The sequence below is a fragment of the Mustela nivalis genome (assembly GCF_964662115.1).
Source record: "Mustela nivalis genome assembly, chromosome: 5".
In the NCBI taxonomy this organism is placed as follows: domain Eukaryota; kingdom Metazoa; phylum Chordata; class Mammalia; order Carnivora; family Mustelidae; genus Mustela; species Mustela nivalis.
In genome coordinates this window covers 128,328,516-128,399,899 of record NC_139024.1, presented here as the reverse complement: position 1 = coordinate 128,399,899, position 71,384 = coordinate 128,328,516, and the positions used below count along the sequence as shown (strand labels likewise).

The following is a 71,384-nucleotide window of genomic DNA, read 5'->3' as shown; positions in this document are numbered from 1 at the left end:
AGTGTCACAGTTAGGTTTTTCGGTAGCGTTTGGGATTGGGGTTAGGGTTAGAGTTAGAAGTAGGGTTATGGTTAGGGTTAGGGTTAGACAGCGTAAGGTCAGGGTTAGGGTTTGGGTTAGGGTCGGGGTTAGTGTTAGGGTCAGGGTCAGCATTAGGTTTAGGTTCAGGGTCCGTATCAGGGTCATAGTTAGAGATACCTTTAGGTTTAGGGTTAGGGTCAGACTCACAGACACGGTCATTGGTAGGGTTAGGGTCAGGGTTATGTCAGCGTCAGGGTTAAGATTAGGTCATGGTCAGGGTCATGGTTAGTTATGAGTCTTGGTTACAGTAATATCAATGTTAGGTTTAGGTTCAGGGTCCACATCAGGGTCAGTGTCAGGCTTAGGTTTAGGTTTAGGGTTCCGGTCAGGATCACAGATAGGGTCAGGGTCAGGGTCAAGGTTTGGGTTAGGGTTTGGGGCAGGCTCACAGTCAGTGTCAGGGTCAGGATTAGTGGTTACTGTTAGGGTTAGCCCCGCTCCTGGGTCATGGACCCATCCGTTCAGGGTCTCAGGATAGACCCTGGGCATAAGGGTGTAGACCCTTCACCCGATCCCCCTTAACCAGCCTTAAACCGGGGTATGAACATAACTTGCCCACCAGACATCTAAACCCTCATCAGCCTGATCCTGCTTGGGGCATCTCCACCCACGATGGCATGGCATGGCCAGGTCCTCTTTACACACAGACACACGGACACCCAGAGGCACACACACACACACACACACACACACACACACACACACGGGGAGGAGACCTAGGGCTACACTGGTTGATCAGAAGGTGTGGAACTCTCTGTCTCTGAGCCCCCTGGTGTCACCTTTTGAGTTTATTATCCAAAGGGCCTTGGGCGTTGGCGAAACCTGATATGACCTGCCATGGAGGGGATGTGTCTGGCAGGCGAGCTCTCTTCTCCCTGTATCCTCTCGGCTTCAGTACAGCAGAAGAACATGTCACTTCCTTTAGGATTTGCTTTGAAATGAGCTTGGATGGGGGGTTTTCTCTGTAATGGGGTGCCTGGATACAAAGGTTCCAATTCCGTTGGGTTCTGTCATCAGGGAAGTGAGGTCACCACTGCCTTGGGGCTCCTTACCAAAATTCCTGCTGCACCAGAGCTCCCTGAGCCACCGGTCCCCAAGCTGCTCAAGGCTCACCCTGCACTTAATGCAGTGCCAATCCAATGACCCCATACAGCCTCCCATAAGCTCCTGGGAGACCTGGGTGCAGCTGTTGTCCCCGCTGGAGAGAACAGAGCTGGGTATAGACTAGGTTAGTGTTAGGGTTAGGGTTAAGAAAGACTTAGGGTCAGGGTTAGGGTTAGACGTCATTGGGGTCAGGGTTAGCGTAAGGCTTAGGGTAGGGGTCAGGGTTAGGGTTAGGTTCATGGTTAGGTTTAGGGTCAGGCTCACAGTAGGGTCACGGTTAAGGTTATGGTCAGAGTCAGGGTCAGGGTCAGTGTTAGTGACGGTTAGGTTTAGGTTCAGGTTCAGGGTCATGGTCAGATTTAGGGTCAGGTTCAAGTTTAGGTTTGGGGGCAAGGTTCATGTCAGGGTCAGGGTTAGGTATGGGACAGGTTTAGTGTCAGGGTTAGGTTCAGGTTCAGGGTTAGGTTCATAATTATGGTAAGGTCAGCTTTATGTTTAGGTTCTGTTTTATGTATAGGTTCAGGATCAGGTTAGCTTTAGTGTTATGATTCTGTCAGGATCACGGATTGGGTGAGAGTTAGGTTTACAGTCAGTGTTAGGGTCAGTGTTACGGTCAAAGCCAGGGTCAGGTTTAAGGTTAAGGTCTGACATAGGCAAAGTTCAGAGTTAGGGTTATGATCAGGTTCAGGGAGATGGTCAGGATTATTGTTAAAGTGGGGTTAGGGTTAGGGTTAGAGGTAGGTTGAGGGTTAGGGTTAGACCGGGTTAGGATCAGGGCCAGTGATAATTTTAGGGGTTAGTTTTAGGGTTAGGTTCAGCGTTAGGTTTTGGGTCAGGGCCCGTGTTAGTGTCAGGGCCAGGGTTACGTTTAGGGTTAGAGTTAGGGTCAGGCTCACAGTCAGGGTCAGGTTCAGTGTTCAGGTCAGGGTCGGGTCACTGTTAGGGTCAGGGTAAGATTTATGGTCATGGTCTGGGTCAGGGTCAATGTGAAGTCTTGGGCCAGTGTCAGGGTTACTGTCAGGATCAGGTATTGGTTTAAAGTCCACATTCGGGTCAGCTACAGGGTTATGTAGTGGTCAGTGTTAGGGTCATGGTTAGGTTTAGGCTCAGGGCCAGGGTCACGTATAGGGTCAGGGTCTGGTATAGGCAAAGTTCAGGGTTAGGGTTATGATCATAGTCAGGTATAGGGTCAGGGTTATTGTTAAAGTTAGGGTTAGTGTTAGGGTTAGCGTTTGGTTGACGTTTAGGGTTAGAGCTTGTTAGGATCAGGGTCTGTGGTAGGGTTAGTGGTTAGTGTTATGGTCGGGTTCAGCGATAGGATTCGGGGGAGGACCCGTGTTAGTGTCAGGGTCAGGGTCACATTTAGGGTTAGTGTTAGGGTCAGGCTCACAGTCATGGTCAGGTTTGTTGTTCAGGTCAGGGTCAGGGTCACTGTAAGGGTCAGGGTTAGGTTTATGGTCATGGTCTGGGTAGGGTCAGGGTGAAGTTTAGTGCCAGTGTCAGGTTTAGGTTCAGATTCAGGTATTGGTTTAAAGTCCACATTCGGGTCAGGGACAGGATTATGTAGTGGTCAGTGTTAGTGTCATGGTTAGGATTAGGGTCAGGGTATGGGTCAGGTGAGGGTCAGGGACAGGGACAGGTTTAGGTTCAGTCTTTCGTTTAGGGTCAATGTTCGGTTCAGTGTCACAGTTAGGTTTGTCGGTAGGGTTTGGGATTGGGGTTAGGGTTAGAGTTAGAAGTAGGGTTATGGTTAGGGTTAGGGTTAGACAGCGTAAGGTCAGGGTTAGAGTTTGGTTTAGGGTCGGGGTTAGTGTTAGGGTCAGGGTCAGCGTTAGGTTTAGGTTCAGGGTCCGTATTAGGGTCATGGTTAGAGTTACCTTTAGGTTTAGGGTAAGGGTCAGGCTCACCGTCACGGTCATGAGTAGGCTTAGGGTCAAAGTTAGGTCAGCATCAGGGTTAGTATTAGGGTCAGGGTCAGGGTCATGGTTACATATGAGTCTTAGTTACAGTAATATAGCGTTAGGTTTAAGTTCAGGGACCAATTCAGGGTGAGTGTCAGGCTTAGGTTTAGGTTTAGGGTTCAGGTCAGGATCACAGACAGGGTCAGGGTCAGGGTTATTGGTTACTTTTGTGGTTAGACCCGCTCCTGTGTATGGACCCTACCCTTCAGGGTCTCAGGATAAACCCTGGGCAGAAGGATGTAGACCCTCCACCCAACCCACTTAACCAGCCTTAAACTAGGGTAAGATCATGACTTGCCCACCAGACATCTAACCCCTCATCAGCCTGATCATGCCTGGGGCATCTCCACCCACGATGGCATGGCCAGCTCTTCTTTACACACACCCTCACAAACACCCAGAGGCACACACACACACACACACACACACACACACACACACACACACAGAGACGGGGAGGAGAACTAGGGCTACACCCGTGGATCAGAAGGTGTGGGACTCTCTGACTCTGAGCTCCCTGGTGTCACCTTTTGATTTTATTAGCTAAAGGGCCTGAGGCACTGGGGAAACCTGACATGACCTGCCAGGGAGGGGACGTGTCTGGCTGGTGAGCTCTCTTCTCCCTGCATCCTCTCGGTTTCAGTACAGGAGAAGAACATGTTGCTTCCTTTAGGATGTGCCTAGAAATGAGCTGGGCAGGGGGATTTTCTCTGTAAAGGGGTGCCTGGATACATGGGTTCCTATTCCATTGGGCTCTGTCGTCAGGGAAGCCAAATCACCACGTCCGGGGCGCTCCTTACCGACCTTCCTGCTCCACCAGAGCTCCCTGAGTCCCCGGGCCCTGAGCTGCTCAAGGCTCACACTCCACTCAATGCAGTGCCCATACAGTGACCCCCATACAGCCTCCCCCCAACCCTGGGAGGCCTGGGTGCAGCTGTTGTCCCCGCTGGAGGGAACAGAGCTGGGTTTAGATCAGGTTAGTGTTAGGATTAGGCTTAGAAAGCCTTAGTGTCAGGGTTAGGGTTAGATGTCATTGGGGTCAGGGTTAGCATAAGGCTTAGGGTAGGGGTCAGGGTTAAGGTTAGGTTCATGGTTAGGTTTAGGGTCAGGCTCACAGTAGGGTCAGGGTTAGCGTTACGGTCACAGTCAGGGTCAGGCTCAGTGTTAGGGTGACGTTTAGGTTTAGGGTCAGGTTCAGGGTCATGGTCAGATTTAGGGTCAGGTTCAAGTTTTTGTTTGGGGGCAAGATTCATGTAAGGGTCAGGGATAGATTTGGGACAGTTTTAGTGTCAGGGTTAGGGTCAGGGTCAGGGTTAGTTTCATGGTCAGCTTTATGTTTAGGTTCTGTTTTATGAGTAGGTTCTGGATCAGGCTTAGTTTTAGGTTTACAATTCTGTTCAGGATCACGGATTGGGTCAGAGTTAGGGTTATGATATGGGTCAGGGAGAGGGTCAGGATTATTGTTAAAGTGGGGTTAGGGTTAGGGTTAGAGGTAAGTTGAGGGTTAGGGTTAGACCGGGTTAGGATCAGTGTCAGGGACAAGGTTAGGTTGTTAGTTTTAGGGTTAGGTTCAGCGTTAGGTTTAGGTTCAGGGTCCGTATTAGGGTCATGGTTAGAGTTACCTTTAGGTTTAGGGTTAGAGTCAGGCTCACAGTCACGGTCTAAGTTAGGGTTAGGGTCAGGGTTAGGTCAGCATCAGGGTTAGGATTAGAGTCAGGGTCTGTGTCATGATTAGGTTTGAGTCATGGTTACGGTAAGGTCAGATTTAAGTTTAAGTTTAGGGTCCACATCAGGGTGAGTGTCAGGCTTAGGTTTAGGTTTAGGGTTCAGGTCAGGATCACAGTCAGGGTCAGATCAGGGCTTGGGTTAGGGTTTGGTGTAGGCTCACAGTCAGTGTCAGGGTCAGGGTTAGTGGTTACTGTTTGTGTTAGCCCCGCTCCTGGGTATGAACCCATCTCTTCAAGGTCTCAGGATAAACCCTGGGCAGAAGGGTGTAGACCCTCCACCCGATCCCACTTAACCAGCCTTAAACTGGGGTGTGAACATGACTTGCCCACCAGACATCTAACCCCTCATCAGCCTGATCCTGCTTGGGGCATCTCCACCCATGATGGCATGGCCAGGTCCTCTATACAACACAAAGACACAGACACTCAGAGGCGCACACACACACACACACACACACACACAGTGAGAGAAACTGTGAAGAGACCTAGGGCTACACCAGTGGATCAGAAGGTGTGGGACTCTCTGACTCTGAGCCCCCTGGTGTCATCTTTTGATTTTATTAGCCAAAGGGCCTGAGGTGCTGGGGAAACCTGATATGACCTGCCAGGGAGGGGACGTGTCAGGCAGCGAGCTCTCTTCTCCCTGCATCCTCTCGGCTTCAGTACAGCAGAAGAACATGTCGCTTCCTTTAGGATGTGCCTAGAAATGAGCTGGGCAGGAGTGTTTTCTCTGTAAAGGGTTGCCTGGATACGTGGGTTCCAATTCCGCTGGGCTCTGTCGTCAGGGAATTGAGGTCTCCACTGCCTGGGGGCCTCTTACGAACTTCAGGGAGGGTTAGGTTTAGGGTTAGAGTTAGGGTCAGGCTCACATTCAGTGTCAGGGTTAGTGTTAGGGTCAGGGTCAGGGTCAATTTTAGGTTCAGGGTTAGGTTTCTGGTGTTTGCCTGAGTCAGGGTCAGGGTGAAGTCTAGGGCCAGTGTCAGGTTTACAGTCAGGATCAGGTATTGTTTTAAAGTCCACATTAGTGTCAACGACAGGGTTATGTAGTAGTCAGTGTTAGAGTAATGGATTGGATTAGGGTCAGGGTCCGGGTCAGGTGAAGCTCAGGGCCAAGCTCAAGTTTAGGGCCAGGCTTTGGTTTAGGGTCAATGTTCGGTTCAGTGTCACAGTTAGGTTTGAGCGGTAGGGTTTGGGATTGGGGTTAGGGTTAGAGTTAGAAGTAGGGTATGGTTAGGGTTAGGGTTAGACAGTGTAAGGTCAGGGTTAGGATTTGGTTTAGGGTAGGGTCTAGTGTTAGGGTCAGGGTCAGCATGAGGTGTACGTTCAGGGTTCGTATTAGGGTCAGGGTTAGAGTTACCATTACTTTTAAGGTTATGGTAGGCTCACAGTCATGATCAAGGTAATGGTTAGGGTCAGTGTTAGGTCAGCATCAGGGTTAGGATTAGGGTCAGGGTCAGGTCAATGTTAGGTATGAGTCATGTTTACGGTAATGTCAGAGTTAGGTTTAGGTTCAAGGTCCACATCAGGGTCAGTTTCAGGCTTAGATTTAGGTTTAGGGTTCAGGTCAGGATAAAAGTCAAGGTCAGGGTCAGGGTCATGTTCATGACTTGGTTTAGGGTTTAGGGCAGTTTCACAGTCAATGTCAGGGTCACGGTTAGTGGTTACTGTTAGGGTTAGCCCCGCTCCTTGGTCATGGACCCATTCCTTCAGGGTCTCAGGATAAACCCTGTGCAGAAGGGTGTAGACCCTACACCCGATCCCTCTTAACCAGACTAAACTGGGGTGTGAACATGACTTGCCCACCAGACACCTAAACCCTCATCAGCCTGATCCTTCTTGGGGCATCTCCACTCATGATGGCATGGTCGGGTCCTCTTTTACACACAAACACACACTGACACCCAGAGGCACACACGCACACACACACACACACACACATACACACACAGACGGGGAGGAGACCTAGGGCTACACCCGTGTTGATCAGAAGGTGTGGGACTCCATGACTCTGAGCCCCTGGTGTCACCTTTTGAGTTTATTAGCCAAAGGGCCTGAGGCGTTGGGGAAACCTGATATGACCTGCCAGGGAGGGGACGTGTCAGGCAGCGAGCTCTCTTCTCCCTGCATCCTCTCGGCTTCAGTACAGCAGAAGAACATGTCGCTTCCTTTAGGATGTGCCTAGAAATGAGCTGGGCAGGAGTGTTTTCTCTGTAAAGGGTTGCCTGGATACGTGGGTTCCAATTCCGTTGGGCTCTGTCGTCAGGGAATTGAGGTCTCCACTGCCTGGGGGCCTCTTACGAACTTCCTGCTGCACAAGAGCTCCCTGAGCCGCCGATCCCCAAGCTGCTCAAGACTCACACTCCACTCAATGCAGTGCCCATCCAGTGACCCCCATACAGCCTCCCCCAAGCCCTGGGAGGCCTGGCTGCAGCTGTTGTCCCAGCTGGAGGGAACAGAGCTGGGTTTAGACTAGGTTAGTGTTAGGGTTAGGGTTAAGAAAGACTTAGGGTCAGGGTTAGGGTTAGATGTCATTGGGGCCAGGGTTGGTGTAAGGCTTAGGGAAGGTTTCAGGGTTAGGTTTAGGTTCATGGTTAGGTTTAGGGTCAGGCTCACAGTAGGGTCAGGGTTAGCGTTATGGTCTGAGTCAGGGTCAGGGTCAGTGTTAGGGTGACGTTAAGCTTTAGGGTCAAGTTCAGGGTCATGGTCAGATTTAGATTCAGGTTCAAGTTTAGGTTTGGGGGCAAGGTTCATGTCAGGGTCAGGGTTAGGTTTGGGACAGGTTTAGTGTCAGGGTTAGGGTCCAGGTCTGGGTTAGGTTCATGGTTATGGTAAGGTCAGCTTTATGTTTAGGTTCTGTTTTATGCGTAGGTTCAGGATCAGGGTTAGCTTTTGGTTTACGATTCTGTTCAGGATCATGGATTGGGTCAGAGTTAGGTTTACAGTCAGGGTTAGGGTCAGTTTTAAGGTCAAGGCCAGGGTCAGGTTTAAGGTTAAGGTCTGACATAGGCAAAGTTCAGAGTTAGGGTTTGATCAGGGTCAGGGAGAGGGTCAGGATTATTGTTAACGTGGGGTTAGGGTTAGGGTTAGATGTAGGTGTATGGTTAGTGTTTGACCGGGTTAGGATCAGTGTCAGGGATAATGTTATGGGTTAGTTTTAGGGTTAGTTTCAGCGTTAGGTTTCCGGTCAGGGCCCGTGTTAGTGTCAGGGTCAGGGTTACGTTTAGGGTTAGAGTTAGGGTCAGGCTTACATTCAGTGTCAGGGTTAGTGTTAGGATCAGGGTTAGGTTTCTGGTCTTGCCTGGGTCAGGGTCAGGGTGAAGATTAGGGCCAGTGTCAGGTTTATTGTCAGGGTCAGGTATTGGTCTAAAGTCCACATTCGGTTCAGCGACAGGGTTATGTAGTGGTCATTGTTAGAGTCATGGTTAGGTTTAGGGTCTGGGCCAGGGTCAGGTTTAGGGTCAGCGTCTGGTATAGGCAAAGTTCAGGGTTATGGTTATGTTCATAGTCAGGTATAGGGTCATGGTTATTGTTAAAGTTTAGGGTTAGTGTTAGGGTTAGAGTTAGTTTGAGGGTTAGGGTTAGAACTGGTTAGGGTCAGGGTCTGAGGTAGGGTTAGGGGTTAGTGCTAGGGTTAGGTTCAGCGATAGGAATCGGGAGAGGGCCCGTGTTATAGTTAGGGTCAGGGTTACGTTTAGGGTTACAGTAAGAGTCAGGCTCACAGTCAGGTTCTGTTTTAGTGTTCAGGTTTGGGTCGGGGTCACTGTTAGGGTCAGGGTTAGGTTGATGTTCTTCGCCTGGATCAGGTCACGGTGAAGGCTTGGGCCAGTGTCAGGTTTACGGTCAGGATCAGGTATTGGTTTAAAGTCCACATTCGGGTCAGCAACAGGGTTATTTAGTGGTCAGTGTTAGGGTCATGGTTAGGTTTGGGCTCAGGGCCAGGGTCAGGTATATATGCTCAGGTTCTGGTATAGGCAAAGTTCAGGGTTAGGGTTATGATCATAGTCAGGTATAGGGTAGGGTTATTGTTAAAGTTTAGGTTTAATGTTAGGGTTAGCGTTTGGTTGATGGTTAGGGTTAGAACTTGTTAGGATCAGGGTCCGTGGTAGGGTTAGGTGTTAGTGTTAGGGTTAGGTTCAGTGATAGGATTCGGGGTAGGGTCCGTGTTAGTGTCAGGGTCAGGTCTACATTTAGGGTTAGAGTTAGGGTCAGGTTTAGTGTCAGGTCAGGGTCGGGGTCACTGTTAGGGTCAGGGTTAGGTTTATGGTCATGGTCTGGGTCAGGGTCAGGGTGAAGTTTAGCGCCAGTGTCCGGTTTAGGGTCAGGTTCAGGTATTGGTTTAAAGTCCACATTTGGGTCTGGGACAGGATTATGTAGTGATCAGTATAGTGTCATGGTTAGGATTAGGGCAGGGTCAGGGTCAGGTGAAGGTCATGGACAGGGTCAGGTTCAGCGTCAGGCTTTGGTTTAGGGTCAATGTTCTGTTCAGTGTCACAGTTAGGTTTTGGTGGTAGGGTTGGGATTTGGGTTAGGGTTAGAGTTAGAAGTAGGGTTATTTTTAGGGTTAGGGTTAGACAGCGTAAGGTCAGGGTTAGGGTTTGGTTTATGGTAGGGGTTAGTGTTAGGGTCAGGGTCAGCATTAGGTTTATGTTCAGGGTTCGTATTAGGGTCATGGTTAGAGTTACCTTTAGGTTTAGGGTTAGGGTTAGGCTCACAGTTATGGTCAGGGTTAGGGTTAGGTCAGTGTTAGGTCAGCGTCATGTTTAGGATTAGGGTCAGGGTCAGGGTCATGGGTAGGTATGAGTCATGGTTACAGTAATGTCAGAGTTAGGTTTAGGTTCAGGGTCCACATCAGGGTCAGTGTCTGGCTTAGGTTTAGGTTTAGGTTTCAGGTCAGGATCACAGTTAGGGTCAGGGTCGGGTCAGGGCTTGGGTTAACTTTTGGGGCAGGCTCACAGTCAGTGTCAGGGTCAGGGTTAGTTCTTACTGTTATTGTTAGCCCCACTCTGGGTATGTACCCATCCGTTTCGGATCTCAGGATAAACCCTGGGCAGAAGGGTGTAGACCCTCCACCCGATCCCACTTAACCAGCCTTAAACTGGGTTGTGAACATGACTTGCCCACCAGACATCTAACCCCCATCAGCCTGATCCTGCTTGTGGCATCTCCACCCACGATGGCATGGCCAGGTCCTCTTTACACAGAGAAACACAGACACACAGAGGTGCACACACACACACACACACACACACACACAGGAATACTATGCAGCCATCAAAAATGAAATCTTGCCTTTTGCAATGACTTGGATTTAACTAGAGGGTATTATGCTAAGTAAAGTAAGTCAATCAGAGAAAGGCAATTATCATATGATCTGTCTGATATGAGGAATTTGAAAGGTGGGGTAGGGGGTCATGGTAGGTAGGGAGGGAAAAAATGAAACAAGATGGGATTGGGAGAGAGACAAAGCATAACAGACTTAATCTCACAAAACAAACTGAGGTTTGCGGGATGGAGGGGGTATGGAGAGGGTGGCTGGGTTATGAACATTGGGGAAGTTATGTGATACGGTGAGTTCTGTGAAATGTGTAACACAGATGAATCACAGACCTGCACCCTTGGGGCAAATAATACATTATATGTTAATTTAAGAAAATTTACCTGTGCTTTATGCTGTCTGGAGGAGGATGGGCACACATATAAACCCATATAGTGACTAGTCCACCTGACACCAATAGGACCAATCAGAGTCTCCCTGGGATTGATATGTAAATGACAGGAAGACGAGGTTCTCTCTTTAGGCGAGTGACTGGCCTTGCTGGATGGGATTCAGGAGCTGGCCATGGCTATCTTCCTGGACACTTGAAGAGTCTGACCAGAGAAGAAAGCAGCCATATGGAGACGAGTAAACATGAGACATGGAGAAATAGAAAACTGTTTTGCTGGTTTCCAGTCCCTGTTCTTGATTCTGAAATTTTTGTTCTGCAGCTCTTCTTTTGATTTTTTAAAAAGATTTTTTTAAATTTATCTGACAGAGATCACAAGTAGGCAGAAGCAAGCAGAGAGAGAGGAGGAAGCAGGCTCCCTGCAGAGCAGAGAGCCCGATGTGGGGCTCGATCCCAGGACCCTGGGATCATGACCTGAGCCAAAGGCAGAGGCTTAACCCACTGAGCCACCCAGGTGCCCCATCTTCTTTTGGATTTTTATGAACTTCTGTGGTATCCATCCATACAGGAACCTGGACATTCCTTTGTTTTTTGTTTGTTTGCATGCTTTTCCCTTTTGGTTCCTCCAGTTTTCTTTGGATTGCTGCCACTTGCAAGCAAAGGGTCTTGTAAAAATACCACACCAAGGAAATTCACACGTCCTTAGGAGCTATTGAGTAAGTTCCTGTAGGGGAAGGACACAGTGAGATGCACATTTTAGAGTGATCATCTTAGAATAAGTTTAGAGGATGAATTGGTGTGAGGAGGGGAGGGAAAGGGGCATATTCCTGAAGATGAGATGACAGGTTGGAAGGCCGTTATGGTCATTCTGGCAAAGTATGGTGAGTGCCTGAAACAGAAGAGAAAAGGGGGCCGAGGAAAGATTAAACTTACACAAGGTGAGAAGACTAATGAAACTTTATGAAATCTGAGTATGTGAAATCGGATATTGTTAGGCTTTTAGCACACTAACTTTGGGATCTAATCTTCAAAAATATTTAAATATCTCTGGTGGTGACAACACCATCGTCTTTCCAGTGATTAAGAACTCTGAAATCTTAATCTGGCCTGGGCTGTAGAATGTCAGCTGTGGCTTGAGCACAACGACAAGCCGTTGAAGGGTTTTACACTGGTGGGTGGAGGGTGGTCATGGGATTCCTTTTGCATTTTTAAAATGTCATTTTTGGCTGCTGTGTAAAGAATGGATAGAGAAAAGGCAAAAATAGTAACAAATCATTCTCCAATATTTACGGAACATCTACTATGTGTCAGGTACTGTTCTAAACCCTAAAGACAGAATAGTTAACAAGAGACAAAATAAATTTGATGTCCTCTTGGAGTTTTCATTTTAGTTGTTGAGTGAGAAATGAAGCAAATAAATATACATACATATCAGGGGTTGATGTGGGGTAGGAAGGAAACTAAGCTGAGTGAGTGGACATGGCGTGTGGGGTTTAGGGGAGCAGGTTGGTATTTTCTATGGGACTGTGTCAGGGAAGTCTCCCTCATTTGAGGAAAGACTTGGAGGAAATTAAGGAACAAGCAGTTGTGCTGTTTGGAGAAGAGCATCCCATACAAAGCAAACAGTAAGCCCAAGGTGGGAGCACATCTGGTGTGTTTAAAGAATGACACGGCGACCAATAATGCTGGGCAAAAAATGAGCAAGACGGCAAGTGGTAGGGAAAGACCCTGGAGCCGCACCCAAGAATCAAACAGCACGCCTCCACTGGATGCAAATTGCAAGAGGTTTATTGGTTACACAGGCGCCTGAGGATGCATCAGCCTTTGTGGGCTGAGCATGCCGGGCTAAGTTGGGGAGCAGATTATATAGGGCAGGGTTGGGGTGGTGGGAAGCAAGCTTACAGAAGCAGATGCATGGTTACAGGGATCTGATTGGTTAATTAGTCAGGCGTTGGGTTTAAGGCAAGGACACAGCTGTTTGTTCTGGCGGGCCTTGCCTCAGCACTCTGGAAAGTCCCAGGTACACTCTATTCCTCATTTGTCTTTTCTTTTGACAGACCGGGTGATCACAGACAATAGACATCCTGGTATGTGTTGCCATCCGGCTATGGGGACAATCAAGCCTTCAGCAAGGGGAGAGGGGGTGCTGTGGGGACATCAGGTTACTTAAACAAGCCTTTAGCAAGGGGAGAGGGGCCTTTCAGTAGGAGGTAGGTAAGGAAGGTAGTGGGGTCAGATCACATAAAGTATTCAAGGCCATTGTAAAGATTTGCCTTTAACTTTGTGCCAGATGAGAAGAGCTTGGATGGTTTTGAAGAGGCTTGACTTGATTTAGATTAGAAAAGGATTGGGGCGCCTGGGTGGCTCAGTGGGTTAAGCCTCTGCCTTCAGCTCAGGTCATGGTCTCGGGGTCCTGGCATCGAGCCCCGCATTGGGCTCTTTGCTCATCAGGGAGCCTTATTCTCCCTTTCCCACTGCCTGCCTCTCTGCCTACATGGATCTCTCACTCTGTCAAATCAATAAATAAAATCTTAAAGAGAAAAGAAAAGAATCACTCAGGCTGCTGTGTGCAGAACGGACTTGTGGGGTTGTGGGGTGGGGATGCTACTTGCATTAATGTAGACTGAGATTTCTATACTGCTGACATTTGGGGCCACATTAAGTTTTGTTATGGGGAGCTGTCCTGTGCACTGACCACTAGATCGCAGGAGCGCCCTTTCCCACTCTCAAGTTGTGACAACGAAAAGTGTGTCCAGACCCTGTCAAAATCCCCTGGGGGGGAGCAGGTACACAAAACTCTCCTGGTTGAGGACCACTGATTTGGGTGAGAAGGGGTATTGGCCCAGACCAGAGCAGTAGATGCAGGGGTGGGGAGAAGGGGGGAGATTCTGGGTGTATATTGAAGACAAAACATCCAGGATTTGTAAACATATTAAGTGTGGAGTGTGCGGAAAAGACAAGAGTTGGGATGATTTTACAATTTTGGGGGCCCGAGGCCCTGGAACAGTGACGTTACCACTTGCTAAGATGGGAAAGACGACGGGAGAAGCAAGTTTGATGGGCAACAGGTGTTTGGTTCTGGAGATGGTGGCTGAATCCACATGGGGATGCCCAACCAGCAGCTGAACACACGAGTCTGGCATTCATGGGTGAGGTCCAGGCTGGAGGCACAAATATGAGCACCGTTAGGACATAGGGTTCAAGCTCTGAGAAGAAGTGGGCTTACCTACGCAGTGAGTATGGACAGAGGTGTGTTTGGCAACATGATAAGGCAGCTTCATGATATCTGTCCCCTGGTATTTGTCCTGTGAGTATGGATGGGAGTGTGTATGGGACTTAGGACTTGCTTTTAACCAGTAGAATTTGGCAAGGTAAGAAGATGTCACTATTATGATCTCATTATATTAAATCAGACTGTTTTATGGATTGGAGTGAGAGGCTGTCCTGGACTTGAAGAAGCAAAGAGCCAAGTTCAGAATCACCTGTGGAGAGAGTTATATGGCAGGAAACCGCAAGCAGACTCTGGGGGCTGAGGATGGTTTCCAGTGAACAGCCTGGAGAATCTCCCTGGCCCGCCCCAGCATGGGCTGCCCCCCAAATCACACAGCTACAAGGAAATGAGTTCTTCCAACAACCCGAGTGAGTTTGGAAGCAGAGCCTTCCCTAGTGGAACCTGCAGGTGAGAACACAGCTTGGTGGGGGCCTTCTCTCCTCCTTTGAGTGAGACCCAGATCCGAGGACCCTGGTTAAGCTGTGTCTGGCCTCCTGACAGCTAGAGATGGTAGGATAGTAAACTGAGCTGTTTAAAGTTACTAAACTTGTTATTATTTGTTATGAAGTAACTACTAAAAACAAAACAAGAGGCCCAAAATGGAGTTGCTTATGCTAAGCCCCATGTCCCCGAAACCAGACTTAATTATGATTTCAGCTGTCCCAGAAATTGAATCTGAGCCCAGGCAAGCAGACACCACCTGATCCCCACTCCCTCGGACCCCTGCCATCCCCATAAGCCAAGTCACCTGGCCATAACCAACCTGCCTTGTTTGCCTGACGTGACTTCCTTGCTCCTCCTCTCTTCTGCCTATAAAAGTCTTTCATTTTGTACTGCTCCTCCGAGCTCCTTTCAGTCTGCAAGCAGGATGCTGCCCATTTCGTGAATCATTGAATAAAGCCAATAGGTTCTTTAAAATGTACTCAGCTGAATTTTTTTTTTTAACACAACAGAAAACTCAAGCAGAAGGTCCGAGTCCCAGAGCACAGGACTGATGTCTAAAGGTCAGGAAGCTCAACAAAACCCAGCCAGGAAAGGAGCCATCATCACTGACCAGTGTGGAAGAGGAAGGGAGAGCCAACATCACGATGAAAAAGATAGAATATTTCCAGAGAAGTGGAGGGAGTTCTATGTCTATAGGACTGACAGGTTGAGTCATTTGGATCTGAAAGTTAATCATTGGATTTGGCAACTTGGCGGTGATTAGCGATCTTGTAAAATATCTGTGTAGGTGTAGTCGTGGCTGTTAACAGTGTCTGAAGTGCAAAAAAAATTCAGGGTTTGGATTCAAATGGGAGCAGTGGATATAAAGAGCAGTGAGCAAATCTGACTTCTGTTTTGGAGGTCAAATCAGTTGGTTTTGCTGATGGATTAGATACGAGAAAAGGGAAAGGGGGAATTTATCCCAGGGGCTGAGGCTTTAGCCAGTAGGAGGTGGGGATGCTGTTTACTAAGATGGGGAGACTGGGACAGGAGCAGGTTGAGGAGGGAGCAGGATAGAAATCATGGTGAAAATAAGACTCCTGTTACATATTCATGGAGAAATATGCTGCATGTGAATCTCAGCTCCAAGGGCGGGTTAGGATTAAAGACGTTAACTTCAGAGCCTTCAGCTTCTACAAAGAACTTAAATCAATGATGCTGAATGGAATCGGCCAAAGCAGTGGTTTTAAAACTGGGGCTGGAAGGCAAGGAGTTTTGCTCCCAGGGCCGATTGAACAATATCTGGCGACATTTTTGATGCTCACCACTTGGGGGGGGGGTGCTGCTGGCATCTAGTGGCTAGAGACCAGAGATGCTGTTAACTGTCCTGCATGGCACAGGACAGCCCCACAGCAGAGAATCACCCACCAGGTATCATGATGGAGGGAGAGAGAGAGCGAACGCATAGCTACAGAAGACCCAGAATCAAGCTCTTCAAAGGGGCAGAGATGAAATAGAGAAGCAAATTGAGAATACAGGTCCAGGATGGTAGGAAGAGAAACCATGTGATTAAGAGGGCACTAAGGAAGCGGGAACCTAGAGACACCGAGTACATCCATGTTTGCTAGTGATAGGCGTGTTTGGTGCATGGACCACCTATGAGAATTCACACACCTTGCACATTTTTAAGTTGACATCTGAAACTTTTTAATCATAAACTTTTCATCACAATATATGTATATTTTATTAACTAGGTGTTGAAAATATTAAACATTTAAAAAATGAGATAGAGAGCACCTGGGTGGCTCAGTCACTAAGCAGCTGCCTTTGGCTCAGGTCATGATCCCAGGGGCCTGGGATGAAGGCCCACATTCCTGATCAGCAGGAAGCCTGCTTCTCCCTCCCCCACTCTCCCTACTTGTGTGTGTGTGTGTGTCTCCCAAATAAATAAATAAATCTTTAAAAAGAAAATGAGATAGGAAAGGATCGACTTCATTGGAATAACATTTGCCTGCTACAAGTTGTATTTTCTTTTTAAAGCAGAACAGTCTCATTTTCTGTTATTTTATTTCCCAAACCACACTGGAATGGAATGAAACCATTAAAATCCTTACTTGTGCTTTTTCCTATTATGTCCCTAAAAATATGTAGTTTAATTTAAATATGAAGGAATGAGTGTCACTAACCAAAACTGATTGTTATTCTGATGTCAGAGCACTTCCAACATCTGCCCTAATCCCCTTTCCGATGTTAACCTTTACCCTTAATAAGGAGAGGAAGCTCTAAAGGTGGAGCCCCAGGACTGCCCACAGAAGGGCATTATTTGAAACAAAACTGGTATTTCAACTTTGGTATCAGCCCAAGTCCTACACTCTAATAAGATCTGAGAGGAGTGTCTTGATCTTCCAGGAAGTAGAGGAGTATCCTGATATCAGACCCAAGAATGGGCATATCACCTATCCTACAGAGCACACATGGAGTTTGGATCTGGAAATGGACTCCCTTAAAATGATCTGCACATAAGGATTCTTTATAGAGATTTTTCAGCTACCCTTGGGGACACGGTACCTTACACCCACAGGTGTAGACAAATATTTTACAAGCTATGCTGGGAATGAGGTGGGGAGAGAAATATGGAGGTTGTTATAGGAAGGTAGAAGGTTAAAGGAAGTCTTTGTTTTGGGCTTTTTCCTTTTGTTTTTAAGAAAAAGGTCATTTGTCTTCTGACTGGAAGGATCCATTGGGACAAGAACTTGATATTGACCCTGGGAGTGGAGTCCTGGAGAGGGTTGGAGGGAACAAATCCCAGGCACAAGGAAGAACAAACCCCAGCTGGGGATGTCTGCTCTTCTCAATAAACCTGCTCTGTCTTCAACTCTTTCTGTGTTTCTTGTACATTTCTCCAATTACCATGTAAATTCCATGATGCCAGGGACTTTTCTGTGTTGTTCGCCACAGATTTACAAACACTCAGGGCAGTGTGTAGCACACAGTAGGTACCGACTAAATATTTGTTGAGTAAATGTCTAAAAACAAATTAAAAATGGATACAAATGTAGGTATAGATTTGATTGGGTGGTGGTAAGATAAGAGAATTCCTGCACAAGGGGCTTTTATTTTCTTGAAGTGTGACACTAGTGATGAAGTTTTGGAACACAGGTGAGGTTTGGTGGGGTGAGGTCCAGAGCCGATGACCAAGAAAGGATTCTTGAGACGTCTTCGGTGCAAATGGTGGTTTTATTAAAACACAGGGACAGGACCCAGGGTCAGAAAGAGCTGCTCAGACAGAGGCATGGTTGACTGGGAGCTGAGGAAGGTGAGTACAAAGGGGGTGTCCAGAAGGACTGTCATATGCTAAAGAAGAATTTCAGGATAAGGGAGACCTGGTTATTGTCAAGTCAAGGCTGTTTTTGCCTCTAATGAGGGAAAGCATGAAGACAGCTGGGAGTTTCCTGGAGATATGTTACATTCCTCTTATCACACATCCTTGTCAGTGGGCTTTGGGCTTAGAAGAAATTCAGTTTTATTACACTTCCCTCCCCCTTAGCCTCCCTCAATTTTATGGAGGGGAGGGTGATGTTAGGGCTTCCGGAAACTGAGGTATGGGTGTCTGGATGTCAGGCTATTGATGAAAAAGCTTCTTCCTTCCTTGTAAGTTGCTAGGACATTTGTAGATGGAGGGAAACTCCTGTCCTGCAAGACTGGGATCTCTATCAGTTAAGAATCGTTTTTCCTTTAGGGCAGCCGGGAGTGCATGAGGAATGTTACACATATGGCATGGGGAGAGGGTGTAGGGCGCCAGCTTCTGCTTTGTCCTCAGCTTGCCTTCTGCTCCCTCATCCTTAGGACAGGAGCTGGGAGTGAGGTGACATAGTTCAGAAGAGGTAGGGGTAGGGATTGTTGAGGCAAGTCTTGAAGGTGTGAAACGGTCATCCATTAGAGGGAAAGCAAACTCACCAAAGAGACAAGGGAGTTTGAAGCCAGAGTTGAGTATCCACTGGAGAATTGTGGTCAAGTGTTTTAAAGTACAGCAGGTTGGCTCAGCTATATGATTCCTTCCTGGTTTCTGGTGCATGCCGCTGGCATTGGTAGAATCATTTCTAAAGAAACAAAACAAAAGAGGATAAGCCGTTCTTTCAGAAATGACAATGAATCAAGTTTTGAACATGCTGGGTTTTGAGGCACAGGTGGGATATCAGTGAAATAGCATGAGTAGGTAGTCAGTTACACGGGCCTGGTGGGTAGGAAAGAAACAGATGGTCATGTATCAGTGGGAGAGATGTTGGCTAGGGAATGGGAGCTGAAACCAAGGGCACAGTTGATATCACTACAAGAGAGGGTAGCTTGGAAGAGAAAGGTTAACTGAACCCCCGGGGAAACCCTGATGGGAAAGTCACATGCATTTCTCAGGCATGCCAATGTTGACACATATTATTGTAACTTCTGGAGTCCAGAAGCCATGGCTTTGAGACTCATTCATTCTCTGCCTCTGGCATAGCATGGGCCACATTAAAGGTAATTCTAAAATTCATTTCGATTTGATTTCATTGTACTTCTCATTTACTAGAATCTTGTCATGGTTTGCTAGTGTATCATTTTCTCGAAAAGATTAAATAAGGACCATTTTACAAATATGAGATGAATGCCTGAAGGGATTTTGTTTAATTCATTCATTAGCTCGGGAACTACTAAGATGTTACCACCATTTCAAGCAAAAATCTCCAGGCAGACACATATACAATCAGTAATACTTAAACGAATTTGCTTTGATAGATGCAAATAGATATGCAAATGGAATGCAAATGGATGCAAAACTGCCTTCTACCAAAGGAAAAGGGGTCAACTGTACTTCCAGTGGACAAAATTCATTTACATATAGCTAGACAAGATCATCTGCATCCACATCAATTATGTACAATCTATAGAGTTGCAAAATAGCTCAAAGACAAGAAAGGCACAGAATATCCCATAGAATTGGTCATCCCAGAAGGTTACATGAGACAACACGTGTTTTCCCTTGGAAGACACTATAATCTTTTAGGTTCATTTCAATGTCTTTCATGATTTTGCCTATGCTTAAAAAAAAAAAAAGTTACCCTTATTCTTATTAGTTTGAAAAAAAACTAATAAAATACTAGTCTGTTATAAAATACACATGGAAGAATGTTCTGGCACTATCATACCCAATTTGGGGTACTAACTGATTAGGAAGATGAGGCAGAATTTGGGAGCCCCTAGAATGAGTCTGTTTCCGGTTGGAATGGGAAATATTTAAGAATCAAATTAAATGATCTCAAATCCACTCTGGAATGAAACAGGTTATAAGGAAAATACAGAAGATGTTGAAATGGACCTGTTGGCTCATTGTGAGCTTTCCTGGTCGAATGGAGACCTCTACCATGATGCTTGTCCTCCATGTCCCACCTGTCCCATACCTGCTATCCTGGCACCAAAGGGCCATCAGACTTTAGGCTCAGTCTGCAGTTCCAAATGGAAACCCTCTGTTCCCACAGTAGTGGACAGGATGACTCTGGTTGCTGGTGGAAGCGTCAGCTGCTTTAGTCCAACAGTTCAAGAGAGGATCAGAAGAGCATAAGGACGATATTGGAAAAAAAAATGCTCGGACGAATTTCCAGAACACAATATTTCTCTTTGCAATTTTTGAGTGTTCTGTAGCCAACCTGCCAAAAAAATGTGAAAACTATAAATAGAGAGGAATGGGAAGGAGAAATGAGGACCTGTCACAGTGCCAGCAAAAATAGGGAACTGAGAATCTTCCAGAGATTCAGAGTCAAAGGGGGTTAATATTTACTTAGAAAAGAAGTCGTGGGCACAAGTTCTAGGATGAAATGAAGGCAAGAGAGGGAAGTTAGGGAATCGAGAGAGAGAGAGAGACTTGAAGATAAAAAAAAGTCAACTTAAAGTCTCATTCCTCATTAAGGAAAGTACGTATCAGAGAAGAGGGGAGAGGCTGGGATATAGTTGATCGCCGATTGTGTCTGGCTCTGATTAGAAGCTTTGTATCCACTTTTTAATTTAATCTTCCAGCCTGTTTCCTGGATTCCAGCTTCTATTTCCTATGAAATAGGTACCATCACCAAAGACGAGAGTCAAACATGTAACAGTAGTCAAATCTTTAACAGCGAGGACAACTAACCAACCAAAAGCTGGCCCGGGGACCCCTGCAGAGTCAAGTGTTACACGCCCAGTGCCTGGATCACGAGGCCATGGTAGGGATCTTGGGAAGGGTTTAGGGTAGGGAGACACACAGCAGGTTCTGGCCAGAGGCTAATCACCAAACTTTGTGTGGCTGAAGGGGTGTGTACCAACTGAATGGCAGCTCCCAGACGAAACTGAGGGAAATGTACTTTGGGAAGGTTTCCGCTGACTCTCTGCCTTTCCTTCATCCTCCCCAGGGTGTTCCATTAGCATTTGGGGTCTGGGGTCTTGCCTGTTGCTCCTGGCTTTGGTGGGCCACGCCACTGCCACAGCCAGGGCTCCAAGTGGCAGTGCACTGTATGGGCTCTTGACTGTTCCCTCCTTACTCTCGGAAGGAGAACAGGCAGCAGGGATTTTCATTCTTTGTTGGCACCTACTCTCTTCAGCAACCCCAAGATCAGTACCCCAGGCTGCACAAGCTCAGGTTCATGTCTTTACCAAAGGCCGGCAATAATTTCAGAAAGGAATGACAATGAAGGTAAAAAACAGTTCAACTACTCGCTCATCTGGACTTCTAGGGCAGGTGGGGTTCCCAGACAACTTTATTCCATCGGTCTGGCACCCTTGCCCCCTTCTCGGTGCCTTGGTGATGAGTGTGGGCCTTGCTGTTTGCGCTGCCTGAATTTGCCCTTGTCACTTATTAGTACTGTGGCCCTGGGCTAAAAGTCATGCCTCTCAGAGCCAATCGGAATAGCTTATTACACCTATTGATTCTGGCATAGTGGGCCTGTGCGGAAATCTCTCTTCTTCATCCCTCCTCCTTCTCAGTCTTCCCCTCCTCCACCTCTTCCTCCTCCTTCTTTGATGTGTAAACCAAGGTATTTGGGGAGCAGGGAATGATGTGATGTTTGGGATTTACTTTAAAATATATTCCAGACCTCCCCCCTCCCCCAAAACAAAAATACAGGCACTTCAGGGGCAGTAGAAGGAGGGCCTATGAAACAGTTTGGGAAGCAGAGTGATAAGTACTCGGAAGGGGCGGGATCCTTCTGCTCTACACATTTTGGTGTATGCTTGAGAATTTTCATAATAAGAGTAAACAAACAAAGACCAAATAATGAGGCTTTCATTCCCTATATCCAAATGACCACAACAGGGCATAGAATGCAATTTCATAGTTGTTCCCCTGGCAATTTATTCTGATTCTCCAAATAAGATTCCAGCTCTCATCCTACCTGTCATAGTCTCTGGATATTGACTGGGAACGTTTTCCTCAACAAGGCCTTGCCAGGCCCACTGCTAGGGAATGTATTGTTTCAGATTCTGTACTCAGGTTTTAAAGATTTTTTTTTATTTATTTATCAGAGGAGGGGGAGAGCGAGCACAGGCAGATAGAATGGCAGGCAGAGGCAGAGGGAGAAGCAGGCTCCCTGCCAAGCAAGGAGCCCTTGTGGGACTCCATCCGAGGACGCTGGGATCATGACCTGAGCCGAAGGCAGCTGCTTAACCAACTGAGCCACCCAGGCATCCCTGTACTCACGTTTTAAAAAAAGTGACCAGTTTCCCGTTTGGAGTGACTCGAATGCAAGACTCACTGTAAGCCGTTGTCTTGCTGTGTCCCATCCCTTTCTAAGGACTGCTTGTGCTATCTTTGGGAGATCACAGCATTGGGAGGGGCAGCCCAGGCCTGGGCTATTACAGCAAAGCTGCAGCCTGAAGGGCACGCGTGAGATCTGTGGTTTGAGCTGTCAGAGTCTCACGGAGAAAAAAAAGAGAAATGAATCATCATTTGACCATGACATTCCCACTAACGGGGAGGACAGTGGGAGAAAGAGCAAGGGAAGAGGAAAGAAAAATCTCAAAATAAATGTGGGGTGGACGGCAGGAGGAGGGGGGGCAGGTGTGGCGATTGAACCAATGCTAGCCAAACACACGATTCCGCCCATTCTAGAGCGGACTGGACATAAACATGCTCCCACATCTACTTGTCGGCTGCGTTTTGTCGGCCAGTAGCGAGGTGATTCTTTAAGAGCTCTGAGAACCCAAACTTGTGGCCTCCCAGCAGCTGAGCCGAAGTGGAGCTGGGAGCTGCCCAGAGGACCCGAGGCTGCCAGCTGACCACCTTCCTCCCTACTGATCGCTGGAGCCAAGCTCGGCGGGGGAGAAGCCATGCTCGCGGGTGGGTGCGGGGGCTAAGGGCGGAAGCCGGGTTCCCACAGAGGACTCCGCGCCCAGTCGGCTGCAGCGGTGGCGCAAGGGGACCGGAGGCCTGACACCGGGACGCGCCCCCCACTCTGGACAACGGGCCGCAGAAGTAAAGGGCCAGCATCCCGCCACAGCTATGCTTCCCGCGGGACAATCTCGGGAGAAGGCCTTGGAAGAGGCTCGCAGGCCGATTTTCCGAGGGAAAGGGCGAGGTGGGGAGGGAGCGCCCCTGACCCTACCCGCCCTCCCCTCTCCCGCTCACTCCGCATCTCCGCATCACCAGCGGCGGGGCTGCTCCGCAGAAACTTACTCGAGGTTGTAGTGTCGCCCGCCGCCGCATGGGGGCCGCATCACCTGCTGGCTCGGCGTTAGCGGTCGGCACCCCTCTCTTGGCGGAGGCAGGCGGAGGCGGGCCTGCGGAGTCCTCTTTCATTGGCCGGGGCGCAGACGCTGCCATGTTGGAGGAAGCAGTGCCTTCTGTTCGGTGGAAACGCCGTGGCTTCACCGGTAGCGTCGGGGAGCGCAGCCTCCTACCTTTCCTCCTCGCTCGAGTGTCGGTGCTGAGAGGTGGCGGCCGGCGGGATGGAGAGAAGTAGGATGAACCTGCCCAAGGGGCCGGACAGGCTCTGCTTCGACAAGGACGTGTTCATGAAGGTGAGCGCCTGGGCTCTGCTCCCCGGAGCTGGGACGTGGGTGGCCTGCCCTCCTTGGCCCTCCGGGGCCTCTCCTCGGGCTTCTCCTGCGGGCTTCCTGGGCCGTCCCCGCCCCGGACGGGTCCTCAGCAGGGACCTCACTGCACTTCGCAGTGAGTCTCTTGGCCTCGGGTGGGCTAGGTGCAACCTGGAGAAAGCACTCCTGTGAAATCGTGCACATTGAAGGAAAAGGCCTGAAAGTTCAGGGCAAGTGGTTTTGAGCTAAACATAAAAGCCCCGGACCCGTAGGACCCGCCTCTGGTACCGTGCGGCACAGTCAGACCGCCGCTCCCCCAGCCTGACAGAAGCCTCCCAGTGCCTTGTGCCTAGAAGCTCAGCGACTGTGCGTTGAACACATCTCTGAACACACGTACTTACCAGGAATCGGGTCAAAAAGGCACTTAAGCTAACGTTTATGCCTGACTTTCGTCTTAAGCTCAGAATGAGAAATCTGAAAGACTGTACTGTCCTTACTGGTTCTGGTCCAGTACTACAAAGCATACCAAGCTCCTTTTCTAATGTTTCCCTACTTCTCTTGGTGAAGTCAGCCTGAAGCTGGCAGCAGATAACTGTAGGACATAAACTTACAGAATAGAAATTTAAACTGAAAAGACTTTACTGACAGGAAAGGTTCATCAGACATAGCCTTGAAAATGTCCCAAGGTTTGAATCAGAGCCAGGAGGAGCTTTATCTGTTTTCTGTATCCCTCTGCGTCTGTACTTAAACTATCAAAACGTATATGTTTAATTTCTAAGGATTGGGATTTAGTAGCTGGTTTCAGTGTTAAAAAGTTTTGGCTCTGTAGGTACCTAAAATTCTGAAGAGTTTGAATTTCTTACTTTTTTATGGCTTCAAGTCATAATATGTTTTTTTCTTTTTTGGGTTAACCAGCTAGTTCCTTTTTGATACTTGCATTCAGATCACATCTCCCAAACTCTGGCTTTAAAAGTCCTTATGTCTGGATCCTCTGCGGTGTGGCCATATCATTTTTAATATGTAGGGATGTCTAGACGAAGGTATATTGTACTCTTGTTCTTGTATGGTGATGTTAAGCCACTGTAATAAAAGGTGTAAAGTGAATAGAGTGTCTGAAGGAGAGCACAGAGTGAATTCTCTGATCCAGAAACCTTTTGTTAATGAAGGACACGTGATGAGGAGAGAGGTCATTGGAAGAAGAAAAGGCACACACATAGACTTAAAGAATCTCAAAGCACGGAAGTCTCTTTAGCTTGTCTGTCTTTGGACTTCGTCAGGCTTTCTTTGGGCCTAACACTAGCATTTTCTAACACTTCCTAGCCCTGCCATCTTTCTCACTCTGAGCTGACAGAATGCCTTTGGTCAAAGCAGCTTCGGAAAATAGAAATCTCAAAATAGCAGTTCTAAAGTAGGACTTAGAGGTAGGAAGAGAGCAAACTGGGAAAGTGGCTAGAATGCCAGCAATTCCATATTCTTTCAAAGCTCTGAAATTTCTGAATATAATGTACAATTTGTAGTGTTAATGAACATGACCCCTTCATACATAGAAGGAAAATACATGGAACAGCTGTTCTGTGTAAAGTGGTATTGATCTTCTATGTGGGAGCTGGAGATAAAGGTTATTTGCAATTTCTGTTTCCATCAGAGAGATGTTTTGTTAAGTTACAGTTCCGAGGCAGAAATGAGCGGAGAGCTTGCTGTCGGGGTTGTATTTCTACATAGGTGTCTTGTTTGGCACATTTTGGAATGAGACTGGGATGGTAGAAAGGGAGATGGGGTGGGGCTGCGGGTTGCACCTTGGACACTGCATACATTGAGGGGTCCACGTTGATGCAGTCTTCATGGTAGAGCTGCAGTCAGGTTTACAGCAGGAAGTTGCATGGTCATATCTGTTGAGTTCGAGCTGACTGGTAGCAGGAGACTACTTAAAAAGTCATGTTTATGAGATCTAATAAGAAATAGAAGGGGAAAGGTATGCAAAAGAGGTAGGTGATCAAAGTGCAGGAATGGCAGATGGGGAAGGGTCACCTGGGGCAGAGGCACTGGCAACATCATACTTTGTCGGCTTAGAAATCCGAAAATCCTTTGGGTTGACAGCCAACTAATAGATGAGCAGGACATAAGGTATTGGTAGTAGGGGGAGAAAGTGGCATAACAGATAAATTAGACCATTTAAATGGGTGTGCTATTGACATCACAAGTAGCCTTCCTCTTTCATCTCCAGTCGTACAGAAAAATTAGCAGCCATCCCACGGGACCTCTTCCATCCTGCTGACCATGATCTCATTCTTGTATTTGTCCCCTTCTCCTCCTCGCCTGGTACGGGGAGGGGCTCTCCTTCCTCCTCGGGTTCAGTCTCCACTCCGGCTCGGAGTCCATGCCCTCCCGCCCTTCCAGGAGCCTGCAAGGATCCTCTCCCCTGCACTCCTTCCCATCACGCGCTCCTGTTTGATCCTCTCCCACTTGACTGCCCCACCTCTAGGTATTGGCCTGTCACTGTCGCGCATCACAGCCAGTGCTCAGGGGTTGACTTGACTTTCCCACCTTCCACCCTTCAGGCCCTGTCGTTCCACTAAAGAGTTCTTACCAAAACTGTTTCTAAGTCAGCGCACTTGACCTTTCTCTGTCTCCTTACTCGACATCGCAGTAGACCAAATGCTCTGCATTGCTTCCTGTCTTTCTTCTACCTCTCTGATGTGTCTCCTGTGCAAAGTCATGCTCCTGGTAGCCACTGAATGCTGATTATGGGCTCAGCCCCGTGTTCCTTTCTTTCCCTAGATGACCTTTTGTGCAGCTTCATGACCACCTATCAGCAGGTAAGGCAGATTCCTGTCTCTGGTCCACACGCTTCCTGAGCACCAGTTCTGTGTATCGGACTTGCTGATCTTTCTTCTCAGATGTGTCTGTGGCCCCTCAGACTCATCAGGTTCAAGACGGAATTCATGAGCACCTCCTCCACGGAAAACCACCTTTCTTATTCTATTGCCTCTCTCGGTAAACACTTCATCCGTTTAGCCTGGAGTCGGGAAACCAGAAGTCAACTCCTACTCTGTCACCTTTCCAAAATCTAGTCTGTTACACCAAGTCCTGTGGATTTCGCTTACTAACCCTCTTGAGTCCATATACTTCTTTCCATCTCTTCTCGTACCTTTGCAGTGCGCCCTTGCCATCACACCGTAGAGCTTCTCACCCAGTCTCCATGTGCCTTCCTTGTCTTTCTGGCCCCTGGTCTACACTGCAGGCGAGCCACTCTTGTCAGAATGCGGATGTGATCTTGTATGTACCAGGTGACTGGTCAGTCCACCAGCTCTTGAAAAACCATTTTCCCACGCACTCGAACGTATTTCAAAGAGAATCAGTCCCCCATGGGGTAGTTTTCCTTGGTAGACAGTTTGTTTCTGCAATGAGCCATCTGCCTCCTTTGAACTTCTCTGTGTCAGTTCCTCTCTGGAACCTGTGGCTTCGTTGGCACCCCGGGTAGGCACATGATGACCTTTTCCATGAGAAGTGAAGGCAGGAGCCCTCTGGACGGTGAATGTATGTACCCTCATGTTCCATAGGTAAAAGAACCGTGTGTGGGGGTCGGGGGGTAAGTCCTTGAGGCTCCTCCCTGTTCTAATTGGGTGAACTGGGAATTTTGAGGCAGGAAGCAGGTCCTGTGTGTCCTTGTTTGCAGGGAGCATGCATTCTGATGGACAAAACGGAAAAGGGGAAGAATGAGCAGCTGCTCAGATCTGTTTGTACTGTGCTGGCTGATTAGCTGTGACCTGCAGATGTGGGTCCCATCCTCGGCTCTGCTCTCTGCCTGCTTATGTCTGTCTTGGGGCAAATCACTCGCCTCCGGCCTTCTGTTTGCTTGTTAGTATAATGAGGTGGTGCTTATCTATGTGATCTTTGCCGGGTCCTCTGAAAAGACTCTAGTCCATCCTGGCTTGCAGATAAGGAAACTGAGGCCTGAGGGGTGATGACTTCCTTTAAAGCCACACAGCTAGTTGGGGCCAATCACAGGCCAGATCTCCTGACCCCCACGCATCAGTCCTTGGAAATCCTACTGTAATATGTTCCTTTCCAGAGGCCACAGGTGGGAAATGAGGGAAGTGGGACAATCAGAACATTAAGAATAGCGCAGAAGATGGCACAATGTCCGCATGCCTTGGCACCTGCATTTCACCAATAGGGCCACCTCTTACCTTAGAAGAAGTTCCCACAGGGCTGGTGATCTGGATGCCTGGCCTGGAGCTTAGCTATGGTAAATGGGACCAGAGGGAAGTGATGGCTGTTTGAGGTGGACTTTGTTGACAGCAGCTGGAGATAGCAGCTGACAGAGGAGGAAGAGGGAAGAGTGACAGATGGCAGATAGCCGCAGGCCCACAGGTCAGCCACTGTTGCCCAGGGTCGCCCATCCCCAGGAGCCGACTTCATATCACAGGATCTGAGTGCTTACCCTGTGGGTTCTTAGTTCAATGTCACGTCTTGATGACAAGATTCCATTCTCTTCCGCATCAGTGTGAGACAGACATCGTAATGAAATTCTAATTAGCCAAATATGGAATGTAAGCCTGGAACTCATTTTATAGAGAAATTTTCTTATGTGAACTACTTTCCCTGATGATAGAGGAGTTGTGACGATGTAACATCAGATAAAGTTTATCTGATTGGCACTTGTAAGAAGGGTTCCCGGCAAAAAAGAACTGTTTTTTTGTTGTTGTTGTCCTCCCTTTTGATCTTTCCTTTCCATTCCTTTTTTTTTTTTTTTTTTTTTTTTGTCTTGTGAGCGGTCATCTGATTTATAAAAAGATGCAACAAAAAGTAAAATGGTACAAGATAATCAGTTTCAAAACATAAAAAAGTGAGTGTCTTTAGCCATAGCTCAGAACAGAGGAACTGGGTAAGGAGAATTGCTTGTATGAACTGGCAACAGGAAAAGTTGGTAAAGGAGAGCTGAGGAACTCTATTAAGACATAGGAGTGGGGGGCTCCATCATCATCTGGCATTTGCTCAGTGTTGTCTATATGGTTAGAGATGTCCATGATGGGAACTCCAGCAATCTTCTGGGTCTGGGTCAGCTGATGCCACAGTGTAACACTCTGAAGTACTTCCATACTGAGCAGTCATCTGCATAGTTTGTCTTGTGTGTACGTGGTAATCATTTGAATCTTGGCTCTTTCGCAATCCTTAGAGCCTCTTGATACTTTCACCCCGGTTTCTCAGTTTCAGCCATTACACAGTCAGTTGTACAACTGGTAAACTTGGCACACAGCCCATCCATCATTGACCGGTCAAGTTTGGCTTAAATAGAAAAGTTGATAAAGTCGGTACCAACCAGGATGTGGTAAGTCGGCCCAGCTGTGTGTTTATATTGGAAAAAGCAGGAGGGATGTTGGGGGACTTCTCTTTCCTTGAGTGCATGGGATCCTTCTTTTCTTTCTTTTTAGGTTTTAATCTGTCCTTCTCTCAGAGAAGGATCTCAGAGCTAAGCATTCGCTTCCTGGTCACATAGTTTCTTGCTTTCTCTTGCTTCCCCATGTTCACATCATGCCCATTTCTCCTTGCTTTTGATTTTCTAATTCACTCTTTGTAGTACCATAAAACTTATTTAAATAAAATGTTGGCCTACTAAGTTATTGATTATTAGTAAGTTATTTGTTCAAATTTTGAGAGCAAGAAGTATTATGTAAATATATCTTTTTGTTATTTAACTAGTTTACAACATTTAGCATCACATTTCTTGAAACATTTAAACAAATTAATCACAAACTGGGGCTTGGGCTCTTTCTTTCTTTTTTTTTTTTTTAAGTAATCTCTATACCCAACATGGGACTTGAACTCACAACCCTGAGATCAAGACCTGCACGCTCCAGTGACTGAACAAGCCAGGTGCCCTTTGGGCTTTTTGTTTTTAAGTTCCTCAGGTGAGGGGGTGCCTTAGTGGCTCAGAGGTTTAAGCTTCTGCCTTCAGCTCAGGTCATGGTCTCGGGTCCTGGGGTCGAGCCCTGCATGGGACACTCTGCTCAGCATGGAGCATGATTCCCTCCCTCTCTGCCTACTTGTGACCTCTCTCTCTATGTCAAATAAATAAATAAAATCTTAAAAAAAAAGTTCCTTAAGTGATTCTAATGTGTGACCAGTGTTGAGAACTCTAGCACTGGATAATCCTTTTAAATAGCTCAAGAAATTAATTTTGAAAAGCGAACTAAAAGCCTACATAGATTATGATTGGTGTTAAATTGAGGGGAAAAAAGAGATAAAGAGAAGAAATCAGCTGGAACAGAGTGTAATTAGGTACTCAAATATTTGTTAGATGGATAAATACATTTACGGAATGTAGGGTTTGTTGTTTTTTTTTTGTCTCTTCATAAATATGTCAAATGGGTATATAAATTCAAGAAAGGAGTTTGATATAAAATTGATTAAAATGTTAGAACAGAAGTTTTTTAGAATTTTAGTGTTACTATTTCATGATGCTTTTAAGATGATCTCTCTGTAGATGGTGGGAAGATCTTGTTAGCATATGTTTTTAATTTTCAAGCTTGAATAATTTAGTCACCGAACAAAGATTTAGAATGAGTTTTGGGAGACACAAGTCCTAGATTATGTCCCCACCTAGCTGGGTCAGAGATTTGAGAGCAGGGGCTGGAGGGAAGAGCTCCAAGGACATTTTTGTATACATGCTGATACCTTGGGCGGGAACACTCTTCCCACACTTCCGGTGGCTAGCTCTTTTGTGTCACTTGGATCTCAACTCATTGTTCTATATTTCCTGGTTCATCCAAGTTAAAATACATCCCATTTGTCACTCAACCTTTACTGTGTCCTGTTTTCTTTTTAGCTGTGATCACTATTCATTAATCACTATTTGATCACTGTTCATTAATATAATGTTTGTCTACATATTTATTTTCTCATTTCTGCATTAGAATATCTGCTCCTTAAAAGCAGAGACCTTGTCTTTTCTTTTCATGACTGTGTCCCCAGGTCTTAGAGCAGAGCTGGAGTTGCATGATAAATATTTGAGGAATATTTATGGGATATACAGGGACATTTATTCATCTCTGTTGTCCATTGTTTTCAAGAATGGTTGGAAACACACACATACGTGAGCTCACACAAACTTTCTATGTCTTTCAACCCCTATGTAGTGTGCAGATTAGTGCTTAACTATTTTGGTTTTTTGTCTCGATGAAATGGGACATGTTTCATAAATTTCATATGCCCTCTTAGTACTTCTCATCATTACAGAGTGATGGTTCTGGGGGATTCTGCTTCTTGTGGAGATAGTATATAGTGATTTTATAAGTCCATGTATCTGGGAAGGAGTGTTTTACTTCTTGGCAGCTTAGAGAACTTCAATCTTTCCAAATTCCATGTAATTTTCATAGCATTAAAGCTACTAATTTCAGATTATTGGTAAGTTTTAAATGATTAATTCCCAGGTTACTTTGAATTAGTCTTTGTTTGCCATCCCTGATTGCAGCTAGTTAGTAAAGTAGCTAAACGTTTAAACTCTACTTGGTTTTAATTTTGAGTGAAGTCACTGCTTCTCTCATGGTTAATGGTTCTTAATTACCTGCAGCTTGTCTGGTTTGCTCATTTATTTTCCTGTGTTCCAACACCTCTTGTGATCTCCCAACTTCTGGCCTTTTGGGGGATTTGTACTTTAACTGGGTTCAGATAGGAAATGCCCCTGAGTACAAAGAGAAGATATTTTTCTTCTAACTTCATTATCTCCTATTATTAATGGATTACATTGTTGTGGTACATGTGTTACAACTGATGAACCAGCATTGATACAGTATTAATTAAAATCCATGGTTTACATTAGGGTTCACTCCTCTTTCTATAGTTCTGTGGGTCTTGACAAATGTATAATGTTATTTACCTACTGTTGGTATCTTACAGCCTAGTTTCATTGCCTTGAAAAACCCTGTACCTCATCTATTTGTTTCTTCTCCTCTCTCTGCACCCTCCTTGCTCACCCCTCAGCCCGGGATCTTTTTACTGTCTAGAGTTTTACCTTTTTAGAGGCACCTGGCTGGCTTAGTTGCTAGGGCATCTGACTCTTGATCTCAGGGTTGTGAGTTCTAGCCACCACATTGGGTATAGAGATGACCTAAACAATAAATAAAAATAAAAATGTTGGTTAATTTTTACCTTTTCCAGAATGCCATAGAGTTGGAATCATATAGTATTTAGCCTTTGAGACTGGTCCTTCACTTAGCAATATGCATTTAAGGTTCTTCGAAGTCTTGTGGCTTAATAATTCATCTTTTAATTGTCGAATAATCCGTTGTGTGGGTGTGGCACAGTGTACCTGTTCACCTACTGAAGGAGATTGGATTGCTTCCAAGTTTTGGCACTTCAGAGAATAAAGCTGCTGTAAATATCCGTGTGCAGGTTTTTGTGTGGACACTAGTTTTAAGCTCTTTTGGGTAAATACAAAGGAGCACAATTACTGATCTTATAGTGAGAATGTGTTTAGTTCTGTGAGAAACTGCCAAGCTGTCTCACACAGTGCCTCCCATTTTGCATTCTGACCAAACAGTGAATGAGAGTTTGGTTGTCCCACATCCTTGCTAGCATTTGGTATTACTAGTGCTTTGGATTTTATTTGCAATTTCTTAATGACATACAAAGTTGAGCATCTTTTCAGATCCTTTTTTTTTGTTTGTTTTTAAAGATTCTATTTATTTATTAACAGCACAAGCATACGGAGAGGTAGCAGCAAGCAGCAGGAGAGGGAAAAAAGCAGGCTCCTCGCTGAGCCGGGGGCCCAGTGTGGATTTCAGTCCCAGGACCTGAGCTAAAGGCAGATGCTTAACTGACTGGGGTTCCCAGCCACCGCTCTTTTCACATTTTTAAATTAGGTTTGATTTCTTGTTGGTACTAAGACATCTTTATATTATATTTCTTACTTTAAGTCCTTTACCATGGCTGTGTTTTGCAGATATTTTCTCTACTCTGTGACTGGTCTTTTCATCTCTCTCTTTTTTTTTTTTTTTAAAGATTTTATTTATTTATTTGTCAGAGAAAGAGCGAGCGAGAGTGAGCACAGGCAGACAGAGTGGAAGGCAGAGTCAGAGGGTGAAGCAGGATCCCTGCGGAGCAAGGATCCCAATGTGGGTCTCGATCCCAGGACGCTGGGATCATGACCTGAGCCAAAGGAGCTGCTTAACCAACTGAGCCACCCAGTTGTCCCGTCTTTTCATTCTCTTAACAGTGTCTTTTACAGAGAAGTTTAATTTTAACAAAGTCCCTCTCATCAATTTTTTTCTTTCGTAGATCATGCTTTTGGTTTTATATCTGAAAAGTCATTGCCAAATCCAAGGATCCCTACATTTTTTCTTATGTCATCTTTAAGAAGTTTTGCATTTTACGTTTAGGTTTTGTGAAAGGTGTGAAAAGTTTGTTTTTATTATTTTCATTTGTTTGTTTTTTCTTATCAATGTCCCATTGTTCGGTTCCATTTGTTGAAGACTGTCCCTGCCATTGAGTTGCCTTTGCCTGTGTGTGTGGATGTTGTTCTGGGCTCTCCACTCTGTTCCAAGCACCTGTCTCTTTTGCCAGGCACCTTCTGTCTTAATCACTATAGCTTTAATAGTAAGTCTTGAGATTGGGTGGTGGCAATCCTCAATTTCCTTTTTTTCCCCGCTCTTTAATATTTTGTTGACTACTCTGGGACTCTTGGTTTTCCAGTTTTCCATCCAAATTTTAGAGTCAACATGTTGGTATCCACAGAATAACTTCCTGGCATTTTGATTGGGATTGCATTGAGTCTGTCGATCAGTTTGGGAAGAACTGACCTCTTAACAGTATTGAGTGTTCTTACCCAAGATTGTGGACTTTCTTTCCACTTCACATCTTACCTTGCTTGTTATCTTTCATCAGAATTTTATACTTTTTCTCATATAGATCTTGTGCATATTTTGTTAGATTTGCACCTAAGTATTAATTTTTTTGGTATGCTAATGTAAATGGTCTTGTGTTTTTAACTTCAAATTCCACTTGTACATTGCTGGTATATACGAAAGCAATTGACTTTTTAAATTTTTTAATTAAAATTCAATCTCGTTAACATACAGTGTACTTTTAGTTTCATGGTTAGAATTTCGTGATTCATTGGTTGCATACAACACCCAGAGCTCATCCCAACAAGTGCCCTCCTTAATACCCCTCATGCAGTTACCCCAACTTTTCCCTCTCCAGTAACCCTCAGTTTGTTTCCTGTAGTTAAGTCTCTTGTGATTTGCCTCCCTGTCTGTTTCTATTTTTCCTTCCCTTCTCCTATATTCATCTGTTGTTTCTTAAGTTCCACATGTGACTGAAACTATATGGTATTTGTCTTCCTCTAGTTCCATCCATGTCCTTGCAAATGGCAAGATTTTGTTCTTTTTGATGGCTGAGTAATGTGTGTGTGTGTGTGTGTGTGTGTGTGTGTGTGTGTATGTATACCACATCTTCTTTATCCATTCATCTGTTGATGGACATCTGGGCTCTTTCAATAGTTTGACTATAAACATCGGGGTGCTTTTGCCCCTTCAAATCACTTTGTGTACTTTGGATAAACATCTAATAGGGCAATTGCTAAGTCGTTGGGTTGTTACATTTTTCACTTTTTGAGGAGCCTCCATACTGTTTTCCAGAGTTGCATTCCCACCAACAGTGTAGGAGGATTCCCCTTTCTCCACATCTTCGCCAACATCTGTTGTTTCCTGACTTGTTAATTTTAGCCATTTTGACTGATGTAAGGTGGTGTCTCATTGTGGTTTTGATTTGTATTTCCCTGATGCTGAGTGATGTGGAGCCCTTTTTCATGTGTCTGTTGGCCATTTGGATGTCTTCTTTGGTCTGTTCATGTCTTCTGTCCATTTCTTGACTGGATTTTTTTGTTTTTTGGATGTTGAGTTTGATAAATTCTTTATAAATTTTGAATACTGGCCCTTTGTCTGATACATCATTGGAAAGCAATTGACTTCTGTATTTTAACTGTGTATTGTGCAGACTTGCTATAATCACTTGACTAGTTTCAGGAGGGTGTGGGGTGTGAAGTCTTTGTATTTTCTGTAGACAGTCATGTCATCTGTGAACAAAGTTTTATTCTTTCCCAGGTTGTATACCTTTTGTTTCCTTTTCTTAACTTATTTCATTAGTTTGGCCTTCCATCATAGTATTGAATAGTAGTAGTAGGAGGGACATCCTTGCCTTGATTCCCTGTCTTCTATTTTCTCAGTATTAATATCATGTTAGCTGTGGATTTTTGGAAACATTCTTTATCAAGTTGAGGAAGTCCTCCTATTCTTAGTTTCCTGAGGGTTAATAATGAAGAGGTGTGGATTTTGTTAAATGTTTTTTTTCCTCCCTTCATTGATATGATCATGTGATTTTCTTTCTGTTGATATGATGGATCACATTGATTTTCTAATGTTGAACATTTTCTAATGTTGCATACCTGGAATAAATCCTACATGACCCTGGTGTATAATTTTTTAATATAGTGTTTGCTTTTATTTGCTAATTTTTGTTGAAGATTTTTGTGTCTGTGTTCATGAGAGATACTAGTTTATAGTTTCTTTTCTTGTAGTATTGGTTTTGGTGTCAGGGTAATAATAATCTCCTAGAATGATTTAGGAAGTACTCCTTCTAGTTTTACTTTCTGGAAGAGATTTTAGAGAATTGTGTAGTATTCCATAAATGTTTGGTTGAATTTACAGTGATTGGGATTGTTAGCAGTAGCCCTCCCTTCTTTCATCTGATATTAGTAATTTATGTCTTCTACCTTTTTTTCTTTGTTTGACTGGCTAAGGGTCTATCTGTTTTATTGATGTTTTCAAAGAAACAGACTTGGGGTTTATTGATTTAAAAAAAAAATTCCTGGTTTTAATTACATTGATTTCTGCTCTAATTTTTATTTTTTTTCTACTTCCTTTAGGGTTTTTTTTAATGATTTTATTCGACACAGAGAGAGTCAGTGAGAGAGGGAATACAGGCAGGAGGAATGGGAGATGGAGAAGCAGCCTCCCTGAGCAGGAAGCTCTGATGCAGGGCTCTGTCCCAGGACCCTAGGACCATGTCCTGAGCCAAAGGCAGATGATTAACCAACTGAACCACCCAGGAGCCCCTCCTTACTTTAGATTTGATTTTGTTGTTGTTGCCTAAAATGGAAGCTTAGATTATTGACTTTAATCTTTTTTTTTCTAATATTTGCATTCAGTACTGTATTTTCCCTTTAAGCAGCATTCCACACATTTTGCTACATTGTATTTTGTTGAGACTGGTCTCCTGTCATTTAGAAGTGTGTCATTTAATCTCCATGTATTTTGGACTTCTTCAACTATCTTCTGTTACTGATTTTTAATTCCATTGCGGTCTGAGAACATACTTGGTATAATTTTTATTTTTAAAAATTTGTTGTGTTTTGTGGCCCAGAATTATTCTGTCTTGATGAGTGTTCCATATGAGCTTAAGAAGAATGTGTGTTGCACTATTACTGGGCGAAATAGTCTGTGTACATCTGTTGTACGGTAATTGATGGTGGTGTTAAGTGTGCCATGTCTGGACTGAATGTCCACATCTGTCAAATCCTTGTTGCCCTGCTGCTGGATCGGCCCATTAATGATGAAGAAGTGTTGAAGTCACCAGCTGTGATAATGGAATTGTTTATTTCTCCCTGCAGTTCTGTTAGGTTGTGTCTTACCTGTGTTGATCAGGCACACATATCTTAAGGATAATTGTGTCTTCTTGGTCAGTCGATTTCTTTATCATTATGTAATGCTGCTCTTTATGCCTGATAATTTTCCTTCTCTGAAATCTGCTTTGTCTGAAATTCATGTAGCTACGCCATTGTTCCTGTGATTAGTGTTACTTTGGATTTTTTTTAATGTATCCTAGCATTTAGCTTGTTGATATTTAAGTTGTTTCATTTTTCATCAAAATATAATTCACAAAGCATAATAGTTGCCATTTTAAAGCGTACTCTTCTCTGGTTTTTAGTATATTTACTGTGTATATGGTACATACATCACTTCTGTCTAATTGCAGAATGCTTCCATCACCCGAAAAATAAACCTCTTACTTCCAATTCTCCCCTCCCCTTATTCCCTGGCAATCATGAATCTACTTTCTGTTTTTATGGATTTGCCTTTTCTGGAACATCTCATATCAGTGGAATTGTATAACACGTGACCTTTTGTGTCTGGCTTCCTTTAACCTGAGAGTAGAATGTTTTCAGACTTCACTCGTGTTGTAGCATGTAACAGTTTATTCCTTTTTATGGTTGTGTAAGAGGCTCTTCCACATTTTATGTATCCATTCATCAGTTGATGGACGTTGGGTATATACTCTTTTGGCTGTTACGAGCAGCGCTGCTGTGCACATTCATGTACAGGTTGTGGCAGGAACATCTGTTGTCAGTTCTGTCGGTGTCATACCCCTAGACGTAGAACTGCTGGGTAATTGTACGTGTGTAACTTCTTGAGGAGCTACCGAGCTGTTTGCTGCCTTAGCCACACTGTTTTACATTCTCACCGACAATACAGGAGGGTTCCAGCTTCTCCGCCTTCTTGCCAGCACTTTTCTTCTTCTTTTTTTTTCTTTTTCTTTTTCTTATTTTACCATAGTTGTCCTAGTGGGTGTGACGTGGCATCTGCATGTGCTTTTGATTCGCATTTCCCCAATGACTAAGGATGTCGAACATCCCGACATGTGCTCTTGACCGTCTGTGTATCATCTTTGGAGAAATGTCTATTCAAAAGTCTTTGGCTTGTTTTTAAATTAGGTTATTTGTCTTTTTGTTGTTGAGTTCTAAGAGTATATTTGCATATTCTGGTTATTAGATCCTTGTCAGACAAATGATTTGCAGATACTCTCTCCCATTCTGTGGGTTGTCTTTTCACGTTCTCCGTAGTGTCCTTTGACACACGAAAGTTTTTATTTTGATCAAGTTCAGCTTATCTAATATTTCTTATTGCTTTGTGTATCATGTCTAAGAAAGCTTTTCCCGATCCAAAGTCATACAGATTTTCACCTGTTTTCTCTGAGTGTTACAGTTTTGACTCTTACATTTAAATCTTTGATCCATTTTGAGTTATATTTTTGTGTATGTGTGACGTTGCTGTTCCAAGTTCATTCTTTTGCATGTAGATATTCACTTGTCCCAGTAGTAGGCACTCGAAAAGACTGTTTCCCCCCCCCCTCCCCATTAAATGGTCTTGGCATCCTTGTGAAAAATCAGTTGACCATAAATGTATGGGTTGTAAATACTTTCTTTTTGAATACTTGGGGAATCTACACTATAAAGTAAAACCATTCCTAAAGTAGTAAAACCATTCTTGGTTAAGTGAAATGGGTCTCTATTATGGCACTGTGAGTTTGGGTTTGCTTTTCACAGCAAATGCTGCCTCACCCAGGATTCACAGATGTTCCGAGTTATTTAGTCATGTGTTATGCAACTTTTGTTTATCTGAGAACAAATGCATAAATGGTAAGTTGAGTACTAATATTACCTAATAGCATTTGTTCACTGAGGCTAAGTTATATGATTTATTTATTTATTTATTTATTTAAGATTTTATTTGAGAGTGAGAGAGTGCAGGAGCAGGAGGAAGGGACAGAGGGAGAAGCAGGCTCCTTGCTCAGCAGAGCGCCTGATGTGGAACTCAAACCCAAGAGACTGGGATCATGACCTGAGCCAAAGGCAGATGCTTAACCACATAGGCACCCCAGTTATACAATTTAGAATGCCATCATGAAGTTCAAGAACTTCAACAATGTGTAACTGAGGCAGGGAAAGTGATCGACCTAAAGGTATACAGTTGATGAGTAGGATGGCCAGGATTATGAACCAAGACCCCCTCCCGTGATGTACTACATAACTATGATGTAAGGTCTGAAATTGTCTCAGGAGAGAAAGGTCCAGGCTAATTTGGTCACCAGTGTAAGGAGCAGGTGGCTTTCTGTAGATGACTGTGAAATTACGGTTTGGTATGAAGTCCTTCTCTCCGACACTAGCAGGGTCAGTCTTTGGTTGATTAACTAAAAAAGTCAGTTTAAACAAGTACTCTTAGGGAATGGTACATACAGTTTTTAGCATTTTATTTGGAAAAAATATATGTACATTTATTCTCCATTGAAACAGTGCCAGGTCTCTTCTCTGGAAACTGGCCTGCAGATTAGATTTCTGAGTTATCACAGCACTTGGGTCGCTCAATAGGTTAGGCATCTACCTTCAGTTCAGGTCATGACCTCGGGGTCCTGGGATGGAGTCCCACATTGGGCCCCCTGTTCAGCAGGGAATCTCCTCCCATTGCCCCTTTCCCTGCTCATACTGTCTCTCTGTGTCTTAAATAAATAAAAAGAATCTTTAAAAAAAGTTTTCTATGTTGTCTTTTTTTGCATTCAGTTTCAGTTTCTTTAACTGAATTGAGTGAGAATCCTGTGATCACTCCCTCCCTGCCTGGTACTTGGTCATCTCACCCATACCTAACTTAGCAAAAATTTTCTTATTGATTTCTTTGTATCAAATCTTTCCAAAGTAGCTGTGTTAGTTTTCAAAAGAACAGTGATTTTTTTTGCAGTCATATTTTGTTGGTTTACATAGTGTTTAATGAAAAGTAAGTGTAGGTGTCCTTAACTAGTTTGGGAATCATCACATTTGATTCTTTTTTTTTTTTTTAAGATTTATTTATTTGACAGAGAGAAATCACAAGTAGACAGAGAGGCAGCCAGAGAGAGAGAGAGAGAGGGAAGCAAGCTCCCTGCCGAGCAGAGAGCTCGATGCAGGACCCGATCCCAGGACCCTGAGATCATGACCTGAGCCGAAGGCAGCGGCTTAATCCACTGAGCCACACAGGCGCCCCATCACATTTGATTCTTGCTGACTAAACAGGTCATGGAGTAGCAGAGTCACAGGGGAATTAGATAGTAATTTATTGCCTCTAAGCATATAAGCCTACCAGGGTATCACAGTATTGTAGAGGGGAAACACAGGATAGCTAATCCTGTGAGACCAATACTTGGAAATAGGTTATGAAAGATTTGGAACATCTGTTCAATGGGACACTCAGCATGCACATAAAATATTAATAGAAATGTATGTGTTTTATGTAAAGACATTCAAGTTATATTTTTAGATGGGAAATTTTTTTTAATAGAATGGGTTTTTATTTTTTATTTTTTATTCTTTTTTTAAGATTTTATTTATTTATTTGACAGAGAGAGAGAGAGGTCACAAGGAGGCAGAGAGACAGGCAGAGAGAGGGGGGAAAGTAGGCTCTGGCTGAGCAGAGAGCCTGATGTGAGGCTTGATCTCAGGACCCTGAGATATGACCTGAGCTGAAGGCAGAGGCTTAACCCACTGAGCCATCCAGGTGCCCCTAGATGGGAAATAGTTTAGAAGAGCATGAATATTTGTGTGTGTGTGTGTGTGTGTGTGTGTGTGTACACACACATGTGTACACACATACATAGATAAGGTCTGGGGTTTCCATTCAAGATGGTGGCATGGGAGGATCTTGATCTCATCTCTTCTATGAAATACACACTGAATCTATAGCTCCATATGGAAAAATTTCCTGTGGAAAAAACCCTACAACTAGCTGAGTGACTCCTACACATTAGGTGAGTAAGGAAAAAAACCTATGTTGAAGTAAGAATCAGTCTTGCCATAAACCCCACCCCTGGTACAGCGACCTGGGATTGGGAGGGTACTCAAAACCCCAGGCTTCTCCCTGAGGAGCAAAGGGTTTGAGCCCCACTTCTGGCACCCCAACTTCCAAGACGTACATCTAAGAGACAAGACCCCAAAACATCCAGCTTTGAAAGCCAGCAGAGCTTGCACCCATGAGACCCTCAAGGCTATAGGAAACTGAGAAACAGTTCTTAAAGCAGTCCCGCGAGTAGACTGACCCACCCTGGAACTCAGCACAGAAGCAGCAGACTGAAATGGGATCAGATTTCTGTGAAAGAGGCTCATTTGCTTATCTTAAAGCCCTGAGGGGCAGGCATCTAATTTAACATGGATCTGGGAGCCTAGTAAGGTATTCTCCAAAGATGGAGCTGATGGGTACCATCTTTGCGCTGTCCCTCTACCTCGCTTCTGCTTTCTGATATCTCCTGGAAAGGAGCTTGAATGCTCGTATGATGCCCCGAGGTTTGCAGTTGCTACCCAGGTATACCTCTAGATCACCTGGCTCAAGCAGCCAGCAAGACTCACACTCACGGTAGTGAGTATCACAGTATTTACCACAACCAAGACTTGGAAATAACTAAAGTGTCCACCAATGGGGTGAATGGATAAAGACAATGTGTGTGTATACGATGGAATATTAACCATAAAAAGAAGGAAGTCTTGCCATTTGCAACAACAAGGATGGACCTTGAGGATATTGTGCTGAGTGAAATAAGTCAGACAGAGAAAGAGAAATACTGTATGATCTCCCTCACATGTGGAATCTAAAAAACAAAACAAAATGAAGTCATAGAGAACAGATTGGTGGTTGCCAGAGGCGAGGTTGTGGAGGAAATAGATGAAGGGGTCCAGTGGTATAAACTTCCAGTTAATAAGATAAGCCTTGGGGATGTAATGTACATCATAGTGACTGTCGTAAATAATACTGTGTATTATTGTATATTAATTTTATTATTTTTTATTAGAAATATGTATTATTAGCCCCAGGGTTACAGGTCTGTGAATTGTCAGGCTTACACACTTCCCAGCACTCACCGTAGTACATACCTTCCCCAATGTCCACAACCCCACGACCCTCTCCATACACCCCTCCCCCCAGCAACCCTCAGTTTGTTTTGTGAGATTAAGAGTCTCTTATGGTTTGTCTCCCTCCCAATCCAATATTTTTTTTTAAGATTTAATTTATTTATTGGACAGACAGAAATCACAAGTAGGCAGAGAGGCAGGCAGAGAGAGAGGAGGAAGCAGGATCCCCGTTGAGCAGAGAGCCCGATGTGGCCTCGATTCCAGGACCCTGTGATCATGACCTGAGCCGAAGGCAGAGGCTTTAACCCACTGAGCCACCCAGGTGCCCCCCTCCGAATCCAATCTTGTTTCATTTTTCCTTCCCTACCCCCACACCCCCCACTTTGCCTCTCAAATTCCTCATATCAGGGAGATTGTATGATAATTGTCTTTCTCTGATTATTTCACTCAGCATACCTTCTAGTTCCATCCACGTCATTGCACATGGCAAGATATCATTTCTTTTGATGGCTGCATAGTATTATATATATATATATATTTTTAAGATTTTATTTATTTATTTGACAGAGATCACAAGTAGGAAGAGAGGCAGGCAGAGAGAGAGGAGGAAACAGGCTCCCTGCTGAGGAGAGAACCTGATGTGGGGCTCGATCCAAGGTCCCTGGAATCATGACCTGAGCCGAAGGCAGAGGCCTTAACTCACTGAGCTACCCAGGTGCCGTATATTATTATATATTTAAAGTTGCTAAAGCTTAATAGTTCTTAGCACAAGAAAAAAATGTGTATGTTTGGTGATGGATGTTAACTAGTCTTAGGGTGATCATTTCACAACAGATAAAAATATGGAATTTTTATGTTGTACGCCTGAAACTAACATGTGTCCATTATATGTCAGTTTCTTTAAAAAGTAATTGATATTTTATTTTTTTAAAAATTATTTATTTATTAGACAGAGATCACAAGTAGGCAGGGAGGCAGGCAGAGAGAGAGACAGGGAAGCAGGCTCCCTGCTGAGCAGAAAGCCCAATGTGGGCTTGAACCCATAACCACTGAACCAGCCAGGCACCCCAAAAGTAATTTATATTTTAAAGAGAAAGACTATGGCACCTGGGTGGCTCAGTCAGTTAAGCGTCTGCCTTCGGTTGAGATCTTGATTTCAGGGTCTTGGAATGAACCCTGGCATCAGGCTCCCAGCTCAGCAGAGAGCCGGCTTCTCCCTCTGCACCTCCTCCCACTTGTTCTCTCTGTCTCTCTCTCTCAAATAAATAAAATCTTAAAAAAAAAAAAAAAAGTAAAGAGACCAAAACAAAGTCTGGAAGGATGTGAATCGCTGAGTTAAAATTAAGAAGAAAAAGCTGTTTCTATTTTGAGAAGAGCCTCTTTGAAATGTATAATTAAAAGAAATAAAATGCCTGTAGAGTTAGGCAACAGGAGAGAATGGTCTTGGTGAGGGGCCCCCTTTCCCATAATCTTAGGAAGTGAGCAGACCCCCTGATGTCCTGTGTGTGTTCCCCTGCAGTAATACGGCCTCTTATTCTTTCTCTGATCTTATTTTTCTATGTAAAATGTGGTATCAGTGCAATCATTTTTTCTTTTTGGTTTGATTTTCAGGAAGATTTCAACGTCGATCACTTTGTGTCTGACTGTAGGAAGCGTGTCCAGCTGGAGGAACTAAGAGGAGATCTGGAACTCTACTATAAACTTCTTAAAATAGCCATGGTCGAGCTCATCAACAAGGATTATGCAGATTTTGTCAACCTTTCCACAAACTTGGTAAACCTGAAATTCACAAGTCCTACACACACACACACACACACACACACACACACACACACACACTTTCTCTCTCCTTCATATTTATTAAAAGGGCAGAGTTTTTAGAAACCTTTCAGTTGATTACCCCACCAACCCCACCAGAAACTTGAAGAAATTACCAATTTCATTAATAAAAGAACTAAACTTTTTGGAATACATTTTTTTGTTTTAGTTTTTATTCATTTAAGGTTGCTCTAGTTTGATTATGTTTCAAATTCATTAGTCAACAGTGAAAAGTAAAGGATAATAATACCCAAGGGGTTGTTTTATTAGTTGCTAAGTGATTACCCTGAAGTCTTCCTTGATTTAGACTAATTTGTAGGAGCAAATGTCCACCACTCTTACAATGTTTAATTTACTCCCAGGTATATCTGTTAGCCAGAGCTAGGTTGAGGGAACATTGGCCAATATTGATATTTAAAAAGTTTGGTTTTATAAAAATATAAGAATGATTTGCAGTGAGCTTATCAATTGTTTGTAAAAGCCGTTTAGAAATGTTGAATTTTGTTACTTGGCAGAAAAGTCTCCTTGTTGATGCTTCATTTTGTTTTAAATCTGTTTGTCCAGAGAAGCACAGAAAGTTGCAGCTCCGTGGGAATTTCAAGAAGCATTAAAATTAATGATGCACATTTGCTTTTGGGAAATATATCACTAAGATAAATATCCCAATAGGATTAAAAACCTAGAAAATTTTACTTCTGTTTAATTTCTATTTTTCTCAAGGCTTATAATAATGTTTAAGAGAGATGTAGCCCGTCAGACTTTCACATCAGCTGGCTGAGTATCATCAATTACAGACAGAGAACTGTTCACCTTCTGTGAAAATTTTTCACATTCATTTAAAATGTCATCTAAAGGCAAATTGTTCTTAAGGAAACTTTCGTTTCTCCTGAATTCCCTTATTTTTATAGTTTCATGTATTTCAAAAGATTTTTTTCATATTCTATGAACAACATTAATGGCCAAATAACACTTCTGTTGTTTAGCTAGTTATGTAGCAAAATACGGTTGTGCCAAAAAAAAAAAAAAAAAAAAACCAAGTTAAATCTGGTACTGCTTTGATCGTTAAATAGATACGTCACTATTACTCCTTATCATGATGTGTTTGTGCCAACCTGGTTTTGCCTTTAGGTTGGCATGGACAAAGCCCTCAATCAACTTTCTGTGCCTTTGGGACAGTTACGAGAAGTTCTGGTAAGTCCCCAATTAATGAAAACAGTCTGCTGTGACGCCTGTTGTCCTCGTCCGCTTTTCTCTAAGAATTCTTTTCATCTGTTAGTTTGGTGGTACTGGTGGTTGTATTTTAACGGTTCATGATTATAATATTCACCTTCAGAAGAGTTGTAAATGATTTTGTTTTTGCATATGCTAAAAACCTAAAAAAACATGTTCGATTTGAAGAAGACATATTCTCAGAGTAGACAACCTTAAAATGTCAGGGGAGAGGAAGCATATTTCCAAATTCAACTTATTAATGCCACTTTGGTCATATGTAAGTGGTTTCTAACTTACGAATGACTTGTATTTTAACAGTTTGTAATCTTGTAAATATCCCCCCCCACCCCACATAATCTACGTGTGGTTAGGTTCCTGGGCTGATCTACAAAAACTGTGTAATCCCTAATGGAACTGAAGGATAATATAAATAAAATGTAATACTTAATAAATGTTACATTTGCATGTTCTCTCAGAAAAATCTCTGTTGTGGGAATGGGACTCCCCACCTCTAAGCCATTGGGAATAGGAACTCCACCTGGGTGAACAGTGGAGGGGCAGTTGTGGCATCACTTCTTACAGAAAACTGTGCTGCCCTGTCTCCCCTCCCGCCCCCACCCCGTCTGTGTCTGGTGCCCTGACTTACGGCCTCTGTCCATTCTGATGCCCTGTCGTAAACTTGTCATAAACGACACCATCCTTCCTTGTGTGTCTCCTTTAGCTTGAGTGGCCTCTTGCGTCCCTCCCCTAAGACAGTGCCTGCATCCTAGAGAGAATATAAGGAGAACATAATTTAAGTGAAGACACAGTACATGGTTAGAACCAAGAAAAATGCGGAGTAATGGAAATATCATTGCTGAGAAGCCTAGGGGAGGGGCAGGCAGGAAAGAGTTCGTGAAACAGGTAAAAATCTTGAGTTGTGCCTTGAGTTGTAGCCAATACTTTCCATGGTTTATGTCTCATTTGAATTTTACAAAATCTTGTTAAAGATACTTTTCCTTGGAATGGAAGGGATTTTCATGGTCCGCTGTTGGATTCCACACCAGCCGCTGTGGGGCTCTCCCACTGCCTCCTTGGTGTGCCTCTTCCTCCCGGGGCCTCATAGTGGTGTTGTTTCCCAAGCCTAGCCTTCCTTTGGCCTCCCACTCTTCTCTCGAACCCCCTTCCTGGAGGCAGATTTGCTCTACTCACACAGGCTCCCGTCCCGCCTCACCCCCTGCCATCACCGTATCCCCTCCCTTTTCCATGGCCTGTTTTTATGGCCACTTTGGTCCTGCTCAGCCACAGGCCTGACCTGCCTTTCTGGTCCCAACTCTGAAGCTGTTCTGTGAGATTCTCAGACCACTGAGGGATACGACTATATCTGTCTTCATTGCATCCCTGTAGGCTGCCACAATACTGACGTCCAGGAGGTGTTTCATAATGTTGATGGAGTGAATTAATTCACCTTCCTGTGGAATTTTTGTGATATGCCTACTTCATTCTAGTTGTTTCTGTTAACCTTTGTTTTGGCCCTAATTCCTAATTATCTCTTTATTCATTAGCTTCTGGACATGTTTCTCTACCTCTGTGCTCTGCCTTTTTCTGGTCTTCTGTTCTTCATTCTTGATTCCTGGTATTTCCATACCCACATTTCATCATCATGCATCAGTGCTTTGACATTCTTTCGTTCTCCAAAATATGCAGAATCTAAAGACTTCATCTCAGTGAAGTTGGCCCTCCATTCCTATTTCTGCTTCTCTCCAGAAGGAAGCCTGCAGTGCACATGGCTGTGTGCCTGTCTGACCCTGCCCCTGAGTGTGTGTGCACTTACATCTGCTCCCCATCCCCTCCCCACCTTGGCAGCTGTGTACACATGGCTTTCAGAGTCCGATTCGAGCCCCGTCGCATTTCCAGACTCTCCTGTACTTTGCTTCATATTATCTGTTCTCCATTCTAAGCCCCCTCATCCCCATAACTTTCACTGTATATGTCATTCTTCTTCTGGCCATGCGACCCTGCCTTCATGTCATTATGCCCCCAGGTCATGAGTCCCCTCAACAATAACTGTGTCTGGTATATCATGTTTGTTTTTTTTTTTTCTTGTCAATATCTGCATAGTACTGGTGCACAGGTATTAATTTCTGTGGAATTGAATGAGATGTAGGAAATTGATAATGTGACAAAACAATGTCTGTAATACATTTTCTTTATTATTCTTTTAAAGAGTCTCAGGTCATCAGTCAGTGAAGGAATTCGGGCAGCAGATGAACGAATGTGTAAACAAGAGGACATAAGGAAGAAAAAGGTACCCTCCAGTAGATTTCTTATGCTGCATGCCAGTTGAAGCCCTCTCCTCTTGTCTCCGCGAACTTGTCAGCACTATTCAGCTTTTTTTCTTTTTTTTTTTAAATTTAGCTTTTTTTCAAAGCTCTCACGCATGTGCATTTTATGCATTATGTCACGTTATCTACCTGAAACAAGAAGACAGAATTTCAGAGGTACCCACACGATCTCAAGATCACCCACTTTTTCCAGAACAAGAAACAGTGATAACTGTTGTCGGTGCAGCGCTTGACAGTTAATGACTGTATAAATTGTCAGCGGCACTGTAAAGAAAATAGGCCTATATTAGAGACTAGGGGAGAAGTGGGCTTTCCAAAGCAAACTCAGGATTCTGCCGTAGGTTTGCTGTTATTTTCTGATCCTGTGTTCTTTATGTTCTGGTGTTCACTTTAATTTTTTCAATTCCCAGTAGTTAGCATGCGGTGTTGGCTTAGTTTCAGGTGTGTGAGACAGGCAACGGCTCTGTACATCTGAGGGCTCACCCTGGGAGTGTGCCCCTTAGTGCTATCTCCAGTTCCAAGTGTCCCCGATATCATTCATGATCATAACGATGTAGGGGCACAGCGGGCATTGGGAGTCTGGGCTTCTGACTCTCGCCTGCTGCTCTGTACAATGTTTTCTATGTGTATTATTAGCATATTTGTTAAATTCTCAGTGGGGAGAAGCCTGTTTGAGGGACCTTCTGTTTAATTCGCCTCTGGATCTCCTCACAGCTTTTGTCCAAAGAATGCTTGTCGTGCGCTTCCAGACAAAACAGTAAGCTTTGTGAGAGCAGGGTGTATTTCTTGCTTTATTTTCTCGTGCCCCCCCACCCCCCGTCGGAATGAATATCGAGGTCCCAGGGGTGTTCATTATTATTATTATTTATTGAATGAATGACTTTGTATTTTTTTGTTCTTTAAGGATGAGAGTTTTCATAATGTCCCTCAACCTCTTTGATAATATTTGTAGTGTAAAAGGTCTTTAATGATTTGGTGCTTGGGCATATAGGTATATGCACATGTAAACTGAGAGGGCCAGTACAATCGGAAGCCAAAGTTAAAACATGAATAAAGGGCCATAAGAAAACAAATGGAGGGGCGCCTGGTGGCTCAGTTGGTTAAACGTCTGACTCTTGATTTTGGCTCAGGTCATGATCTCAGGATCATGAGATTGAGCCCCGCATTGAGCTCTGTGCTCAGCAGGATGTCTGCTTGAGATTCTCTCTCTCCCTCTGCCCCTCCCCTGCACGCGCACATGCAGTCTCTCTCTCTCTCAAATAAACAAATCTTTTTTAAAAAAATAGGAAAGAAATGCCCATAGAAAGATTCAGGATGGGGAAAAAAAGAAATAAGAGTATAGAATATGAGAAATCAAAGTCTAGGGGTTTTTTTTTTTTCCTCTATAAACTTGCAATAGAATATGGAAGTATGCTTATTCTAGAACTAAGATTTGCATTCTTGAGAATTCTGTGTTTCATAGAAATATTCAAAATATAGCATGCCCTATATATTTGAAGTTAACTTTTGGTCTTATATTTTCCTGCATTTAGCATGGGAAATAAAGATGATTAAGAGTAAAGATGGTGACGTTTTTTTTTGCTTAATTTTTATTTTTATAGATGTGTGTGTTGAGGCTTATACAAGTTATTTGATCAGTTGAAAAGATTGAAAAAATCTTAAATTCACAAAGTTCGAAAGAAACCTCTGCACTAGAAGCAAGCAGGTAAGCATTTTTTTTTAAACTAAGTAGCACATAAATTAATACTTCACATCCAATCTAATTAGGTGGGGACGGCTTAGTTAGAATTCATTTCTGAACAAGAAGGAAATCCAGGTTTGTGGCTAGAATGTAGCTCCAGGAGAGTGGAGAGCATGAAATGGTGAAATCTATAACACGTTCCTATAAACCCTTTGGTTATAGACCACAGTTCCAACACGTCATTATGCTTGCAGTGTAAAAGTATATTTGGAATCACCTTCCCTGAGGACTAGCAAAGTCCTGTTGATCTTTAAGGCATACCTACCATTCATCTTGGTTTTTCTCCATCTCATTTTTTTCCCTAGACATGCCCAGAGTATTACCATTGATGTATTTTGCACCAGCATTATATTATTATGAAACAGTATAGGACATATCCAGTTGAAATTTACAAACAGGAAAGAAAAAACTTATGAAATAGGAAAAAGATGATGGCTCTCTTTGTTATACTGTGATTGTCTTGTTCCCTTCCTGGTGTGAATTTTCAATCAGCCAGGGTAGATGAGTGACTCAGAAAATGAGTAGTTAGGTCCTGTCAGCACTGTGAGACGCACAGTGGTGCAGTGGGAGTAGCCGGGGCTGGTCCTACACATACCAGCTGGGCTGCCTGCGTCAAGGTCGCCTGGTGCCCTGAGTGCTCTGTTGTGTGACGCTAACAGTCCCTCCCCTTGCAGGCGGAGTTAGGTTTCTAAATTTTAGGAATTAAGGTTTTAGATTTGGAAGGAACTTGAGAGACCATATGCTCCACATGTCTCATGATGGAGATTAAGAACGGACACATCCCAAAGGAAGCGATTCTCTGGTCCTAGGTCTCTGTCCCCTTTCACATCAAGGCATTCAACTAAGTGGTCAGCCTCCACTGTGCTTGTGTCTCTAGCCCGTTGCACTCGTGCTTCTGCCCCGTTCGTCCACACTTAGCAGACAGTCTGCACGCGGCCCTTCTGCAGCCCGTGTGTCTCCAGCGGCTCTGCTTCACTGCGGCCCTTGGCAGCGCCTGCAGCCCCTCCAGCCCCTCCAGCCCCTCCAGCCATGTCCACGTTCGGCCCCTGGAGAGCTGGCCCTCCAGTGTTCTTCCCGTCTTTGCTGTTGCTGCTGTGCTCCTCGGATAGAAACACCTCAGTGAGCTCTGTGTCTACAATCCTGTCCCTTTGCAACACTGTCCTTGATAAACAGACATTGTGCACTTTCTTGCTCAGAATTACCTTGGAGGACTTTTTTCTCCAGAAGAACAGCTCTGAGCTCTAGAGTCAGGAAAGCCAGAGCAGTGTCAGCGCACAGTAAATCCATCATGCTCTGCCAGGCCCAGAAATGCCAAGAAAAGGATAAATAGGAAATGCGCATGGGATCAGTCAGTAGAGGTTGGGATTAGGCTTCGGCACTGTTCCTGCCAAGCGCTTGCCTTCCCTCCACACCAGTTCTGATGCTCTGGGATGGAGCACACCATGGCAGGTCTCCAGAGATTTTGGGTTTTCTTACAGTGTGTTTCCTCACTACCTGACTGCCCATCCTCAGATGTGGGATGCCTCATAGAGCCCACCAGGGGCTTTGGGGCCTTTGTTGTGGTTTTTTTTTTCTTTCACTGTTCGACTTCCTTTTGAATGGGGTTGATGCTTTCTAATGTGGGGGGCAAGAGGGAAGTGTATCCAGTCCACTTGATGGCAGATGCACTGTGAGTGATTTCTCACCAGCTCCCGGAGCACCGAGCTTGCTCTTTCTGCCGTTGGGTAAATTTAAACTTGGAGTCCACTGCTCTGAGTGATTTCCCAGGTTGCTGCTAGGCGGTCAGTTTTAGCTGATTGAGAAGACAGCAGTAGTTGGTACTGGGGAGGTACTTGGGAGGGAGAATGAGGCAGGCAGAGAAGATGAGGGGGCTTCGGGTATGAACGGTAGGACAGGGAAAGAGAGAGGAGGGGGTTAGAGAATGGGAGAAGCAGGGAGAAGAAGGGCATAAATGGGATAGCACGAGGAACGTGGAGGAATCATGCAGTTGTACCCACACTGACCTAAAATAGCTCCATCCCCTTGCCTGGGCCCTGTGGCCCGGGCCAGGCTGCGTCGGTGGCTTCTACGACCTCCCCGCTCCTCACCCCTTGCACTGGGGCCTGCTGCACAGACAGTTTGTCATGAAAATTGATGGCGTTCAGGTGCAGGTGCCTGAGCGCTGTAAGGCATGGGGGGCGGTGGGGGTGGCAGGTTTTAACTTTGGGAATTACATTTCTCTAATTGTCTCTACTAGCCCTCTCTGGACTAGACAGATTTTGGAGAGAATTGCCACAGAATTTAACCAGTTACACTTTCATGCTGTTCAGAGCAAAGGCATGCCTCTTCTGGACAAAGTAAGACCAGCAAGTGTTGGTTTCGATTTTCAATTTGCTGTTTGCGAATTTCCTGGATGATTTTGGTTTTACCTAGCATTGCCCCTGATAATTGCTACTCTACAGGATTTTGAAGCTAGCTTTGAATTTTTTTTTTTTTTCAGTGTCTCCTGCTTGGGACCCTGCTTCCATTATGTCACACTAGATAGATTTTGTGTAAAGACACAAGCGTAGTCTCCAAACTATGCAAGTAAAATTAATTCTGAATTTCATGTAACTTGACACATCATATGATGTAGTCAGAGTTCATTTATCCAAAGCCCTTGACTGGGTTTAAATGCACGTTTGTCAGATTTACTCCGTAGCTTAAGAGGCAAATAACTTTTTGTCATTCCGTAATTGTCTAAACTTCACTTTGATGAACCCGACTTAGTTTCAAAGAAATCATAGGGAGGAGACGCCTCAGTGGCTCAGTCAGTTAAGCCACTGCCTCTGGCTTAGGTCATGATCCCAGGGTCCTGGGATCGAGTCCCACCTTGGGCTCCTTGCTTGGCAGGAAGCCTGCTTCTCTTTCTGCCTGTGTCTCCTTGTGTGCTTGTGCTCTCTCTTGACAAATAAATAAATAAAAACCTTTTAAAAAAAAAAAAAGAAAGAAAGCAATCATGGGGAGAAGAGATTCATTGTTATTCTCTAGGAAATGTTGGGATTTTAATCTTACATATATTCTGGTAGAATTAGAGGCTCGCTTTATATATATAACACATATGTATATAAATTATACACGTATATTTGAGCTTTTAGAAACTGTGGTGCCTGGACCTTCTTTCCTGGTCTCTCTGTTCTTGCAGCGTATAGCCCACATTACGGCCATGCTGCAGCAGTCCCTGAGAGGCCTGCTGCTAGAAGAGCTTCAGACTTCCAATGTGGACATCATACGGCACTGCCTCCAGACTTACGCTACAATTGACAAGACACGGGATGCAGAGGCGTTAGTCGGTCAAGTACTGGTGAAACCGTACATGGATGAGGTTTGTGCCCCCATGCACCTCATTCCACAAACACAGAGCATCTAATCTGGCTTCGTTTCTTGACTGGGTGAGAGAGAGCTCAGGGCTCTTCCTTGAAGATGCTCTTAGTTCCTGCTCTTCTGGTTGTAAGGAAAAGTTGGTCCCGCTTGGTGCCCATCAGCATGGCAGGAATCAGGCATGCGCTCTGGTCTCTTACAGTGATGCCATAACTCAGGGATCATCTTAATTTAGTAGGGGTGAGGGACTTGCCTAGGAAGAAGGTACAGATCAGAACATTTTCAGGTCAATTTCCATTTCCATAAGTTATACATTAATGAAGTTGCTGAAAAGCATGACCCCACCAAGGTGCCCATGCCCACTGGAGGAGCTGGAAGACAGCTCTGTGCACAGGGAAAGTCTGTGAGGGGAAGCGTCTTCGCAGAATTTATGTGGCCTAAGTCTTGAAGACCATGGGGGAGTTTGCCAGGCTAGGAAGGTGGGAGGGAGGGAATATTCAAAGATAAAGGGCTTTGAAGGGCGAGTTAGCGGGGTAGTACCTTAAGTCCAGAACTTGGTTACCCAGTGTTCTTGACCTTTAAGGATACAGTTAAATACAGGGAGTCAGTGTATCCTGCCTCTGAGCGGCCGGAGTATGGGCTGCACCATGTGAGGCCGCCAGCAATCAGCAGCTTCCAACTTAGAGAGCGTCGGTTTCATCTAGTTCAAGCTGACAGAAGTCATGAAGCCAGTCTCAGCGTTTGAGGGCTTTCTTCCAGTCACCTGCCAGTGCGAGTGTTCTTTCTGTCTGGTAAGTATAAAGCTACCCACCATGACTTCAGGATGAAAGGCTTCCAGTTTTAAAACGAGACAGTATCCCAGTGATAGAAGTGAAATTGAAGGATTAATTTCAGTAATCTTCTCAGCTTCATTAAGACTACTAAAAGTAAATGATCTGTCAGTTCTTTGTATGTATCCTATTATAGTTCATAGCTCTCTCTGTGGGGGTGAAAAAGATCACATTATTCTTTGTCACTAAATGAAAATATTTTAGTTATTTAATTTATGCCCTTTTCATTGAACTGAATCTAATATGCTAAATTAGGGAAGTACTTTACGTTTCCGTGTCATTAAATGAACTGTGGCCACGTTTGTATTTTAAGTTTGTATGCTTGTCATTCACCTCCTGCAACTCAGCCTCACCAAAAAAAATTAAATACTAAAGCAAAATAAGATGTGTTTTCTTCCATCACTTTCCATCTCAGCCCTTTCCCTGTTCTGGAGACGGTAGAGGATAAGGCCAGGGTGAAGATGGTACAGAGCTGTTGTCTGCAGATACAGTATTTCGCTTTTAAGCTCAGAAGGGAAGCAGATGAGTGTGTGTGATGTTTTAGCTTCAGGCCAGTCTCTGTCCCTCAGCCTCTGTGTCCCCCAGGGTTGGAGCAGTATTCCCAAATCCCGGGACCTAGATTTTCATGCCATTGTTACTTACCTCCTGTTTAGAAAGCATACTGAGTGGGGAGGAGGAAGGACGAAGTGCATTTTTAAGGTTTACACGATTCTTTTCTCTGTAGTGTATAGTTCATACTTCTCTTTTAGGTGCTTTAAAAACAAACAAAAACACAAACAAACAAACAAATAAATAAATAAAAATAAAACGCTCTTCCTTCTGCTAGGTGATTGTAGAGCAGATCGTTGAGTCTCATCCAGACGGCCTGAAGATCATGTATGCTAATAAGCTCCTGGAGTTCGTTCCTCACCACTGCCACCTTCTTCGAGAGATCACAAGAGGAGGCATCTCAAGGTGACATAAAATGCTGTGTATGCACCTGAGCTCAGTTTAGTGACCACCTGTCACCTCCTCATGTGCCGCTGATCCCTGGCTGTCCTGTCTGACCCGGGAACGTGGGAACGTGTGCTCTTCCCTATTTGTTACCAGTGCTGTGAGGCAGGTGTCACTTGCCTGGGTTTACAGGGAAGGGAATGAAGAGTGGGGACGAATCTCAACGGTGACATTTGTGTGACTCCAGAGCCTCTGCTTTTCTCTTGTCTATACTGTCTCCTTAACCAGGCTCAAAATCAAAATTGGTTTCCTTCCATTATTGTGATGTCATCATCGGTCTAGAAATACCAATTCATTTTAATTCAACACGTTTTATACTGATGGCAATTAAAGTCATGAACGGTTTTCCCTCCCTCTCTTATTTCATTTCCATGGCTTTCCAGTTCTGTTTCATGACTATCCCATTACCTTCCACCATCTCCGTCATCCCAGTCCAGACCTTTGTTGCCTTTTGTTCGAGGGTAGCGGGCTCTCCCCACCTGGTCTCCCAGCTCCACCTGTCCCTCTTCATTGCAGCCCTCAGCTGTCCCACCTGCCCAGAGCTCTTCAGCCTTCCTGAGTCGCTCGTGGCTTCTCATCGCCCACAGAAGAGCATCCAGTCTTCCTGGCGTAACCTGTGACCGTTGGTGCTTGAGTCCTAGTGGTTCTCCACTGTAGAACTTTCTACTGTGGAACTTTCCCCCATACCACTATGGTTCCTGGCCAGACAGGAGCACTTGACCTTCCCTAACACACCTGGTACAGAAGATCCCTGACTTCACCTTGGTTCAGTTTATGGTTTTTTGACTTTTTATAATAGTGCAGAAGTGATATGCATTTAGTTTGGATCTTTTCCCAGGCTGGCAATCTACAGTAGGGTCCTCTTTTGTAATGCTGGGCAGGGGCAGCGAGCACAGCCCCCAGGCAAACCACGTGATCATGAGGGTCAGCAACCAACACACTTGAACCGTCCTGTTCTGGCTTTCAGTGCAGTGTTCAGTAAGTTACATGAGATACCAGACACTTTATTGTGAAATAGGCTTTGTGTTAGAGGATTTTGCCCAACTGTGCAATACTGTAAGTCTTCTCAAGACATTTTAAGTTTGGCGGGGCTAAGCTCTGATGTTCAGTCGCTTAGGTGTTTTCCATGCATTTTCAACTAAAGAGATTTCCAGCTGAACAATGGGTTTATTAGAAGCCGAGGCCGTCATAAGCCGAGGAACATCTGTCTATACTGTGCACCTCTGTGTTTTCCTTCATTGCTTCCTGTCTCTTATTCCTTTGTCTTTCTGTTGATCTGTCACTCCACATGAAGCTCCAGTCAAATACAACTTCTTTTTTTTTTTTAGGTTATTTATTTATTTACTTATTAGAGAAAGCATAAGCAGAGGGGGAGGCAAAGAGTGAAGCAGGCTCCCCACTGAGCAGGGAGCCCGATGTGGGACTCAATCCCAGGACCCTGAGATCATGACCTGAGCCACCCAGGCGCCCCCAGGCTATGGTTATTTCAAGAAAAAGTCCTATTTGTGAATTCTTCATCTAGTGAAGATGAATTAAAATCAGAAAGTCAACTCTGCCACCTTTAAAAACCCAGGAACAGAAAAAAATTCCACGAGCAGGTATAACCCTATCCACAATAAATCACTTTCAATCCAGTCCTGAAAACTAATACAGAGTAGGAAGAAAGCATTACAGAAAAATTTTGTTTTCATTAATCAAGCTGTAAAATAACGGGCCTTACATGAATGCCCTTTAGGAAGACAGTTCTTATAGTTTTATGTTGATGAAAACTCACATTACATTCGAAATGCATGTTAAAACCATGACTGTAGATTAACTACCACTTTCAGTCGTCAGAAGATGAAAAATGGTCAAGAGTCACCCAAACTGAATCCTGGTTCCTCCTGGAAAATGTGTTCCTAAATATTTTCCCCCTGAACTACTGTGCTCTTTCTGTATCTTACACAGCAGACACTGCGATGCACAAACACATCCAGAAGGCCTTTGAGGGCTGACAGCCTGCTGGAACAATGAGGAATTCACCTGGGTTTCTGCCTTTCTGCCGGGCCCAGAAAGTTCTGGGTAGCCCAGGTGACGTGTCATGAGAATACATGTGTAGCTCACACCATATGTATTATCTCCTCAGGGTAGACACCAAAATCCATGTTCGTTTATGAAAATCCGAGATGCGTACAGAAATCAAGAGTGATTCTGTCATCTTGAAAGAAAAACACACTGTTGCGCTGCCACATGCCTCGTTTCTTCTTGAGTGACTGCAGGAAGTAGCGATTGCAGTCAGAAATCTCAGAAAGAAAAATTAGAGTAAGGGCAACACCTGCAGTTTATTCCTGAAAATACTTGGAGAACGACTGTGACCAATAAACCAGGGCTTAGTTCATGAGACTATGTCAATGAGCTTATACCATCCCATGTCCTGGTCAACCCTCATGTCTGGGAGATGGAGGGACGTCTTCATCTTCCAGAGCTACTCTTAGGGAAAAAGGTGGAGACCATACTGACTGAGTCCCTACTTTAGCAGGAGAGCCAAAAACACCTTGCCCCTCCATAATCCCAAATGAAAATAAACATCTCAGGGCGCCTGGGTGGTTTAAGCTTCTGCCTTTGGCTGGGATCAAGCCTTACGTCGGGCTCTTGGCTCAGCAGGGATCTCACTTCCCTCCTTCTCTCTCTGCCTGCCTCTCTGCCTACTTGTGATCTCTGTCTGTCAAATAAATAAAATAAATAAAATCTTTAAAAAAGAAAAGAAAAGAAACATCTCATTTTACTAGTGTGCAGCAGTGACTATGCAGGAGAAATTATTATTATTTTATTATTAGATGATATATTATTATTATTATTATTATTATTATTGTACTATATTGTTAACCTTTTGAATTCGGACACCTAAAATTTTTAATAAAATATGAAGGCCTTTTTTTTTAAGATTTTATTTATTTGAAAGACAGAGATCACAAGTAGGCAGAGAGGCAGGCAGAGAGGGGGAAGCAGGCTCCCCACTGAACAGAGAATCCGATGCAGGACTTGATCCCAGGACCCTGGGATCATGACCTGGGCTGAAGGCAAGAGGCTTTAGCCCACTGAGCCACCCAGGCGCCCCATGAAGGCTTTTTTTGTTTTTGTTTTTGTTTTTGTTTTAAGATTTTACCTATTTATTTGACAGAGAGATCACAAGTAGGCAGAGAGGCAGGCAGAGAGAGAGATAGAGGAGGAAGCAGGCTCCCCACTGAGCAGAGAGCCCGACATGGGACTTGATCCCAGGACCCTGAGATCATGACCTGAGCCGAAGGCAGCGGCTTAACCCACTGAGCCTCCCAGGCGCCCCATGAAGGCTTTTTTTAAAGAACAAAAACTTCAGACTATATCTTTATCCTATCAGTTCCCACTACAACTGGCTTCTGTCTTGGCCAACATTTAGCCATTCAGATAAAGTCCGTATTTAGTGCTTCGTGTGTATGCATGTGTAAAATAAGCGGACAGTCATAAATCTTTAAGATTGTGTATAATAACTGTGAAATAAGGATTCTTGATACACAAGGTCTCGTCTGGGGAAAACAGCTGGAGAACAGTATGCAGTTTTCAAATGATGAAGGGGAAATACGCATTCGGTTATGAGAAAGGGAAGGAGAACAAGACCAAATATTAATAAAAGGGAAAAAAGCTTTTTCTGCCATCTTTCCGTGCCGCAGTAACAGTGTGAACAAATGTCCCACAGATGCCCTCAAGAACATTAACACTGCTGAAAGGGGGGGGCGAAGGCCAGGTTCTTAGGAGGCCCTGCACCAAAGTCATCGTCCCGTTTCCTCACTGTGATGACGAAGCATGAGTACATTGGCAAATTTGAAATTATTGATGACCACAGAGCTGGGAAAACTGCTGTGTACCTCACGGGCAAGTTAAACAAGTGTGGCATGACCAGCCCTAGACTTGTATAACTGAAAGATCTAGAAAAGTGGCAGAATATTTCCATCCCCTCAGTTTGGTTTCACTGCATGGAAAAATTCTTCTGGCATCATGCACCATGAAGAAGGAAGAATCCAGGCAGGAGGGAAAATCCTGGGATTCCTTTTTCCTAGAAATATAATATACATGGCACGTGAAATGCCTCAATGGGAAAAAAAAAGGAAAATAAATTACAGTCAACTAATGTTTGACAAGGGTGCCAAACAATTCAATGGGGGTAAGAACAGTATTTTACTCCCAAGCAGCCACATGCAAATAATGAAACAGGAGTCCTGCCTCACACCATACAGAGAAAATAACCCAAAATGCATCAAAGACATAAATGTAAGCATTAAAATGATAAAGTTCGGGATGCCTGGGTAGCTCAGTTGGTTGGACGGCTGCCTTCTGCTCAGGTCATGATCCCGGAGTTTCCGGATTGAGTCCTGCATCAGGCTCCAAGCTCCACAGGGAGTCTGCTTCTCCCTCTGACCTTCTCCTCGCTCATGCTCTCTCTCATTGTCTCTTTCTCAAATAAATAAAATCTTTTAAAAAATAAAAATAAAGTAAAATGATAAAGTTTTCAGAAGAAAACACAAAGGTAAATGTTAGTGGTCTTGAATCTAACAACGGCTCCTCGGCCAAACACCAAAGTACAAGCAACTTAAAAAAAATAATAAACAAATAAATGGGACTCAACCAAAATATCCCAGTTTTGTGCTTCCAAGGACCCCATTGACAAAGTCAAAAGACAAGCCACTAAATGGGAGAAAATATTTGCAGGTCATATATAAGGAACATGCATTCAGACTGTGTGAAGAATTCTTACAACTCAAATAAAAAGACAACCAAGTTAAGAAATGAGTAAAGAGGGGCGCCTGGGTGGCTCAGCAGGTTAAGCTGCTGCCTTCCGCTCAGGTCTTGAACTCGGAGTCCTGGGATCGAGCCCCGTTCTTTCTGCTCAGCAGGGAGCCTGCTTCTTCCTCTCTCTCTGCCTGCCTCTCTGCCTGCTTGTGATCTCTCTCAATAAATCTCTCTCAAATAAATAAATAAAATCTCTTAAAAAGTGAGCAAAGAACTTGAATATACATTTCTCTAATATTCAAATGTATACATTAATATATAAATGTATGTATAAATATATTTTACATGATCATATATTTATATAAACATATTTATGTAAATATATTTACATTCTTAAATATGTATTTAAATATAAATAAAATATGAAATATATAATATATATTTAAAGATACATATAAGGTATATATAAAATATATGGGACAATAAGCACGTGAAAATATGCTCAACATCACTAATCATTCGGGAAATGCAAATCAAAACCATGGTGAGATACCACCTCCCACCCACGTGGATGGCTACTATCAAAAACCCCAAAAGCAGGTGTTGGAAGGATGTGAAGAGCTGGAACCTGGAAATTGCTGGTGGGCTTGGAAAATGGCGCAGCCACATTAGAAATGGTTTAGTAGCTCCTCAAAATGCAGAACACAGAGTTGCCATATGACACACCAATATCACTCCTGTGTATAGAGCAAAGAAAAAAACTATGCCCACACAAAAACTTGTGCATGAAGGTTTAGGGTTTATTCGTAATAGTGAAAAGGTGAGAACAACCCTGATGTTCATCAACTGATGAAGAGATAAATAAAATATGATCCATCCAGCCTGTGGAATATTATTCAGCCTTGAAAAGGAATAGAATTTTGATATGTGCCACGACACAGAGGAGCCTTGAAAACATTCTGCTGATTGAGAGAAGTCAGTCACAGAATACCACGTATTGCATAATTTGATTTATATGGAATTTCCAGAGTAGCTAAATCTACAGAGACCGAAAGTAGATTAGCGGTTGCCTAAGACTGGTGGTGATGGCTAAAGTTGTCTTTTGAGGATGATGAAAATGTGTAGGTAGTTCAGTATAGTATAGTTAAATATAGTGAAAGCCATTAAATTGTCCACATTAGATGGTGAGTCGTATGGCCTGTGAATTATATCTCAATTAAGCTGTCATCGAAAAATGCAAAGAACTTCTATATTTATCAAGTACAAAAAGAATGAACTTGATTAAAAACATCAAAAATGGGGAAAATAAAAACAAAATAAGATGGGAGGAATAAAATTATGACTGTTTATCATTAATTTAAATGTGTACAGACTGACTTTTTCTATTAAAGCGCCTATAAGGAGGTTACAGATCCACGCTGTTCAAGAAACATACTTAAAATGCAAAAGGGATTGAGAATGAATCAGGTGAGGAGATACCATGCAAAAGAGAAAGCCGGAATGGCAAAATTCATCGCAGACAAGTTGGGTCTAAAGTTATAGGTACTAAGATGAAGAGGGACATTTTTAAAGGCAGAGTTTGGAAAGAAGATGTAAAAGGTATAAGCAGGTATACATCTAACAACATAATACCTGAAGACTCTAAAAATGCAATAACAAGGTAAAATTTTAGCTTTTCAAATGGGAGTATCTACTAGAAGGAGGGAAAAACAAGGACACACAGAAAATAGACATCCTGGGGCGCCTGGGTGGCTCAGTGGGTTAAAGCCTCTGCCTTCGGCTCAGGTCATGATCCCAGGGTCCTAGGATTGAGCCCCACATCGGTCTCTCTGCTCCGCGGGGAGCCTGCTTCCTCCTCTCTCTCACTCTCTGCCTGCCTCTCTGCCTACTTGTGATCTCTGTCTGTCAAATAAATAAATAAAATCTTTAAAAAGAAAAAGAAAATAGACATCCTTATTTCCCTCGGAAAACATTTCTTTCTTACACCTAAGGAAAGCCATATTTGTAAAGATTAATTGCATACTAGGCAACAAAGGAAACCTTTACAAGCCTTCCAAATTAAAGATTTAAATAACAGTTCTTTGATCACAATCCAGTAGAATCAGAATTAGATAACCTGGTAACAAAAAATTGAAACTACATACAAGTTAAGAAATACAGTCTTCAGTCAAAGAAGAAATCATAAGACGACTGAAGAAAATCTTGAAAGCAATGGAAAGGAGACTATTTCATACCAAAACTTACAGAAGACACCAGAAGTTATACTCTAAGGGACTTTAGTGTCAAATGTCTTCAATTTCAAACATTTTTTTAAATAAAAGAAAGTACTCATTTAAACCCATCAGAAAAGGGCAGCTCAATCCAAAGAAAGGAAGTAGTTATAATAAAGATAAATTTTTAAACTAATAAAAAATATCAGGGGCAAATAAACTCAAAGTTGTTTCTATGAAAGACTAATGAAATAATAATAATTAAAAAAAAACTTCACATGCCCTATTAAGGATAAGAGAGGGGGAAGATGGGGTGTGGGAGGAGGTGGGGAGAGGGAAGGGGAATGGGGATAGGGGGGTTTCAGGGAGGAGGGGACAGAGAGAGGGAGAGAGTTGCAAAACAGATAAGGATTGGGAACAGAGATATAAAAGCAAATGCATAATATAAAAGAAGAATCACTAAACTGCAAGGCACTTTATACTAATCAATTTGATAACCTAGAAGAAACGATGATTTCCTAGGAAAACAAAATCATCCAAATGATTCAAGAATGGAAAATTCAGAAGATGAGTTCCAAGATCAGACAGGTTTGCAGCTGGATAACTGTCATTCTACTGTTAAATGGCAACAGGCAATTAAACAATAATAAGTCAATTCACTTGATGAAGCTGAGCACAATTTTAATACCCAAACCTGAGAGGGAGGAACGGGGAAGCTATTAACAAATCTGGCTTAGGACAGATTAGTTAACAGAAACTGAACTAATGTTAGCAAATAACAGAAGTCAGGCATCTATCAAAGGACTATATCCTGAGACCAACTTGGATTCATTCCAGGAAAATAAAGGGAGCTCAAGACCAGAAAATCAATAAGATTTACCTCATCACTAAATTAACTGTGAAAAACTCTTAAGACCATAGCAATAAATGCATTTGATAAAAAAATAAAGGCACCTGATAAAAGGTGAGCAGCCATTCTTTATAAAAATGAAGATAAAAACAGAAGGACGTTATGCAGGAGGGATTATTAACTGGGAAGCACTAGATCAAGAGGTAGATAAAATGAGCCCATATTTGTTAAACAGTGACAGAGCCCCATGCGTGCGTGGATAGAGGCGAATGAGCTCATGGATGAGCACCAGGCTGTCAACAGGTTTTATAGGGACAAAGGCAGCGGTGAGGAGAGGAGAGTCTTAACAACAGGGAAGAAGGTAAAAGGAGGATTGCAGTTAAAAATTGTGCATGATACAAACACATGCAAATAAGACCGGATATTTTCCGGTATATAGTTTTATAAAACCCTGCACACATTACTGGAACTACCAACTCTTGCTTTCAGCTCCGCAGCCCTCGCGTGCTTTCCCAGTACCAGGATGCAGGGGTAGATCCTCCGTTGGTGACATCCTATGTCATTGTACTCCTAAAGGGACAGGTGAAACAGTGCAGGGGCTTGAGGTCAGAACTTAGGCATCGCTGGCCCACCCCAGCTCCCTGCTCGCCCAGCCCCCACTCTGAAGCGGCGGGCACTTGGAGCTGTTAAGAAGCAGGGATCTGAGCAGTTCTCTGGTTTCCCCTGGAGCCATCTGCATCCATCATATTTCCCACAGCTCTCCCCGAGTGTTCCCTTAACTCCAGGCATACCCTTCTTATGACAGCACCTAGTACTCCCCGTCACAGTGCTCTGTCTGTCACATGCATCCATTGATCAACTTTGTGCTGGTTGAGGGCTGGAGCCCCCTCCTGTTAACTTCTCAAGTCTGTTTCTAATGCAGCAGCACCTGGCACTTAAGCACCCTGTCAGTACCTGCCAAATGAATGAAATGTACTCAAAACATAGTATGAAGTCTGCGTTCAGAAACTCCTTTTTGGAGCTGTTTGCTATCATTTTCCCAGGCAATTAAAAAAATTTCCAGCCTTGCTGCCAATAACCTGAAGGGGTAAAGGAATGCCCGCGTGCCTCATGGGACATGTCACTCTGGATGGTCCTTCGGCAGCAGGGACTTTGATAGCGCTCTTCCAAACCCAGCAGGATGGTGGAATGGGTACGTGGCTGAGTGCCTCCCGGGTCTGACCCTGTGTGACGCCACCCGGTGCCTGCAGCTGCCCTCTGGAAGGTGTTGCTTTTGCGGCAGAGCCGGAGGGCACCAAGCATGTGTCTGTCTCCAAAGTCCTGGGCACCACATCAAAATGCCTTCCTGAGAAGCAGAATCAAGGACAGTTGCTGATCTTCATTCCTTCCCACCAAAGGTATCTCATACACCATCTTTGGAAGTTGGAGCCAGGGGGTGCCTGGGTGGCTCAGTCGGTTAAGTGTCTGCCTTCAGCTCAGGTCATGATCCCAGGGTCCTGGGATCGAGTCCCACACATTTGCCTCCCTGCTCAGCGGGGAGCCTGCTTCTCCTTCTCCCTCAGCCATTCCCCCCACTTGTGCTTTCTGGCTCTCTGTGTGTCAAATAAGTGAATAAAATTTTTTTAAAAAGTTTGGGCCATACTCTTTAGCCATTCTACTTTCCCTGGGGTAATTTGCCACCTCCCTGAATTTACCTGAATCTTTCCCAAAATCTACTTATCTTCCAGCCTTCTTGACCATAATGAGTCTATAAATTTTCAATAGACAGTGTGAACTTACACTTGCTAATATTTGCATAACATGCACCTCTTTCGATCTCAAAGAAAAGCTTTGCACCGCAATGGTCTCTAATCTCCAAATAGGTTCTGTTCCGGGATCCTACTGGAATTCTATGCGCCTGTCCCCTAAGATCCCATAAATTGTGGTCCAGTTTCGCAGCCAGCCAAGGAAAGCACATGGGAAATCTTGCTGAAGTATGAGTAAGAGCCAATGAAAGGGAACATTTTTATCTGCCTCGAATGCTGGGACCTGAGGAAAGCAAGTTTCATTACAGACAAATCAGGAAGGAGGTGCAGATTGCTTTTTATGTCACTCTGGAGTGGAGGTCTGCCATTGATCATTAAGGCCATTTCCTGCAATGCACTCACCAAAGTGATAGTCACTTCGGAGTGGACAAAACTTAGGAAATGGCCAAGGGGAGCTCTGCTTACACTTTACACTCTCAGCATTTATTTGTATTATTTTCTTTATAGGGCAGTATAGAGACTTGAGACCACATTGAAAAAGCAAAGCTTGTCATCCTGTGGCCTTGGGTCAAGAATAGAGATAGTGCTGCTCATGTCAGTTTCAACCTCCAGTGGCCAAGGGTTTGATCTGATGCTCTTTCAAGTTTTCACCATAGCCTTTCTCAAGCTCAATGGCCAATAATCCCACAGGAGGAGATTTTAGGGCCCTCTCAAACTTCTGTTTTGCTATCTCTCCCCAGCCTGCTTCCTCTGCAAAAGTCACCACTTTGCCTGTGCATCTACCACCTCTTAGAGCCTTTGGAATCAGCCACGAATTGCAGTGCTGATTCCTTCCATGACCACATATTGTTTACAGGAAAACTCTTCTTCGTTATGCCTTGCCAGTCAGAGTGACGGTTTCATCCGCAACCTGGACCAGGTTCGGGAATGTTCTACACATAAATGTGAGCAAATGTCTTCTGTATTGAGAGACATGTACAATCTGTAAATGGAATCTATTGAAAAACCAATACATAGGGTACACTTATGTCCTGACCCAGCTGGAAGGAGGCAATTCATTTCTATCTTTCAGAAAATTGGTGTAACACATTGATTTTCATAACAAAGAAAGCAGTTTTGTGTCCTCTACCAAAAGACTGTCATAGTAAGCAATAAATTGCCTCTTTGGGGTGAACAAATTAATAAGATATTTTCTAAATTTCAAAATAACAAAGACAGAACTATGTCTGTAATGCTAAGTGCATCCCCTTAGTTGCAGGGCACTGTGTCATGGACCACCTGAGCAATGGCACATGGCGGCCGGTAGTCTGATTTGTACATCAATTCACCTGGCAACCTGTTAAAAGAAAGTCTTGCACATGACAAGCTTTCAATAAGACACTGACAAGATGGCCAGGAAGCCCCCTTAGCTGGCTTTTTCAGGTGTCCAGACATCTAGTCAACCTACCTCACCAACTCATCACCATGCTTACTGGAGTAAACCCAATCTCTTCCTTCCCCCCTGGAGATGGGAGAAGAGCCACTCACACGTTTGTATGGAATTCTCATTCCCCCTTGCTCTGTCCCCACATGGCGCTGTCCGTGTAATAAATAAACAAATCTTTATGTCACCCGGAAGTTCCTGGGTCAAATTACACAACTCGGACAATTTTGGGTCACTACAGCCTTTTGTTTTTCTCTCCACCTTAAGCCTTCTGGGTGACCAACAACTATCTAAAACTCATGTTGCTGCCATATGCTGTTGTTCTGCTTCATCTTCCCAGTAAAGTTCAGTATTTTTCCCTAAAGTTTGGTTTATCAGTATCTCCAGCGTCTATCTCCAGCTAGGGTCATGATCCCAGGTCCTGGGATCAAGTCCCACTCTGGACTTCCTGCTCTGCGGGAAGCCTGCTTCTGCCTCTGCCTCCCATCTCTTATGAATAAATAAAGAAAATCTTTAAAAAAATTTTAAAAAACCATTTCTATCTTCCCACTTTTAAAGATTAATTCTAGGAATTATTGCTATATATCCAGTGTCCTATCTCTTTCTTAAAAAGTCTTCTCCAGGGCATCTGGGTGTCTCAGTTGATTAAATGTCTGACTCAAAATTTTGGCTCAAGTCATGATCTCAGGGTCATGGGATTGAGCCCTTAGTGAGGCCTCTGTGCTCAATGGGGAGTCTGCTTCTCTCCTTTTCCCTTTGCCCCACCCCCCTACTCACATGTGCACACACGTGTTGTCTCTCTCTCAATAAATAAATAAACAAATCTTTAAAAAGTCTTCTCCAAAGGGAGTTTGACAAATAGTCCAGTAAGGGGCTGGAAGAAAATATTATAAGTTTTATTCATATTTCATGTCATCCATTTAACTGTTTAGCTTTTGCATGTCATTTATAATTTGCATAATAATTTAGTAGAGTAGTAGAGTTTATAATTTATCAAAAATTTGCTTAAATTTGTGCTATGTCTGCAAATATTTTTTGTATGTATGTATGTATGTATTTATGTATTTATTTATTTTTGTGAAAGAGAGGTGCACAGTAATAAAAGGAGATCACTGCTCCAGGGACCCAGATATTTCCCCAAGTCCTGTTTCCTTCCATTCCCTCTGGGCTTCATTAGACCCCCTTAACACCAATCTTGTCCCTAAAACACGCCCTCTGCAGCACCAAGTTGAAATGCTTAACTCGGGCCATCACTGCAGGCTGTACCGGGATGACCTTAGGGAAAAGGGTGGTGGGTCTCACGGGTTAGCTGTGTCACCTCCATGAACAGTCCTTTGTTCTGAACAGCTAGTGCAGCCCACGTTTGCAATCACAGGCTCTGGCACCAGAGTGGGCATAGATCCCAGCTGGCCCCTCAGTAGCAATATGGCTTTGGGAAAGTTGTGTCATTTCTGGCCCAGACTTAAGGCTCATCCATAACGTGGAGGAGAAGACAGTGTGACCCTCAGTGGGCTGTTGAAAGGATCACGAGATGGTTCGACTCAGGTGCTCCGAGGTACCCAGCACACAGTAGGCCCACAGTAGAACAAAAAGTTGTTCTATTGATCTTATAGTTACTATTACTCATACTAACAAAACTAACTGATCATTTGAGATGATTTTCAAGCGAAGTGTCTTCGCCTGGATTTCTAAGATTAACCTACTTCAAAATGAATTCTGCTCTACTGTGAAAAACGAGCTAACCAGCAGGTTTCTTCTGCATCTTTTCTGAACTTTTTAGGATCCTCTCTAGAGAAAGGTTCTAAAGGAAGGCAAAGTGCAGAAATACTCTTGCTTCAAAGGATGTGTAGGAAATGATTAATTTTGCCAAAAAACAGTGCCTTGAACATAAAAGATGTTTGACGAAGCTCACTGTAGACAGTGTATCCCTCCAGGATTCATAAGTTGAAAACTCAATGTCCAAAGGGACATAACTAGGAGATGGGGTCCTTGAGAGATGTTTAGGTCATGAGGGTGGAGTCCTCATGGGCGAGATTAGTGTCTCCATAAGAGAGACCCCACAGAGATCCCTCGCCTCCTCCACCTTGGAGGTTATAGGGAGAAGATGGTCATCTGTGACCCAGGAAGTGGGCACTTGAACAGACACGGAATCTTCCAGGGTCTTGATCGTAGACTTCCCCGCTTCCAGAACTGAGAGAAATAAGTATGTCTTTAAAGCACCTAGTTTATGGTGCTCTTGTTACATCAGCCCAAACTAAGATAAAGCTTGTCTCTTATACTGAAAAATAACACAAATGTTAACAACAATTTAAAAAAGGAACATTGTGGCCAATGACATGTAATGAACATCATCTCTCCTCTACAGAGACAAGAGCTTAATTAGTTTCGGGCAACTCAGTAGAGTATGATTAAACCAAAGAGCAGCAAGATGTCTAAATGCTCAAGTCCTCTGCCTCCTACTTTTCTGCCAAAACAAAAGAAAAGCCCTAGGCTGGTTTTGGTTACCACCAAGCACAAAACAGCCAAATTCCAAATTAAAAAGCTCTGGGGTTTAATTGTGGATGTATGGAATTACATAGAAGCTCTCTTTGATCATTCCAAAGGATGTTTCCCTCAAAGGTTACAAATACATCTCAGCCTACCAACCATCTCAGGCCTACCACAAAAATTATATATATACACTTTTAGCATTTTAAAATGTGTCTAAATTTCAGTTTCGGATCCCGTTTTGACTATTGTTATGGGCTTAGTTGGATGCCCCCAGATTCCTACGTTGACGTCCTAACACCCAGCATCTCAGAATGTGGCAGTATTCAGAGACAGGATTTTTAAAGAGGTGATAAAGGGAAAACGAGCTCACTGGGGGTGGGCACCAAGCCAACAGGACTGGTGTGCTTACAGGAAGAAGAGATTAGGACACAGACAGTACAGACTGAAGGACAATCGTTTGAAGACAGAGTGGAGAACACAGCTATCTGCAAGCCAAGGAGAGACGTTTGAAGAATCGAACCCTACTGCCACCTTGATCTTGGACTTCCAGCGCCCAGAACCATGAGAAAATAAATTGTATGTTGCCTAAGCCACCCGGCTGTTATTTTGTTTATGACAGCCCATGACTCAGAAATTTGAGGACCTCCCCCCCAGACTTTATCCTGAAGTTCTGTTTCAGCTTCAGGGGCTTGTGTAATACTACTGTATCAAGGAGGGAGGCTCCTGCCATTCCCTGCACTGGGTCATTGAGACACTGCACAGCTGTCCCCAGGGCTGGCTACATAATTTACAAGCCCCATGCAAAATGAAGATATAGGACCCTTTGGGCAAAAACAGGGAGGAAGTGTTTGTTAAAGGTACTAAAATAGAAAGCTCATTTCCTCCATCATCTGTCTTCTGAAGGGGCATGGCTGCTGTTTTCTATTTGCATTTAATGTCATTCCAAGCAAATAAAAATTTTATAATGTGATTATGGGCATGATTTATGCCATTCATCTTCGCAGGGTGCAATGTCAGTGTTAAATAATTCACGCAGGGATTCCACAGCTGGGGCACACCCACGTGCCCTCTTCTTATCAGAACCGTAGAAATCCTGCACAAGACCAGCTCTGCCATCTTTACCTCACCTGGGGACTCACACCTGTTCCACCAACCCTGCTGCCCTCGGCTTCCTGATGAGTACGGAACTTGACAGGATCAGGAGCCAGGGGCTGCCTTTCTTTCCCTTCCCTCCTAAGTCACCACTTCCAAGGCTTGGCTAACACAGGGAGGTGACATGAGTGAGAAAGGACAAGACAGGGTTCTGGGCTGCTCACAAGAGGCCAACGCCTCCTGCCGGTGCTCAGAGCAAGCTCTGGTCTGTAGGGAAGGCGAGCTCCGGTTGACTCGGTCATAGACATCACGTGGTCAGCGAGTCTCGTTGACCACCACTCACGAGGTGTCCATTTACATGCTGTGCTCACCGGGCAGGGCGAGCAGTACATGCAAATGAGCAGTACAGGCAAGGAATGGTGGATACCCACAGTGGGCTGTCCCCTCCACTATGTACGTGCTCCACTATCCCACCTGTTATGCCCCAATAATGGGTCCATCATTAAAAGAGCGAGACTGATACAAAGCGAAGGTCAAACAAAGCTTTATTTTGCACCAAGCATCAAGAATCAAACTGACCAGCCAGGGCCGCTTTTCTTACAGAGAAGTCAACCCCTCTCTCCTTTACAGACTAGCTTTTAAGGACATAGGCCATGCGGTTGAGCCTGGTCATGCACAGGTGGCCAATGAAATTGTAACACACAGAGAAAGCTGCACAGTGATGCTAGGTGACCAATTGAATTACAACTTACCTTTTAGTAGATATTTGACCTAGCCTATCACCTTGGTTAGGATTTTCGCCCAAAAGACTCACAAAGGGCGGGACCCATACTCCTTGGTAGCTAGGGAGACAGTATGCAGCCCTCCACTGATCAGATGTCTTACCTGGCCTGACCCACCCTTGGATTTGGGCTTTGTTACCTGAGGTTGATTTCCAGGACTTGTTTTTAAGTAAGTCCCCTGGGAGAAGGGGAGCAGGGACAGCTTAAGGGTTAAACAACAAGGTTATTGTGTAACCTCAATGGAAGCCTCTGGCTAAAATATAAAAATATAAAGTAGGTCCTTACACCACCCACTTCGCTCAAAAAACACAAAGTCAAAAATAAAACTGAGTAATTCCTAGACATTGAGAGAGAAGCACACTGACTTCACCTTAGAACCCTTCTGAGGGCGGTGCTTGGCAGGGTAGGGGGGTGTGAGGGGGTTGGGGGTGGATAATGGGACCTCTGAGGGTGTGGCCAAAGGTCAGGGCCATTTGGGAAGGGGCTTTCTGGGGGAGGGGCCCTTCTGGGAGCAAAGCCCTGGGTGGGGGCATTCCCTCTGGGGGCAGGGCTGGGAGCAACCCCAGAAACCTGGCCCACAGAGAAGCTGGTCCTTTCTCTCCCTCTGCCCCCTTTCCCCAGGGACCCCTAGGCTTTGGAGACTAAAGTCAAAATTAAAGCCATATGTCTAAATGGTTCATACTGTGGTTGGGTAGTGTTTTTAACATATTAATTGACTGGTTTTTCTCAGTACTTGTCAAACCTTTCCCAACTCAAGACTTTCTCTTAAGCAGCAGCGCAAGGCAGGCCGTTCAGTTTGGTCAAGCTGTTTGGTGATTCTTTGTAAAAACCCACCCTCTTGCGCTGCTCAGGAGGGCAGTGTTGCGTCCTAGGATAAACATAAATATATATCAAATGTGTTTACAAGTTATATTTATATGTATACATTCAATTCTCTGTTTACATATATATGTATAAAATAAAAATAAAAATATTGTTTAAAAGGCTGTTTTCCGGGGTGCCTGGTGGCTCGGTGGGTTAAAGCCTCTGCCTTCAGCTCAGGTCATGATCCCAGGGTCCTGGGATGGAGCCCCTCATCGGGCTCTCTGCTCAGCGGGGAGCCTGCTTCTCCCTCTCTCTCTGCCTGCTTCTCTGCCTACTTGTGATCTCTGTCGGTCAAATTAATAAATAAAATCTTTAAACAAAATGCTGTTTTGCAGGGAACCTGGGTGGCTCAGTCCTTAAAGCGTCGTTTTTCCACTCAGATCATGATCTTAGGGTCTTGGGATGGAGGCCCACATTGGGCTCCCTGCTCAGCAGGAAGACTTCTTCTCCCTCTCCCACTCCCCTGCTTGTATTCCTGCTCTGTCTCTCTGTCAAATAAACAATTTTTTAAAAAGAAATACTTTATTAAAAAATATATGTAAAATGCTATTTTGCCCTCTATTCTGGTAAGATTGAACACATTCCTAACAAGAGATCTTCCTTGACTCCGTGATAAAAATTTAACATTGTCTTAATGAATCCTCACAACATCCGCCTCCCCAACCCTTCTCAGATGTTACAATTAAGGTTCAGTGAAGTCCAAACACTGGGCCTGAGGTAATATATCCAGTATGTGGCCTCTTGGCATAGTCTAGCAGCCCAAATTGGGGGCGTGGGTGTTTGAGTGTCGTTGGCCAGGATGAAAAAGCTGAAAGATGAAAAGAAGGGTAGTCTTGCTTTTTGGCCCAAAAAAAGAAGATTTAGAAAGAAAGAGACCTGTCGCCCAAAGGAGGAGGCTCCCCACTGATCCCGGCTGGGCAGGAGTCAGAGCAGAAAGAAAACTCCCATCACCAAGGAGAATGGGCTTCTCCTTCATACAAAAGCATAGGATCCCTCTCACCTGATATGTTTCTGTCCCATAGTCATCCCCCTGTGCCTGCCCCATAATAGCATTCACAGGAAATGGCTGAGAGATACATTCAACTTGCAGAATTATAGCAAATAAAGTAATCTTTGACCCATCCTGGGAGCTTCTGATTACTGGGAGGGGCCAAGCCATCCTAGGGCAAGTGCACTCATTTCAAGAACCAGTAAAATGACTCCAAGAGTATCATAAGGGCTAGTGATCATGACTGGTCCAGAAATATTTCTGGGAGTCCCTTTTAGCATCCCTCCCATCATTTCTTCTCATCTCCAAGGGAATGGTACTTAGGTATTCTGAAAGAAATATGCATGACTAGTAAACTGTGTGTGACCCCTGCCGCCTAATTCATCCCTCACCAGCAATTAACACTGATGGTTTGAAGGATGGCTACTCCCCTGGCAGGGCAAGAGCTGAAGCAGAACGTATGGGGCGAGGCGGCTCTTCCCCCTGGATATAAATAATTAAACCCAGTAGCCACCCTTCCTGCCTGGCCACTGTCATTTAGGTATGGCTGATTATCCCTAAATGGGAATCAGATGGGGGCGGGGGTGGGGGAGGGAAGCAGGTGACGGTCAAAAAAACTACAGTAGCTGCCACTGAGGGTCCAACCTGGCATTAGACTGAGCTCAAGTCCTGATTCCATCATATACGAGCTGTATGAACTTGGAAAACTGAGTTCAACTCTCGAAGCATCTGCTTTGCCCCCCCTTGGAGTGAGAATAGTCAGTAGTATTGACTTCACAGGGCTTGTTAGGAGGATTAAATTAGATACTGTTCATTTAGCACAGTTCCTGGCCTATAGAAGGCACACATAAAAGTTGATTATTGTTTTTATGGACCTCCAACTTTAAGCCTTCTATAAAGAACCAAATGATATCTCTGAAAAATAGCAACTGCCTACAAGGTTGTAGGGAAAGTGGTATCTATGTTGACC

The 71,384-nt window shown here is 44.2% G+C and overlaps 1 protein-coding gene and 1 long non-coding RNA gene across 3 annotated transcripts; both read left to right on the top strand.

Annotated features, from left to right (window-relative positions):
- The first annotated feature begins 23,018 nt into the window (after positions 1-23,018).
- Positions 23,019-42,943, top strand: LOC309864918. 2 transcript variants are annotated; one of them, XR_014311840.1, is made up of 3 exons: positions 23,019-23,248; positions 41,538-41,685; positions 42,582-42,943. It is a non-coding gene; the product is annotated as an uncharacterized lncRNA (long non-coding RNA). The 2 variants fall into 2 exon arrangements; XR_014311841.1 differs by lacking the exon at positions 41,538-41,685 and having other exon boundaries at positions 23,024-23,248.
- An 890-nt stretch (positions 42,944-43,833) lies between these two features.
- LOC309864915 (conserved oligomeric Golgi complex subunit 2-like) lies at positions 43,834-53,576 on the top strand. Its single transcript, XM_082730875.1, has 3 exons — positions 43,834-43,979; positions 46,207-46,287; positions 53,061-53,576. Exons 1-3 carry the CDS (start codon positions 43,923-43,925, stop codon positions 53,190-53,192), a joined length of 270 nt encoding a protein of 89 aa, XP_082587001.1. The 5' UTR covers positions 43,834-43,922; the 3' UTR covers positions 53,193-53,576.
- Positions 53,577-71,384: the final 17,808 nt, after the last annotated feature.

Bases quoted from the DNA above. Each gene is read 5' to 3' on its own strand.
- LOC309864915 (XM_082730875.1), top strand. From the start codon at position 43,923: ATGGACAAAGCCCTCAATCAACTTTCTGTGCCTTTGGGACAGTTACGA. The intron at 43,980-46,206 runs GTAAGTCCCCAA...ATTCTTTTAAAG, and splicing joins GACAGTTACGAGAAGTTCTG to AGTCTCAGGTCATCAGTCAG. The intron at 46,288-53,060 runs GTACCCTCCAGT...TCCTTCTGCTAG, and splicing joins AGGACATAAGGAAGAAAAAG to GTGATTGTAGAGCAGATCGT.